The sequence below is a fragment of the Pinus tabuliformis genome, chromosome 1_1, assembly GCF_031772625.1.
Source record: "Pinus tabuliformis cultivar Carrire ecotype Pingquan chromosome 1_1, CPIR1, whole genome shotgun sequence".
Classification (NCBI taxonomy): Eukaryota; Viridiplantae; Streptophyta; class Pinopsida; order Pinales; family Pinaceae; genus Pinus; species Pinus tabuliformis.
In genome coordinates this window covers 592,953,568-593,025,656 of record NC_142297.1, presented here as the reverse complement: position 1 = coordinate 593,025,656, position 72,089 = coordinate 592,953,568, and the positions used below count along the sequence as shown (strand labels likewise).

At 36.8% G+C, this 72,089-nt stretch overlaps 1 protein-coding gene and 1 pseudogene across 1 annotated transcript; one reads left to right on the top strand and one right to left on the bottom strand.

Annotated features, from left to right (window-relative positions):
- Positions 1-23,416: 23,416 nt before the first annotated feature.
- Positions 23,417-24,466, bottom strand: LOC149214655 (disease resistance protein RUN1-like). The gene is made up of 2 exons (XM_089389462.1): positions 24,385-24,466; positions 23,417-24,180 (listed from the first exon to the last, which is right to left on the bottom strand). Exons 1-2 carry the CDS (start codon positions 24,464-24,466, stop codon positions 23,417-23,419), a joined length of 846 nt encoding a protein of 281 aa, XP_089245588.1.
- A 3,624-nt stretch (positions 24,467-28,090) lies between these two features.
- On the top strand, positions 28,091-28,828 carry LOC149214654 (floricaula/leafy-like protein FL1 pseudogene; annotated as a pseudogene).
- Positions 28,829-72,089: the final 43,261 nt, after the last annotated feature.

Here is a 72,089-nt window from a genome sequence, read left to right as displayed (position 1 = left end):
TTGGTGCTGGTTTGAGTAGATACCTACTTTTATTTCTCCTTAGGTACTTCAATTTCTTTGATTTCTGGTTTCTCTTGCTCTCTTTTATCACGAGAATTAATGAAAATAGACTCCTGTTGAGTTGTGTCTTCTTTTTTCTGGAGTCTTTTCTCTTACTGTATATTCTTGTTCCTCTTGCAGATTTTGCATTGTTGTAGATTCAAATCCTTTACCTGTGACAACAGAACCTTTTATTTTTTCAATTTCTATTGCTCTACCCTTCTGAGAAACAATAGGAGGTTCTGAATTAAGTTTGCTAAAATCAAACTACAAAAATTTAGTAGACTTTAACTCTTCGAATGAAATGTTGAGGTGCAGAGTCTTTTCCTTTAGGAAATTTTCAAACAATTCTTCCCTAAATTATTGCAATTGTTGTCTTGTTTCATCATGCAAGAATTTTCCTCTTTGGATAGTTTGTTGAAAACCATCAATGTCTATAAACATCTCATCGAAAGGTGTTTCTTGATGAATAAGATTTTTAATATAACTAAATATTATATAATGAAGGCCAATTTGACTATGAGGATCATAGTCATAATGGAGAAAAGTAAATAAAAAATTTCATCAATCTCCTCCGCTTCTTTGAATTTGTGCCCTTTGTCTCGGATATTAATGTCACCAATTTTTATTGGAAAATTAGACCAAAGTTTCTTTTGGAGTTTACTCAACTTTTTGGCTTGTCCATTCAAAACAACTTGATTAGCCACTTCTCTGAAAGTAAGTCTTTCCGAGATATATCGGGGCAAAAGATGGGGACCAACTTCACTTCCAAAAACTCTAATGTAGGAAAATAATTCTTCAACAAACGAGTGCCCTATTGATTCTAGGCCTTCTTTTAGATTATCAGTTATTCTGGGAGGTGGTGTTCCAAACAAGATTTGATACAAAGGAATAAAAATAATGGAAAATATCATAAAAATGGTATTTAAAATTACACTCCCACAGAATAGGAGCATAATTTTGAATCGACAGTTGTTGATCAGATGGGTAATTCCATTTCATGATGGGAAATGGGACTGAGGAAATAACATCTATCAGATAGATAGACATACAAAAAATAAATTTGAAGCCGGGGGGAGATGACACTGACATTTTTATTGAATCTATGATATTCTGTGACAAAATGTCAACCTAGTATAGGTGTCTCCCGTCATTAAAAATGCTATGGATTATTGGGATCCATTAATTTTACAATGTTCATGATCTTGTTCCCCATATAATCTTCTTATAATTTTAATAAGAAATCTAATAGGCTTCTTAAAAATAGCTATTGGATACTCTTTTTTGCTTTGAGATTCAAACCTTCGGCTTGTTTTCTCAACAAGTCTTTAATTACTACATCATAATTGTCTTGACATTTCCTTAAGAAAATGCTTTGAAACTTATAAATGAAGTCAATGTCAAGTTGGATTTCTAGGGGACTGGTTTTATACATGGCCAATAAAATTTTAGATAATCAAATATTGTTTGGATTTTAATATTGGTGCAAGAGACAATGCACGAAATCATGTCATAATAGGGAGAAATTATGGCCCTAGTTTCTATTTTATGTAACTATGTTGTTGTGATTGCTTCAAACCGATTGTTCTTTGTTTGAGTAGCTCTTGTGTTTTTTAACCATTCTCTTTTCTCAAAGAATTCAAACATCTCCTCCCAGCTCATCATACCCATTTTTTGTGTTTTGTAGGTTGTATCTAACATGAGTAATGAGTTGAAGTTGACTTGTTGTGCTGGTGCATCATCCATTCCCTTAATCTTTTCTCTAATCTGCTCTATTTGTTGCTTTTCTGCTACAAATTTTCCTTTTTTCCTCATTTTAAACCTATAAATAGTAACAAAGGATATATAACCTTTGCCTATTTAAAATTAAAAATTGATTTCAAGAATCTCTAAAACAAATAACACTATGCTTACACAAATTTTTTTGAAACCGATGTTGTTTTTCTTTACTTGAGTGCTTCTTGCAACAGGACTTAAGAAAAGAGAATGCAACAAGAATATCCTAAAATCTTAAGTTTCCCATTGCATATTTTTTCCTTTTTTTTTTTGGCATTTCAGGAGCTGTAAACATAAAAAAAGCATATATAAGTTTTGATTATTCAAATTTTGAAATTGAATTCAGCAATTTGTAAAAAAAAATAGCATTAGGCTTACACATAATTTTTTGAGACTGATATTGTATTGCCTCAATTCAGTTCTTCTTCGAACAAAGATCTAAGAGAACAACTTCCAACCAAAAGACCTTAAAATCTCAAATTCCCCCCAGAGAGTTTCCCTTGTTTGGAATTTTATGATCTGTAAATGCCAATACAACATGCATAAGTTTTGGGAATTTAAAATTTGAAATTGAACTCTGGAGTCTTTGAAAAAATTGACCCTATGCTTATAGAGAGTTTTTTGAAATTGCTACTGTGTTTCCTTAATTCAAATTTTCTTCCAACAACAATTAATAAAAGAACATGCAGGCAGGATAGCCTAAAACCTTAAAATCTTGTTTAGAAAAACATGAAAATCGCAAATGAACGTGTGCATTAATAAACATCCTAACTATTTTTTTTCGGGAATCGAGAAAGCATTAGAAAAATTATTGTTGATTTAATAAGAAATCAATTCAACATCAACGAGAAAATTTTGAAAACCTTTGTTAAAAAGTGCATTGCACACAAATAAAATAATAGTATTTTATTTGAATGATCATTCGGTTGGCAGGTCAACCGGTTGGGCAGTCAGGTGGTTTCTTATTTTATGATTATTTTTCCATATCTCGACCATCACTATAACATAGTCAAGTTTTGTCTTTAGGACCTCAAGTAGTCAAGCAGTCGACTGGTTGGGCAGTTGGGCGGTTGAGTGGTTTTTTGCACATTTGATCACATGTCAACAATAACAAAGTATATATATGTTCCCCTTATTTAAAATTTTGAATTGAATGCACAAATTTTTAAAACAATATTATGGTTATATAGTTTTTTTTTATAAGTTCTACTATATTTTCTTAATTCAATGTTTCTTTGAAAGAGGGTTAAGAAAAAAAACATCTAGGAAAATCACTATGTAATCTTAAAATATTGTTTAAAATAAGAAAAGATGGCAATTAAACCTGTTCATTGAATTCTTATGACCAATTCGACTATTTTTATTTTCTTGAATTGAGAAAGCACGAGGAAATTTGTTATTGTTTTAACAAAAATATCAATTTAACCTAAAATGTAAAATTTTCAATTTATATATAAAAATGGACATTGCACACAAATCGAGTTTTTTTCCCCGGCTGATCATACAGCCGGGAGGTTGGGCAGTCGCATTTTTGTTTGTTTTCTAATTCATTTATTCCATCGCGACCCCCACTATACCATAGTTGACTCATTTCATTAGGTCACATAGTTTTAAGGTCACGCAATGCTGAAGTTAGGAGGTCGCCTGGATTATTTATAAAATGACAAGGCCGACTTCTGACCTCATAGCCACATCCAACTCCCGACTTGCTTTCAGTAGGGATCACAAAACAAATATGTGAGTATATTTAGGTGTGTTTATAGATCTGAACATGTCACAAAATGTAATAACAACGTTCAAAATAAAATTCTGACCTCCGATCTCATAGCCAACCCGACCTCTGACTTGCTTCTAGAAGGGTCCACAAAACAAACATATATGTATAGTTGGCTCTTTATAACTTTTTTTCATATAACATATTATTTAATAAAATGAGTGACATGAAAATTATTTTAGATTTAGTTCTTGTGTGCCACTTACTTAATATTAGCAATAAAAACTGGATTTGTCAATGTCTAAATAAATATTTGGATTCTAGTTACTTGAAAATAGTAATGAAAGCTAGCTTCGACAATTACTAAATAATTGTCTATATGTGCCATAGTTAAAGTTACTAATGCAGACTATGTTACATAATCGCCAAGCAAATTGTTCAGACAACTAGAAGCATGTTATATATGTGCTATAGATAGAACTATTATTGCAAGTAAAATACAAGTTTTCTTTGACTTTTTTTCCATAGTAATCAAATATATTTTTGGAATAAAAAGTTTTGAAGACACTTGCACCATGTGTATCGCTATTGCAGTGAAAGCAAGAAATAAGAGGAATATCAAAATAACAGAGACAAATGAGTAATGAAATTTTTGGATTCTGAATCTTTAAACAAAGGAGAGTATACCTAAGATCACCATAGATATCATAGTTATCATGTGTTTCATTAAGTTATGGGCAGAGGCCTAGGTCCTAGCCTTGAAAAAGTGGCTTAAATCCCATGGTTGTTGGCACAAATCTGGCTGGAAAAGACTATAGTCACTGGGAAGCAGTCATGTGGGAGCGACTGGAGGGTTTCCGTCACATGGAAGCCTTTTCATGGGAGCGATTGGGGGTTTAGTTCAGTGAAAGACTAAGTTAACTTAAGGGTTGGGCACCTACAGTGGTTGGTTAGATCTTGGGGGTCTTGTAGAACCTGAGGGAGGTCTATAAAGTGTTGGTTCATCGGTTCCACTTCCTTAAGGGGATCTAGGATCTCAAATCATATCATAGTACCTCTTTGTCACATATTTACCCCAGTGGATTCGTAATCTTGGGTACATGTGGGAGGAGGGTGTTGCATGCCATGAATAATATTAACCAAAATACTCAATACTTCCCTCTGGAAGGTAGCAGGTGAATTACATAAACCAAATGGAAGGAATCTATAAGCATAGTTCCCTGATGGAAATCTGAAGGTGGTCTTTTTGTGATCCTCGAGGCTGATATGAATCTAATTATACTGACTAAATCCATCCAGGAATGAGAAGAACTTCTTCTGTGCAAGGCCATACAGGACTTTATCAATGAAAGGAAATGTGAAATGATCTTTCTTTGTAGCCTTGTTGAGTTCTTTGTAGTCAACAAAGATCCTCTACTTCCCATTTTTCTTGGGTACTATGACAAGGGGGGACACTCACTCACTATCTGAAATGGGGTAAATGAATCCTACATCTAGTAGTTTTTAGAATTCTTCTTTAACAATATCCTTAAGGGCATGGCTCATTCTCCTTTGGGTTTGACATACATGTTTACATCCCTCCTTAATGTAAATATGATGGGTACAAAACAAGTGATGCACCCCTTTCATTTCCTTTTAGTCCAAACATAGTTACTGATCAAATGAGAAAATTACCTATTATCCATTTTTTTGAGGTAGCAAAAAAAACACCCAATTTTGAAAAATGGTTATTCAGAATAAAGTTTTTTTTGGAGCATAGTTTTGGCACTTTAAATTGTCTTATGTAATTTTTTTTTTAAATGTTACTAATTTTCATGTTGATTTTGAAAAGTGTTCATGTAGCATCAACCCATTTTTTTAGAGAGTTTATTTTTTTACACTTAAATTTTTTTATGTATCAAGTATGAACATTGCTTTAGAATGTTAGTGATTTTCATGCTAATTTTGAACAGTGCTGATGAAACATCAACCCTTTTTGTTTAGAGAGCTTATTTTTTACACTTTAAATTTTCTAATGTATTAAGTGTGGATATTTCTTTTAAATGTTGGTGATTTTCATGTTGGTTAAAAAAAAAAACATGACAAAAAAAACAATTCCATAAAAATGTAAAAAAAAAACAAAATTAACTTGTAATATATATATATATATATATATATATATATATATATATATATATATATATATATATATATATATTATGCAGTTTTTTTGTTTATTTTTAATTTCAATTATTATTATTATTATTTTTTTTTTGGCTAAATTGTTTTCTTTAAATTATGCATTGTTTTCAATTTTTTTGTTTTGTTTTTTTTTTTTCAAGTTAAATTTGTTTTTTTCTTTTATATATATATTTTTTATATTTGATTTTTTTTTCATCATGTTTTTCTATTGTTTTTTTTTTTTAATTTAGTTTTTTTAATGTTTTTTTTATAAGCTAATTTTGTTAAATATTTTTTTTCTTAGTTATTTCTTTAGAGTATTTTTTAATGGTTTTTATTGTGTTGTTGTTGTTGTTTTTTTTAATCTCATTAGTATTAATTTTTTTGGTTAAAATTTTAAATTATTTTCTTAAATTATGTTTTTTTTGAAATATTTTCCTTTTTTTTTAATTTTTTTTTTATGGTTTTGTTTGTTTGTTTGCATCTTTTTTTTTTTTTTTTGGTTGGTATTTTTCTTTTTTTTCCTTTTTTCTACATATATTTTTATATTGTATTTTTTTGCGTCATGTTTTTTAATTCTTTCACATTTTAATATATATTTTTATTTACTTATTACTATTTCTTAAAATCTTTTGTGTTTTTTGTTTTGTCTTATTTTTTATTTTTTCAATGTTTTCATATTCTCAATATATTTGAATGAATATATATGTCAAAAGAAAAAATATGTAGAAGTAATAAGTCTTAGAGAATTATTTATTTTTTATGGTGTACTTTGTTAGCCGTCGATAGAATTCTGAAAACGACATTTTTTTACATAATCTTCAATATGTTTATTAGTTTGGATTTATTAAATTTAAAAGAAATATAATTTTAATATTAAATTATTATTATTATTATATATGAAAATAAAATTAATATATATCTATATCTATCTATATATATATATATATATATGCTTAAGATGGTAGCATAAGTAGTGGATCCATTCAATTAAGGTCCCTAAGGAGGTAATTCTCAATAGTGAAATATAGTTTTTAAAAAACAATTTGCAAATTTTGAAATCTTAAAATTATTTAAAAATAAAATATTTACACAAATTTCTAAAAAAAAAAATGTTTTAATGCAAAGATTATTTAAAACTCCAAAATCACATATAAATTCATTTATTTTGTACAATTATTAATTCATCATAACTAAAGCTATCCGGTGACTTCAATACACTATATAAAAGGACGTTATATTTAATAAATTGTTATTAATATGATAAACTTAAAACAAAGATAAATTAATATAAAATAAATGGTAATAATTTTTAAAAATAATATTAACACCATGGCTTAAAATTGTTGGAATTTCAAGGCTTTTGATAGAGGTGATATTTTATCTTTAATGTCATCTTTGGGATTTTAAGGTTTTTCAAAGACATGATATTTTATCATTAATACCATGCCTAAAAATCGTTGGAATTTTAAGGAGATGTGATATGCCTATAGTAAGAATTTTAAGGCTTTTCAGAGTCATGATATTTTATCTTTAACATCATTATTAAAAAATGTTAACAGTTTACCTCAAAAATAATAATAATAATAATTAAAAAAGAAAGATTATTCCAGCATCACACTTTTCATTTTCAGGGTGTTTTCTGCACACACACAAAATAAATAAATAAATAAATAAATAAATTTTTACTAAAAATATTATTCGAGCATCAACACTTTTCATTTTCAGGGTGTTTTCTGCACCAAAAAAAATGTATTTTACTTCCATTTTTAAAAAATGTTGAAAATTTACCCCCCCCAAAAAAAGAAGGTTATTCCAACGTCAACACTTTACGTCTTTTCTTTTATGTATTTTTGGAGTGTTTTTGTTAGAGTTCTTGTTTTGAGGTAACAGTTCTCGTTTGATCGGTAACTTTGTTTCCCAAGAAAAGACATCAAGATGGTGTATTAATACAATGCGTAGTTGTTATTCTTGCTCTGCTGAGAGGGAAGGGTTGAATTTTAAAGTTTTGGATGGGCTAATTTCCATAGTCTTAGCATGATCTAGATCAGAATTGGTAGAACACATTTCAGAACATGGATTGTCCTCAAGTTTCCCTAAGGATTCTTCCACTAGCTCATCAATTGGGATGGCAGCAGGAGGTTGATTCTGCAAGAAGTGATCAATAAGGTCACTCTCATTTACCTTCCTACTTCCTACAATAGTGTCTAATGTACAAAATGGGTAGAGGGATGACTGATAAAAACATTCATCTTCCTCCTCCTCTACCTACAAAGGTAAATCATGCTCAACAGAGGGTTGAGCAGGGGGATATAATACAAGCTAATTTGTGAGATGCCCATTTTTAATGGTTATGTTTCCAGCCCTACAACTAATATAAGCATCAATAGTGGTTAACCAAGGTCTCCCTAGAATGATAGGGCATCCATTAAATTTATTTTTCGGTTGGAGGATAAGGAAATCCATGGGATATTCCCATAATTCGATGGAGACCATCACATCCTCAATAACTCCCTCGAGGGATACTATGGATCTATCTACAATTTGCAACACTGTGGTGATATTTCTCAAGGCTCCTTGGAGGTTAAGCTTCAACATGGTTTCCTTGATCATGATATTAATTATAGCCCAAAGGTCAATCAACATGTTTGGGAATAAAATATTGTTAATGTGCACATCCACTATTAGGGTACTAGGATCCAAGTACTTTGGGGAGATAACCCTCCCAAAAATTAGATCGGATAGCTTCCCAACAACATTGATAGTAGGGTATTCCTTTTTCTTCTCCCATGCTTCTTGAAACACTCTTCCCTAATGAGCTTGTTGTAAATGGGAACATATTTGATGGCCTGGATAAGGGGTATCTTAACACACAAGTTCTTTAATTCTCCCAGAAGTTCATCTTCTTCTAGGGTCTGTTGTTTAGGTTGGACCACCCTTTCAGGATAGGGAGGTATATTTTCTTGAGGGGTACTATCTTCCTTCTCTTATTTAAGATCTCCAGGTCGAGAAGGTGCATGAGCATTTGGAAGTACCTCCTAATACCTAATGTTGATCTCCTAGATTTCCACAACATAAGAAAGATAGGATGTTCCCCCACTATAGAACCGTCGTGCCTAATTGTTATTTGGGTTCAGATTGGTTTGGGAAGGCATTTAAGGTTTCTTAGGTGGGTTACCATGGGGTATCTATGGTTGAGATGGAGGAGGAGGCAACAAGGCAAGAGTTTGGGCGATTTGGGGCATCCATTGTCATGAGCGGTTGCCCCATTGAGGAGTTTGAGGTTGGCATGGATGGAAGGGTTGATTGACAAGATGAGGAGGATACTAAGGAGTATAGGACTTGGTGAGCTCTGGTATTGCACCAAGCGTGATGCAACTCCTAAGGGCTCCTCAACTCTATTTATCAACCCGTGCTTCATACAAAATTTGAGGTGATAGTGCTATATTCACAATAGACGAGATTCTACTCATGCCACCCTCAACTAGGGAATTTGATCAATAGTGCTCCAACACCATTCTTCCCATTGAATTAGAAGGGAAACCAACTAATGAAGGTGCAATTTAAAAACTACCTCTAATGATAAAAAGGAAAATGCTTTTGAACTTCAACTTGTAAATGCTATTGAATCAATTCATTAGAAGATAAGTGCTACACTACTTGCAGGAAAGGAACTACATTATCTTGCAATAAACCATCTATCTACTAAATCTACTTGCAGATAAGAAGTTAATTGTTGGGTGACTAATTTTTCATCATTCTCACTTGTTTTTATCATTCATTAATCCATTACTTCTAACCATCCATTACACCATTTCACTCACTTTCCACCATTTTTACCATAATTCTTCATGATCTACCTCTATATGTCTAAGTGGTTAATTAACATCATATTCCTTTATTTTTAATAGTTTAAGAAGAATTATGCATGGTTTACTAATGACAGTTTGGCCAATTCAAGTTTCTGCAGTTGAGTCAAGTTTCCATAGCTATCTCCATTGTTGAGGTGGTAGCACCACTCTAGAAGGAAATACGACACTTGGAATTGGTTTCTAAAAGCTCAAATATATGTATTTTTTGGGTCAAATTCCACCCAGCTCGCACGTGTGGACCTCCAGCAAAAGATCAAGGGAAAAACGCAGTAGTTTGGAATAGTCAACTTCAAACACATTTTTTGAGAAAATGAAAATGAATTTCGAAAAACGAAAACATGGGTTTTCTTCAGCACATACACAATTAGGTTCTCTATATGTTTTTTCTCAAATTTGTTACGATTGAGATATTTCTGGGGTTCTTTGAACTCCTATTTTGCAGATTACGTGGATAAATGTTTTTCCAATTCATCATTCAATGCACAATCACCAAAAATATTGGAATGAGTTGTTCTTTAGCAAGTTCGTGGTAGGGAGACCATTCTTATCCTATATGGGTAGATATTTCATCCCAGGATCCATCAAATAAGATTGGATTTTATTTTCAAAACTTATCTCATGACCAAAACTCAAGAAAGAAAATTCTGAGTTTGTTAATTGCACCAAAACTCTATAAATTGTAGTCTCTTTGATTAGAGAAGAGATTATATGTCAATGATGAATATTAACTTGTAATTTTTGTTGCTATTTGAAGAAGAAGAATTCTTTTTTTTCAATGAATGTAATCTCTGATATGGTGCAACTCTGAATGAAATTGGTGATTTAAATTAGTGATCTAAGTTCATAATTCGTCACACTCACCAGGAGGGCCCCCTATGGAGTTGTGAGATAGTATAGTTGTCATTTTAATCCCAAATTTTCAATCTTTTCTTCGATTTAGTTTTTAATCTCTTTAGATGCTTGAATTCTCTATTTTCAATATAGTTTTCTTACTTGCTTTTTTTTTCTTCTGTATGTTGCAGGTTGAGTGCTCAATATAAACTTAAAAATCCAAAAACACTTTCCTTGAAGTATTTTTCAAGAATTGCTTTCATTTTCATGTTTGTTCTAGTCATAATTTTAATAAGACATGGAGACTCTTGCACTTGAAATTTTTTCATCATTGTTTTTCACTATTTTCTAGAATAGTTTCCAATTCAAAGTTTTATAGAATAGTTGTGCTTTTAATTTGATAGTTAGATTTCATTTCATTATTTAATAGAATAGATTTCAATTTTTGTTTAGGATAATAGATTTTAATTTCTTGTCCAATTATAATAGATCTCAAAGTTTTGATAGTATATTTTTCTTTAAAAGTTCATTTAAATTTCAAAGTTTTGAGTTTGAATTCATTGGCCTTTTAGGATAAAACATGCGCATTTTCTTATCAAAACTTAGCCATAAATAGGTTTAAATCCTCATGTGCAATTATATTAGTTTCTTTGAATTGAAAGTAGATATCGTAGCACATATAATGCATGTATACTTCGCAAGCTCACATACCCGGATTGACATATAAATGCAAGTAATTTAACAGTCAATTAAATTACCCAACATTTTGGCACCATTGTCGGGGAAGTATACATAGGTGTTAGCTTTCAATTGCATCTCATTCTTAGTTGCATCAATTTAGTTTCAATTGCTTTCAATACATCCTAGAGGTAAATTCATTAAAAAAAAACTTCAATCACCTACCACCCCCCCAAATCACGTGGTGTAGTAAGAGCCACATCATCTTCCACATCATGAATTCTTATTTTTTCAGGTAGAAGAAATGGCTGGAGATGATGACAATGAGGAAGATCCTTTTGGATTTCCCATTCAAGAAACTGATATCAACGTTCATATGAACAACATCCCTCCATTTGTACTTCCTAACTTCAGAGGCATGAGATTAAAAGACCCAGAAACATTTCTTTTCGAATTTGAAATAAATTGCAGATCTTATGGCTACTCATTACACATTCAAAAATTGAATTTGTTTCCGGAAACATTGAAGGATAAAGCTCTTAGATGGTTCATGAATCTAGGAACAAATTCTATAAGGACATGGGATGATATGAAAAGAGTATTTTTGGAAAAATATAAAGATTATTGAATACACCATGACCTTAGAAATGAAGTCTTTAAGACGAATAAAAAAGAGGATGAAAGCTTAGAAGATTTAGTGGAGAAATTTACTTATAATGTCAAAAGATCTAAATTTCATTATTTAGGATTAGACACATTAAAAACCGTCCTACTAAATATATAAGGGATGAATGGATTGATCTTCTTCACCTGGTGGGAAAGGGAGACTTCTCTCAATTTTCATTTCAAGAGATTTGTGAATTGTGAAAGAACATCAAGAGGAAAATCAAAGTATGGAAGATCCCCTCAGGATTCAGTTATGGAAAGAGTAAGTAAGTCAGCGTCAAAATTGGTAAGTCAAACTGAACTTAACAATTTGTTAGATATTCTTGGTAATTTAAATGAAGAAATTGATATTCTAAGAATGCAAAACAAGAAAAAAAAATTGAGATTGTTGCTTTATTTATATTTTTCCCTAAATGTAGAAAGAAACATGTTTTTCATGAATGTCCACTTGATAACATTAAAATTTGTGAAATACGTGCAAGATCACATACTACAAAATATTGTCCATCATTACCAGGGTTAAAGGCAGTTTACCAAGGAGAAAATCAAACATTGGAACAATCCTATTATGTAGCTCCAACAAGACCATGGCAGACTCAACAATATGGTATGATGCAAGATCTTAATTCACGATATGCACAACAATCTCAAAGTAATTGGAAAACACCATTTCCTTGGAAACCTTGGCTATCTCAATCCCAACATCAAAACCAATATTAGCAACAAGGTTGGAAAGGGCCTTACATAAGAAATCCACCGTATCCTCAACCTTTTCCTCACTATCTTCAATACCAATATCAATGTTATCCATACCATTCACCTCCACCAAAACATCAAGTTCACCCTCAATTGACCTCAATTCAACTTTTCCCATTACCACCCACACAAGCACCCCAAAGATTCATTCCCACTCCACTACCTGCAAAACTATTTCGGATACCCAATACTAAAAAACCTTAATCCATTAATGATTCTTCAGCCGCCATTGAAGAACAAAAACTAGAAGAATAATAATTAGATAAGGTCCAAGAATCATGGATGCTTGTTGAAGAAGAGAAGTTGTTGGAACCTAAGATTGAAAAGTTTCATGCATGCCTATCACCATATTCTATGAATGGGGATCACATCTCTGAAGACTTGCATGGAATGATAGCAGGAAGCCAAGGAAGACAAGATTACATTGAATCTTGGTTCAAGACAGTCATTGGATCCCAATGCTCAATTCTTCAATATTTTTCGACATCATCTCAATCAAGGCAGTTGGTATCTCATATACTGGTACATATCAAAGTGTATCTTTAAAACCTGCATACGAGTTTAGATATCATCTTGTTACACACATGGTTCCATTGGAAGTATCCATATACTAGAACAAGACTTATTTTTTATGTAGATTAGGACATATAAAAAAATAAAAAATGTAAAGAGAAAAATAAGTCCTTTTGTGAAAACCAGCTTGTTGGTGCAATTGGACATGAGCTTTGCTTGAAAACCAAGCAACTGGCGAGCAACGTTCATAATAAGTTTTGCAATTTTATGATGGTTTCAATCTTTTATTATGGTTCTTCAAGTCACTTTGGTTCTATGCTTGAATTGGTTGATGTGGGATTCCTTAAGGCCCACCTACCAACACATCTTGTCCCATCGAATTCAACACCTTATCTGGGACCAAGATCAAAGATTATTTGGAGTGCCTTGGAACTTGCATATTATTGGCTTGATTTGGGTTGAACTAGGTTCAATTTATACTACGCACCAAAAAAACCCTTGATCATTGGCCCTTTCGGCAATGACCTGCAAGAAAATCGTAGTCTCACCCGAAGTGACTATGGGAGGATGCAAAACCATGTTTTTTCAGCTTTGAGGGACTAGGAGATGTGGTATTCTTATGTTATCTCATTCTTAGTGCTTATAAATCACTTTGGTGCATTAGATTAATTACTTAAACATGCCATCTAAAACCATAAACCATCACTCTGATGAAGTAAATTGCAACTATAATAACTGCTACTCTACAATAGATCAAATGAAAATATACTCATCAATCACACAAGAACACCAAATTACCATGGTTCACCCCAGTGTAGGGCTACATCCACAAGAACTGTTGTTTAATATAATGAATCTTTGAATATCAAATAGTTCTTGGCCTGCGCACTGAGTTGCAACCTGTCTGCGCACTTAGCTGCAGACTCAAACCTTTGCACACTCAGCTACAAAGCCTTTCTTTCGCTACACAATTACATATCACTATAATTCATCCATAACACTGACCTAGATCCAAAAATAGATGATTCTCTTCTTATTATTTTACCTTATATATACTATTACACTAGAGGGTTACACCATCAAAGTATCATGGTCCAAATACTATGGACTCCTTAAAACAAGCAACTATGGCCCCAAAACCCTTGATCCCTTACAAAGTTGTGCACTTTACAAAAAGGAGGGGCTTCGATCCACCCCGAAGCCCTTATGACATCGCATGGTATATTTAATTCGAAAACTACAATCCGTTGCATGCTCCACTGCACACTTTGCCCCACAAGATGCAGAGTCTTTGCCAAACTCTAGGCCAAGTTGGGCTGCACCTAATAGGCCCCCAACACTCGCATGTGACTCATCCCTAGTCACTCAACTGATTTTCCTTTGATATTTGTTGCAATATTGTTGTAGGTGTTGTTGAATTATTGCAGAATGTCTGTGACCTGATTCTCTTCTTTGCGCATTTCTTCCAGCAGTGCTTTTGTTGCTAGTCCTGTAGCCTTCTGCATCACTGAATCCTCTCTTTGTTGAAGCTCTTGAAGCTTCTCATCCACTACTTGGGACAATTCGAGAGCCTCATCCTACCATGGCTGATTTCTCTCTGTTGGATTCTACTCTCCCTTCCTCAGCTCCTCTATCTTCTTCTGGAGGGAATTTCGCTCATTGGCCTTTACGAGTTTCTATGATATTGGTAAGGTTCTCACAGTTTCCCGAATCTTCTCCAGATGCTACTCCTTCTGCTGAATATCCTCATGTATTTTCTGCACATTTGGATCTTCCTGCAGTGAAGTCCAAATTTGTAAGCTCTCATCCAATAGCTTCCCACAATCTACCACTATTGTGGAGACTCTGACCACTATAGCCTTTAAGTCAGTCTTCCTCTGCTCTCTCACTTCCTGTGGTGTGGTTGGATGTAGCTTCATCTATAGCTCATTGATCTTCATATCATATGTCTACGATCTTATTCTTGTATCCTTTACTGCAAGGTCGAGCTTCGTGACCTTGTCCTCCATTAGTTCCTTTTCTCAGACATCAATGTCTAGAACCTCACATGTTGCTTCAACCACCTCCTTCAGATTCTGCTGCTACTGTACTACCTGCTCCCTCTCATGGATCGCCTGGTTGAGCTTCTGTTTTAGTGAATCTCGATCTCTCTCTACTTGAATGTTTAACTTTGATGTGATTTGTTCGCGTTTCTTTAGCTCATCTATGATATCTTGATGTAGCTTGTGTAATCTATGAAGTAGCATTGCTGCGATTTTCATATTCACATACCTCCACTCTTTGGCCTGCTACTATACCTTGGTGGAGTCAAACTGCAAGGGCTCTAACAGGTATTTGCATTATTTTCACCCCAAGTGTAGGCTGTATTGGTCTTTCCTCTCCAAGCTTCTCTTGTAACTGCACTGGCTATCTGACTGCCTATGCCAATGTCTTCAATTCTGCAATGCGCTCCGCTACACTTGTTAGAGGTGTGGCATAGAGATCCTCAAGCTTACTCCATAATTCTGTTGTTGCTTCCTGAATTTTGTCCCCAATCTGGTCCAAGTCCCCATCAGTGAGGACTAATGGCGTTATGTCCTTTATCTCATCTGCCTTCTGCTTCTTTTTTCTTTTTGTGGCAAGTTCGCTTGTACCTTCCTCTTCTTTGCAACAGATGGGTCTATCTCTGCCTTTTCATATTCTTTGTGCTTCTCATCACCTCTAGGAGGATCCCTAAGAATCTTTTCGTGGTGCTCCTATTGTTCTGACTCTTGTTTATCCTTATCCTTCCCACTCGTTTCCCCGTGTTGCATCGTGTCCTTATTTTTCGAAGTATCCTCCGTCTCTGTCTCCGGCGTAGTCATACATTCCACGGACCATTGCTGTACTTGTTCTAGGATATTTTCTTATGTTACTAAATATGGTAGGGGATGCCATGTCTTCCTTGTGTCCCTGTGAGTATGTATGTAAATTTTGTGGAAGTCAGCCTTAAACTTTGCAACATAACTATACTGCTCGTATGGGCTCAGTGAAAGGCGAGGGTGTTGTTTCACCATCATGTGTAAATCCATATGGTATAGAACAAAAAAAAATATTTTATCTTGTGCTCGCGTCGAATTAGTGGTATACCATAGCGAGGCACATTGCGTGGCTTCACAAACATCCAAGGCTACTGGAGGGAACTACGAATCTTCCAACTCTTTCCATGCAAGCATCGTAATTATTAAAATTAACCATGCGTAATGAAATGGAGTACCTTTCTCCTGATCCTCGCAGTAGTCATCCATAATATCTTAGCATAGATATGTGGCCCAGTTGTATTGAACCCCATTAATGCACTGCATAGCTAATGAAACCACCAGTGCAGGGAATTCATTAGCCTGACACTTCCTCATGATTTTTCTAGCCAATATAAGTGCTACAAAGTGAACTCCCTGGTCATTGATCGAGCTGATATCATAACTTCGCTTCCCTTTTGTTAGTCCAAACCTATTCTTCATATTGTCTACTATGGCTTTGTCCCAATCTTTCCCAACAAACTCCTCTGCGGGGTTTAGCCCTTGATAAGGAAGTCTTTTGATTCTCCATATTAGAAATGGCTTGATAGGGATCCTCTTCACCATCCACAGGCATCCATTGTGCACTAGCACGAGCAATTGTCTCACACAAGTTGTGCTTCCTAGACTTCTTCCAAAGTGCGGCACATTCAACATATTCAACAAGCCCGACTCTACTAATTCAACCGCCCACTGCTACGGTTCTAACCTTGTCACACCACTCTCAGGCTAATGCACTTGTTTCAAGTATTTGTCTAGTGAGAACTACAGATATTTATTTATGTCATTCAAATCATAGTCCGCGAACTTCAGCTGCGGAGTCTTCCCAAGTCTTTCTCCACTAAATTCCATTGACTTTGACAATAAAGGTGTGAAGGTGCCATCCTTTGCGTCCTTCGACTCTGTCATTGGTTTTATATTTCGTTTTATTGGTGGAATATATGGTGGGAGAGGCGACGGAAACGTTGCGTTGTCCATTTCCATTTGCACTTTCTCTACTTCTTCCTCACTATCTCTCATAGGATTGGGCTCTTCCCTAGGCTCAATTGTTTTCTTGTCTTGTTTCTTCTTCATTCTCTCCTCTATGTTTATTTTCTTTTGCAAAGATATTTGTTGCGTGCGTGATGGTGTTGTTGCAGGTGGCGATGTTGATGTGGGCATATCAACTAATACTTCCATGACTCCGACTATGCCCTTCTCATGAAATATACAAACAATTTCTTCTCAAGAACACTCAAATGACATACGACAACGAAACTTTTTGCAACTTCTCCATAATAGCAATATTCCAACAACAAAGTACCAAATTAGGGCAGGACATGACCTTTTATAAAAAAATATGAATTTTTAACCCCATCATTAGTGTTCATTAATTTCATATCCATCTCTAGATCCGGTCAATATGTCCTCATAAATACATCTTTCTGCATGTTTCAATGGAATTTATTTTTTTAACAGTCATATTTTTTCGATGAACTTTGATGCGTCCTATATTGTAGCACAACAACTCCTCTTACATCGAGGTTCCTACATCAAATCTCTCTCTGCAGTGTAGTTTATAGTCGAGTGCCCACTTTCAAATGTAAGTGGCACTAAGACTTTTCTTCTTTCTTTTGAGCGAAGCTATAGGGGCAGGGTTGTCCCTATACAACTTCAACCTACTACCATTTACTCTTCCTTGAACCAATTCTCCATTTAACTTTGCTAATTGAACTGCGCCTCCATCAGTAATATGTTTGATAATGTATGGGCCCAACCAATACATCTTGAATTTTCTTGGAAACTTTACAAACTTGCTTTCATAAACGAGAACAAGGTCTCCTACCTAGAACTTCTTCTGCTTAATATGTTTGTCATACCAAGCCTTTTCTCTTACTTTCTGTACCTACTAATGGAATTTTGCTATAAATCTATCTTCCTCCAAAGAAAGCAATTGCGACATTTTTTCCTCCATTATATCAAGTTCTGCCATATCTGTAAAAGATACAAGATCTAATACAAAAACTCCCATATTTATTTAGTCTTTGAAGAGAGATAATGAAACCCTCTAATCGTTGATCCTTTCTGACAATTGATCTATCATTGTATATCCTTGTGAATCCCAATCAATGAAATTACTCTAATACCATGGAAAATTCTCAAGCCTAGGTGACTAATATTTGCATATTCTCATGATAAATAACTCAAATAAAATTTATTTAATAGCAGAAAATTAAATTTCTGCTCATTGCATCAATCACACAAATAGTTGAAAAATGAACAGCATAAGAAATAAAACACATACAAAGGGATTTCTCCTTCAAATCAATTTTTCATTCCTTTGATCAAAGGTGGCCTCTGCAAACTACTTTGAACTAGTAGTTGACTGCTTATAATTATTTTATTAATAAAAACAAAATTGTAATATAAAGAATTGAATTGTTGTGAATAATTATTTTTCATTTATTAATTTTTAATTGAGTGAATTTTATTTTTATTTTAAATCTAACATTTTATTGATTTAAGGATTATATATGTGTGTGTGTGAATTGAGCTAACAACAACTTAGATATGTCTAACTCTCGATCTACCAAGTGCCAAGAGGGATTAAATCTCTTTTCACGCTAAAAAAGGTTTGCATTTATACCCTTGACAAGTTAAGATGGATCAAGATTGATTTAATTATTAATTATAATTATAAATATGATTATTAATTTTATTTTTTTATTTTTTTTGTTATCTAATTTAATTGAGTTAAAATGCTTTATTGATAATTATAATTATTAATGATTTTTTTTTTCTTTTATTTTGACCCAAGTCAAAATGTTAAATATTACAACAACTTGACCATACTAGGTTGCAATGAATATAATGATTATTTTATTTTTTAAAATTTTAATTTTAATTTTAATTTTATTTTATTTTCACTGAGTCAAAATATTAACAAGACATTACAACATCTTTACCACACTTACAGAAGAACGCCTTTTGAAGCAATACTGATTTTTCTTATATAAAATTGTCTTATCATTCCATTTTAGAAGAAGTTCATTCCTGATACATGATATATCACCTCTTTCAATATTTTCATAAAAGATATCTGGCTTGGTAGATCCGGAGTTAAGATGAATCCTGACTGATAATTAATTATAATTATTGATTTTATGTATTTATTTTAATTTTATTTTTATGTAATTTGACCCAAGTCAAAATATTAAACATGACAACCTCTAGATCATACTAGGTTGCAATAAATGTAATCATTATTTTATTTCATTTTATTTTTTAATTTTAATTTTAATTTTATTTTATTTTGACTGATTGAAAATGTGAACAAGACATTACAACATCTTTAATACACTAACAGAAATTCACCTTTTTGAAGCAATAATAATTTTATCATTCCATATAGAAAAAATCCATTTCAATAAAATTAATTATATGCATTTATTTTATTTTTATTTTTATGTAACTTAAACGAGTCAAATTATTAAATAAAATATTACATTACAACATCTTTACCATACTAAATTAGATAATACCTCTAAACACAATATTTTTCTTATATAAAATTGTATTATTTTTATAAATAATAATAATAATAATAAAATCCATTCCTGACTGTCCTCTTTCATAGATACAGCTCAACTCTTTCAATCCACCTCTCTAAATGGCTGTCATCTCTTATGTTCTCTATAAACGATTATATTCACAATGCATATAAATGATTATATTCAATGTGTGCAATGTTGTTGTGTTATTCAAGTTGTCTCACTTTATAAAATGTCAAACCAAAACATGCGTGAGGAACTTATCTCGATCACTCTCCATATTCCATTCATATAAATTGGTTGGTGTCCCTGAAAATGAAAATTAATAGAAATTTTATTCCATTCATCTAAATTGGAGTCTGAACATGGAAATTTATAGAAATTTTTATTATAACAGTGTTCGGAATCAAAATCTTTGGAAAACCAAAATCTAAGAGAATTTAGAATCTAGATGCATCGATACCTTTTAAAGATTGAAAATATGAGCACCACTTTGAAACTGTCTTAGCTTCCAAGTTTTACACTCTGCACCATTGTATTGTGATTAAACTAGAGAGAACATCATCACAATGAAAATACAAAAAGGAAAAACCTCCACAGTTGAACTTGTGCATATAAAAACCCTACTCACATTCTTAATTTCCTCCTCTGTAAACTTGGGAACACCATTCTTCATCTGGGCTTTGAGCTGGTCCAGCTTGTACACTTTCAGAGGATGTTCAATCCGGGAGCTGTAATTCCATCTATCACCGTTCAAGTCTGTGTCTGAGAGTGATTCCCCCTTTATCACCAGCGCGTTAACCTCCGCATAAACTTTGACGTCTTCTTTCCCCAATTCCCGCATGTCCACACACACATACAGAGCTTCCTTCTCTTCCACTGCATCCCAAGGCTTTCGCAACCCACCACTCATGGCATCCCCTATTCTGCTAGACGCACCAAGGAAAGGATTATCGAAGAGCTGATTAAGGCCAAACCCCAAGCTCTCAGACGATAAAATGGATTTGTTACATGGCAAAATAAAAGAAGGGTTTAAACCTTAATAGCCACACAATAAACCAAACAAGGACGGAATTCGAAGGAGTTTTACAATGCTCACCCATAAACATATTAGACAAACCCTAGTTATGCATTTCAGAAGCCTGGAAGTTTTGTTTGTCATTCTGAATTGATGAATCGTCCTCAGGCCTGTATTTCGCTGTAGCTTACTCTTCTCGGAAGCCTCTTCCCACTGGTTGGCGTAGTCATTACTCCTGCATTCCAATGCACTTTGGGACACAGACCCTTATAGCATCTCCAACGAGCTCAAATGTTCAATATTGGGCAACATCTCTAAATTGGAACATCCGCAGATTTCAAGACACTCTCACACCCGTTAAGTTCCCAGCAGATTGGGACCAACATCTGCAGAGTGGAGCATGACCTCTAACAAAGACTTTGGAGGGCCGTAAGGTTACCCACCGACTTTGGGAGCGTCAAGAGATTGAAGCAACTAGTCAAGTCAAGTCTTTGGAGGCCTGTCAGATTCCCCACCAACTCTGGGATACTCCGCAGATTGAAGCAATCAAACAAGTAAAGAATTTTAAGGTTCGTCAGGTTCCCTATCGAGTCTGAGAGCCTCTGCAGATTGGAACACTCGGCCAAGTAAAGATTTTGGAGGCCTGTCAGGTTCCCGAACGACTCTGGGAGCGTTTGCAAACTGGAGCACCATTCCAAGTCAAGACTTTGGAGGCACCTCAGGTTCTCGATCGAGTCTGGCAATGTCTGCAGATTGGAGCATGTCGCCAAGCCAAGACTTTGGAGGGGCCTCAGGTTCCTGACTGACTCTGGGAGCATCTGCAATTTGGAGCACCCGGCCAAGTTAAAATTTTGGAGGCCCATTAGGTTCCCGACCGAGTCTGGGAGCGTCTGCAAATTGGAGCACTTGGCCAGCCAAAGACTTTGAAGGCCCGTCAGGTTACCGACTGAGTCTGGGAGCGTTTGCAATATGGAGCACATAAGCAAGTTAAGGGTTTGGAGGCCCATTAATTTCCCGACCGAGTGTTGGGAATTTTCTGTTTAATTCCAAAATAAAAGGAACAGAGAATAATACTTTGTTTTGCCACAGGATCAAAAATTTATTTGGTGAAGATAGAGATTTACATATGCACATTGAAATATATATTCATTAATAAAACTGCCTGATACAAAAAAAGGGTCTTCCTCTTCCAGAGGGATTACAACCAGAGACTGCTTCAGATGCAGTTCCAAAACAAAAAAAATAAAATTACTTTGTCTCTGCAACAAAGAACAATACTCTGTTTCTTCAAAAATTAACACTGTTGAAAACACTCCTGTGACTGCACTACTATGCATTTCATTCTCTGTCTTAGCTTAAAAAAAAACTTGCTGTGTTTGCTTACAAATTTACACGGCTGTGTAAAAACCCCTTTTTCATTCGCACTGCCGCGTGCTGCGTGCTTCCCTTTACATTGCATATACATCAACAACTAAAAAACAAAAACATAACAATACATACTTCTATGCTATACTCCCGTGAGTTTTTAAAAAAAATAATAAAATTAAAGACTTTTACCAACATTCTATGAACCATAGTAAATTACATTTATTGCTTTACTCATAAAAACGGCGGTCAAAATGAAACTTTTACTTCACGTTATGTCCATATGGTGCAGGCCTGTACACAGCCGTTGATTCAATCGAACGGTTGATTGTAATCCCCCGGAGGTCCCATCTTTTCGAACTTTACCTGCCGGGGAAAGGTGGTTTTGGAAAAGTTGCTCTGTGCATGTGGCAGCCGATGATTGTGATCGCTGCCCCTCGAGAAAAACCACTGTCCAGTGAATGGCAGAGCGGGGAATCCTGACAGTTTTTCAAAACAGAACGCTGCAGTTTAAATTAACATTTCAACAGTGTGGGAGTGTCTGCAGATTGGAGGACCCGACCAAGCAAAGACTTTGGAGGCCCGTCAGGTTCTCGACCGAGTTTGGGAGGGTCTGCAGATTGCAGCACATGAACATACGAAGACTTTGGAGGCCGGTCAGGTTGCCGACCGAGTCTGGGAGCGTATGTAGATTGAAGCACCCGCCCATGTCAAGACTTTGGAGGCCAGTCAGGTTCCCAAATGATTCTGGTAGGGTTTGCAGCTTGGAGCACCCCAAGTGAAGAATTTGGGGTCCTGATAAGTTCCAAAATTCATTTGAAAAAGTTTCAAGATATCTAGTGTGCAGAGCAACTTTTTTGAGGCGCTTGAGCTTGTCAATGGACTCTGGAACTTTCGAAAGGGGAGCATCAATATGCAATTCCCTCAATTGCAGAGGTGCCTGCAATGTTCACATGCATTATTAAAGCGAGTTTGAACTTCTACAACTTTTTTTCAATGTGGCATACGATAACAAAAACTCAGTTCAAAAATTTTTACAATATGAAAAAAAAAGTAAATAGATCTGTTTAAAAAACACGAAAAACAACACTATACGTGAGATTCATGTCGCCAGAGTCTTTTCAGTTGTCGCCCTTCTATATGTAACACTCTTAAATTCTTTAATGGAATCTAGGGAGGTAAAGAGGACTTAGGACAATGCTCCCAACGGAAATATAATAGTGGTGGTGATTGTTCACTTCTCAATACTTGTTCAACAAAATGACTTTCAGCCCTAAGCAGCTGCAACCTGCTTAGGTTGCATCTGCCGGCAAGGTTTTCAAAAGATTGTTCAGGGCCATTTCCATGAACCATGCTAATTCCATGCACCTGAATTGTTCACCCATAGCTGTTAGAAACACGATTGAAAATATTGGGAAGTTATAAGATTTCAGAACTTGACAGACAACTTTGATGGCACAAGGCTATTTCGAAAGTCCATCAAGAATACTTACAAATGATTGGCCAGACATATTATGAAGAAGATTCTCTGTGAAATGCCAAAGACGACGTGGATATTCTGGATTCTCGGTGATATCTCTGCCGAGGTCTCGCAGGTGGTCGTGCATTCTTAGACGGTTCATACTGTCCACCTCAACCAGGCATCTGTTTTCCAGCTTCCAAAGACCGAGCGACCCTTCCCAGTCGGAGCCATCCCATACTCTTATAGCGGTATCCCTGTCTTCTCCTATAAAGAAACAGGCTACTTCTAAGAATATCTGCTTCTCCTCCTCATCGGGAGCATCGTAGCTAATTCCAAGTCTGCTTCGTATATCGTCAGGAAGCACTTTGGAGGTTTTCCGCAATTGTGCACTCCAATGCCTCAAATCATCTTTTCCACGAAGAAGCGCCCCAAGCACTTTAAGCAATAGTGGCAAACCATTGTAGACATGCAAAAACTTCTTAACCACTTCTTCAAATCCTATAACAGGACGGGGTTGACCGAAGGCATGCCAACAAAAGAGTTCTTGCGAGTGCTCAGGATTGATGCCTTTCAGTGTATGAATGGATGACTCACCAATACCTACGCTTATAAGCACATCCTTATTGCGAGATGTAATTAAAATTAAGCTACCTACATCAATAATATCTTTAACCGGTGCACATAAAGCATCCATTTGATCCATATGATCAATATCATCTAAAATGATAAGAGCTCGTTGAGAAACTGTTTTGAGCCTCTCTATACCTTCATCAACGTTGTTTATTTGTGCATTCCATTGAATCAACACCTTAAGAAGGCTACTCTGCAGGGAAGGTAAATATGTGGATCTGACATCAAATAAGAAGCAAGATCAACTGTAATTTGGAGAGTCTAATTACTTGTCCTTCAGCTCAAAACTGTTGAAATAGTATTTTCAACTGCAGCAACAGTTGAACAGGGACCACGTACATTCCAAAAAACCAGCCAGACTTTTCCCGCACCGCTTTTCACCGAGCAATGGTATTCTCCGCAGGGCAGCAATAAAAATCATCGATTGTTACGTGCCACAACAGTTTTTCAAAACAGGTTTTTTCCCGGAACGTAAAGTTCAGCATAAAAGGGCTTGCGATATGGTTCGACAACCGTCCAATTGAAATCAAGATTGATGTCCGTTGATTGAAACCAAAGTTTGTGTACAGGCCTGCAACAAATGACATGACGTGAAGTAAAATTTTTGTTTGACCGCTGGTTTGCCAGTAAAGAATTAAATGAAAAATTTATTGTGGTCGTAGAAGGTAGGTAAAGTTTTTATTTCATTGTTCACGGGTGTAGTTTTGTTATTGTATAGGTAAAAGCGTATTGTTATTTTTTTTTTGTTGTTGCATACGAAAAGTAGAAATGCGCAGTAGCGTGTGGGGGAAAGCTTTTTGTTGTTCAGTGAAATGAAATTTTTTATGCACAGCAGTGCAGTGAATGTAATTTTTGTTGTTTGTCCAATGTGAAATGTAATATGCGCAACAGCGCGAATGTAATGGCTTTGTTGAGAGAACGAATATGAAGTGAAAAACGCAGTAGCGTATATTAATTTTTACACAACAGTTTATTGATTTTTCAGCAGAGACAAAGTTTTTTTTACATGGAATATGCAACAGCGTGAATGAGATTTTACACACAACAAAAATAGAGAAATTTTCTGGAGAGACAGAGTAAATTTTTTTTGTGGGACTGAAGGGTTCTTGGAGAATCCCTCTGTGAGAGGAAGATCTTTTTGTAACAACAGTTGTTTTATTAATGAATACAAAGTTTGTTTTGTGTGTGTGTAAAACTCTGTTCTTCAGAAAACAATTTTTGCTTCCTTGTGCTAAGATCCTGTGTTAAAAACAGAGCATTTTTTTCTGTTCATTGTTGTTTGGAATTACCAAAAATTCCCAACATGGTATCAGAGCTTGTCCAAGCTCTTTGAAGGTGTCAAAGAAGCTGAAGGAAGGATTTCTTGCTGCAGCAGCTTCTCCAGCAGAGTGAAGACTCAGTGAAAAAAATCCAAGGTATTTCTCAAGCTAGTTTTTGTGTTACTGTTGAAGACAGTCAGTGATTTTAAATTCACAGTCAAGTATTTTGAAGCATAGTTAAGAGTGCAAGTATGGCTGGAGCCAGCACTAGCATAGGTATCTTTAATACTCAGCTCCCACAATTTAATGGAAAAAACTATGACTATTGGGCAATAACTATGAAAGCTTTGCTTGCTTCCCAAGACTTATGGGAATTTGTTGAGGATGGATTTGAAGAACCAGCAGATGAAAATGAGTTTAATAACTTAACTCAGGCAGAGAAAGATCTATTGAAGAGCAATAAGAAGAAGGATTCTAAAGCCCTCTACTTTTTGTATCAAGCAGTGGATGAGAGTGTGTTTCCAAGGATAGCAGCAGCCAAGAGATCCAAAGAAGCATGGGAAACTCTCAAGATAGCCTATCAAGGCATGGAGAAAGTGAAGACAGCTAAATTACAGTTGCTGAGGAGAGATTTTGAGAATCTTTGCATGAAGGAGTTAGATAATATTGACTCATTCTTCACAGATGTGATTGGTCTGGGCACACAGATAAGGTCTCATGGCGGTTTTCTTGAAGAAAGGAGGATTGTGGAGAAACTATTGAGGATCCTACCCTCAAGGTTTGATGTGATTGTCACCACCATAGAAGAGACAAAGGATCTCACAAAATTTTCAGTTGATGAACTACATGCATCACTGATAACACATGAACAGAGATTGAGTAGAAATGAAAACTCATCTCTAGAACATGCCTTTAAGACCCAGATGTTTTTTGGAAGAGGAAGAGGTCAAGGCAGAGGAAACAAGAGAGGAAGAGGTAGAAGCCAAAACAGAGGTGGAAGAAACAGTCCAGCAAATGCTCAAGGAAGAGGCAGCAATCCAAATCAGAACCAAGGCCAAGGTAGCAGCCAACAAAGTGGACAACATCATGCTCAAGGACAAAGGTATGATAAATCCAATGTCCAATGTCACTATTGTAAAAAATATGGGCATTATGCAAATGAATGTAGGAAGAAACAACATGATATGAGTAATAGAACTAGTGCAAATTTCACTAGAGAAAATATCAGCCAAAATAATTTGTTTTTAGCTTGTAATATGGCTGAAGAAAAGAGTGAAGATGTATGGTTTCTAGACTCTGGTTGCAGTAACCATATGACAGGAAACATAGCCATGTTTTCTATGTTAGATCAGAATGTGAAGTCACAAGTCAGACTAGGGACCGATAATAAAGTTTTTGTTATGGGAAAAGGAGAAGTAAATGTTTTAACAAAGAAAGGTGAAAAGAAAACCATAGCAGATGTTTATTATGTTCCTGAAATGAAATGTAACCTCTTAAGTATTGGACAACTTGTTCAAAAGGGGTACAATGTTTTCTTTGTGGATGATGTATGCACCATCATGGATAAAGCACCCAGCAAACAATGTATGTTGAAGTGAAGATGACAAAGAACAGGATGTTCCCTCTCATAATGAAAGCAGATTTAAAAAATGGAGAACAAATAGCAGCAGTGACACAAGATACTTTCCAAAGCGAACCAAATGATGAAAATTGGTTGTGGCACTTGAGATTTGGACATCTCAACTTTGGAGGTCTTAACTTGTTTAATAGAAAAGGAATGGTAAGAGGATTACCATTGATAGAGAAACCAAATAGCCTTTGTGAAGGTTGTATCTTGGGGAAACAACACAGAAAAAGTTTTCCATCTGGGAAAAGCATAAGGGCAAAAGCACCCTAAGAGATTGTCCACTCAGATTTATGTGGACTGATGCAAACTCCATCACTTGTAGGTAGCCACTATATACTAACATTCAGTGATGATTTTACTAGAAAAACTTGGGTTTATTTCCTGAAGAACAAAAGTGAAGTGTTTGAAAGGTTTTGCAATTTCAAAGCACTTGTAGAAAACCAAAGCGGGCTGCATATCAAAGTTTTAAGAACTGATAGAGGAGGTGAGTATATCTCCAAGGAATTTCTACATTTTTGTAGAAAAAATGGAATTCATAAACAGTTTACCACTAAGTACACTCCACAACAAAATGGAGTTGCCGAAAGGAAGAATAGGAAAATCATGGATATGGCGAGGAGCATGCTAAAGGCAAAGCATTTGCCAAATGATTATTGGGCTGAAGCTGTACATTGTGCAGCGTACATTTTGAATAGATGCCCTACAAAAGCAGTCATGAACAGAGTGCCGGAAGAAGCATGGAGTGGGACAAAGGAAGGAGTCACCCACATGAAAGTTTTTGGATGTGTGGCTTATGCACACATTCTAGATCAGCTAAGGAAGAAGTTGGACAGCAAAGGGGAGAAATGTATTTTTATTGGATACAGTGAGGAATCCAAAGCTTACATGTTGTATAACCCATCCACCAAGAAGCTTATTGTGAGTAGAGATGTTCAGTTCATTGAGGAGGAAGCTTGGGATGGAAGCATAGAGAAAAAAATGAATTTTAAAAACTCTATGTCTCATGATGAAGATGATGAAGAGATGGCTGAAATACATCCCCAAACAGCATCACCAACACAAGGGCAACAAAAGACACCCTTGAGGAGAAACGAAAGTGTTTCTCCAAGCACACCACAAGGAGGAAATTCAAGTGCTTCCTCAAGCACTTGTGCACCAAATGAATGAGGTAAGAAGTTCATAAATTTAAGTGACATTTATGAACAAGAGGCAGCAAATGAAGGTATGAACTCTTTGTTTGCTTTATATTGTCATGTTGATGACCCTGTTCATTTCGAAGATGCAATTAAGGATAGGAAATGGATAGAACCCATCAGGGAGAAAGGAATTGAAGTTCCTTGAAGATCTGTTTAAAGAGTATGGAGTTCGATACGTAAATCTTGCCAACATGGCCGAGACGGGCTTCACTGCCAACACCCTTGTCAATATGACAGAGGAAGAGATTGAAGATTTGATGAAGACCCTGGTAGAACTCTATCTTATGGATCTTCTTATAGGGGAGAGATATGGAATTAAATCTATCATAAGAGCAGAGAAGAAAAGGTTGCAGGATAGCTTGAAGATGCAAAGGTTGGAAATCTTGTCTGAGGCAGAGAGAAAGAGGATATTACATGATGACCAGAATACGTTTGCAGCTACTATGGCATCCGAAGGAACATCTAAGGAACTGAGAGCAAATGACCCACTGATTTTCCCAGAAAGCACAAGTGCAGATCATATCCCAATGGATATAGCCAGGTGCAAAGAAAGTGCTCTTATTCTCCAGAACAGTAACCAGGCACAGTTTTGTGGCTCGGGATTGATTGGAGTGCCTAAGCACAGCAGTGAGAGCAATGAAAGGAAAGTTGATATGAATAGACAGAAAAGCTTTGAATTTTTGAGGGATGTCTGGTTATGACTGATAACCCAGCAGTTGAAATTAAAGGGGAGTGTTGAAAAAGTAATTTCAACTGCAGCGACAATTGAACAGGGACCGCGTACATTCCAGAAAACTAGCCAGACTTTTCCCGCACCGCTTTTCACTGAGCAGTGGTATTTTCTGGAGGGCAGCGATAACAATCATCGATTCACACGTGCCATAACAGTTTTTCAAAACAGGTTTTTTCTCGAAACGTAAAGTTCAGCAGAAAAGGGCTTGCGATATGGTTTGACAACCGTCCGATTGAAATCAAGATTGATGTCCATCGATTGAAACCAAAGTTTGTGTACAATCCTGCAGCAAATGATATGACGCGAAAGTAAAATTTTTGTTTGACCACCGGTTTGCCAGTAAAGCATTAAATGAAAAATTTATTGTGGTTGTTGAACGTAGGTAAAGTTTTTATTTCATTGTTCACAGGTGTAGTTTTGTTATTGTATAGGTAAAAGCGTATTGTTATTTTTTTTTTTGTTGCATATGAAAAGTAGAAATGCACAGCAGCGTGTGGGGGAATGCTTTTTGTTGTTCAGGGAAATGAAATGTTTCACGCACAACAGTGCAGTGAATGTAATTTTTGTTGTCCGTCCAATGTGAAATGTAATATGCGCAGCAGCGTGAATTTAATGGCTTTGTTGAGAGAACGAATATGAAATGAAAAACGCAGCAGCGCATATGTAATTTTTACACAGCAGTGTGTTGATTTTTCAGCAGAGACAGGGTTTTTTTTTACATGGAATATGCAGCAGCGTGAATGAGATTTTTACACACAGCAAAGACAGAGAAATTTTCTGGAGAGACTGAGTAAATTTTTTTTGTGGAACTGAAGCGTTCTTGGAGAATCCCTTTGTGAGAGGAAGATCTTTTTGTAACTGAGTTGATTTTCCTGCGCAAATCTGTTTTACCACACGGATAAGATTCCTTTAGTTGGGATCCAATTCTTTATGCAATTTGGTAGTGGAGCCGTCCATTTGAATAGACCATTCGTTTCTCTTCTTATTTTAGTTTACGATTCATCCTTTAGTTTTTACAAATATTCGACATGATTTTATTGGAGACGATATTTTTAAATTTAGGTGCTCTCTTAAAATGATGGTTGTGGTTCTTGCAACCTTCCATTTGTACGTCCTTTGCAAGTGATTGGACACTATCACATGGTTATAGATATTTTTTATTTATTTATTTATTTTTAAGTCTGGTAGGACATCTCTATCATGTGATTTATGTCGAAAAATCTTCTAAAAAAACCTTCATATAAATCACAGAAGCCTAAATTCAACTATCTAAGGCGCGTGAACAATTTTTTATTTTTCTTTTTTATTTAATTATATTTATATATTTTTTTAAGAATATGTTTTTCAAAAGTAAATTTATTTTCGTTATAAGTTTTATGTTTATTTAATTATATTTTTATATTATTTTTAGAAATATATTTATTAAAAGTGAATTTATTTTCGTTATAGTTTTTATGTTTATAAATGTTTTCAAAGATGTTTTTGATTTCTTATTAAAATTTGTTGAATTTAAATTGTTCATAATGCATTTTTAAATATGTAAATGGATTTAACACCATGAAAAGGCACTCTATTTCTACAGATTACAACACTAAACGTAAGATTCTAAAATGCCCGTATTAAATTTCTGCCAAAACTAATCAAAATAATTGCCCGGAAAAGTGCAAAAATGTCCAATGTTTAAGTTGCAATGTTATATATAATGAATTGCAATAAATGAAGGACACATTTTAATAGAAATAATGAAGAGCATAACTTTGCACATAGCTTAGATCTTGTTTAATTCATTGATCAAGACCATTGATTTGCTTCAAAACTCCATCGGAAATACAAGTTACAGTTCAAATAAAAATCTACTATGATTGTTTTGAATTAGATGTTTATTTAAGATGCATTTAACAGGTTCATGTCTTAGAAGGAAAATAATGGGTTTCATCTCTATCCTTCTTCCTTGTGTATCATCAAATACCTTCTATTAAATGTTCATTTATGTATTCCATTAATCCCCTCTACATGTCCATCCACCAACTTGTCATCTCCTGCAAAGAAATCGATGTTTTGCTACTCGTCTTCTAATTTACATGTACATTTTGTGATTCATCCATGTATCAATCTTTTGCCAAGGTCCCTAATAACTAGCTATTCTCCTATATAATCTTATAATGGCTATCAATTGGAATATCATTGCCACAAACATCAAACTCATGAATATTGCATTCTACCATAGTGCAAATATCCATTTAAATAGCAAAGCAACAGTGAAAAAAAAAAAAAAATGCAATTTCAATGTTTTTTTAGCTATCCATTGTAGGTACTTAAGACTTGGGAAATCACATGAATTTGGGTCATGTTTTCCAATCATCCACTAAATTTTTCTGCATTATCTTTTTATCGCAATAGATTTTTGAATGTCTCCAATGTTTACATATCCAAATTAATTATTTAAATATTAATTCTACCAATCAAGATGTCCAAAACATGGGCATTGATGTTCTCCCTGGTGCTTAATTTTATGAATATGGCATTGGCACTCTAAGAGATGTCAAGCATCATGTCTACATAAACATCCTCACTTTCCCAACTAATTTTCCTTCTTCCTCTCAATTTTTTCATTGATAATCTCCTCCCACAGTGCATCAAAATATTTGTGCACTTACTTATTCCCTTCAATGTCCTACAAATCCGACCACTCTACACAAGGAATAAAATGTGTAATATAAAAAGTATTAGTTACAATGCAAATCTCACATAAGTTTCCACAATCCTTTAATGCCCATGACCTTAGTTACTAAGGAACATAGAAGAGAGTAAAAGAAAGTAGCATGAGGAGTTGGGCTCAGTGGCTGCACCACAAGTGACATATCTTCATCCATGCAATAACCCATCATCCCTAGTTCTTCGCTTCCATTTACAACCTAGAGAAAACCCCAAACCAATATATCTTACTTGAATATTAATAGAGCTTGTGTTTTTATAGTTGAGTTTATTTTTTTTGCATTAAAGATTCGTGCCTTAGAGCTACTCTTATAACATTGTCCATATCAACAACATATCAAATGTTTGATAATTTTTTCAATCACACGCAAAAGAGTAATCCATATGTCTTAGTAAGGGTTAAACAATAATTGAAAATTAAGCACAAGAATATTTGTAACTTGACCTAAATAAACATAACCTTATGTGTCATCTTGAGAAACCTAACACTATTGTCCTATGTAAAATTCAGTCCAATTGTGGAGGAATGTATCTAGTTTTGGAGTAATCATTGAATTTGGAAAGCCTATAGATACAATTGGTAACCTGCAAACATCACATGGATTAAAAAATGTGAGAATGGAAAATACGCATCTCTTTGGAAACATTGACAAATTTCTCAAATTCTCTTTGTGCTCAAGATGATGTCATAGTGGTGAAGCTCATTTCTAAAATGAATGACAACAGAATGGCACTAATATGCTCTATGCTTATGAAAATGGCATGCTCCATCTTAATAATGGTGGAAAGATAAGAGAGAACGAAAATTTGTAAATCTCGAGTAGGAAGCCCTTAGTCAGCATATCATGATTACATGGTGGGAAATGTTGCAACATATATCACCAATGATGACCTAACATTCTAATCCCATTCCCTTTTTTAAGTGAGTGGAATTTTCTAAGTGGCAAATTTCGTGTTTTTCTCACACTACAAAATGATGTCTTTGGCATATACTTGTCACTTTTATCACTACAACTTTAATGCATCATATAAAATATGTCAAATCACTTACATTATATGAGGAGGCAAGTGGAGATCAGATGTTAAAATAGATAATAATAAAAAAATTAGAGAATGCAAGTGGAATCAAATGTTAAGATATATAAAACTTTGGAGAAGTCTAGAAAATGCATCCACTTTATTGATAACCCTAGGAAACAAAATTAACAACATGTCGACAACAATAGTGGATGAAGAAAAAAACTTATTCGATAAGGTGTTTTCATATAATACCCCTAGTTTGATCCTAGTTGTAAATGCATATGTAAATATGTTTTATTTAGGCTAGTGTGCCAGTATGGTTTGAGGCTAGAGAGCTTGTGAAAACTAATGTTGGAGAACCTAGCAATGTAAAACGTACATACACTCGCATATATTAATAAAAATTTCCTACGCAACTACAAAACACTAGACCAAAATAATATGAGTGACTAAGACTCCAAGAGAAACGGTTTTAACCTAAACTAAGAAATGGTTTTAACCTAAAATCATAACCTTACATTAATCCAAGAACAATTTATGGAAATTTACAGCTAACAAATCCAACCTATAAGTGGCCTTCAAAGAACTAGATCTTTAAAAGAAATTGCAAGCTTCTAAATTTCTATCAAGTTTCTTTTCCCACATTAGTGATCACTGATAAATGTAAGGATTGGTTAGCATAAAATTTGAGAATCTTAAGCTCAACATCTCACTATTTCCATAATACAAAATTGTGTGTCACTCAAGATGTTACATTCTTAGCAATACAGAACTTTGTATTGCACCCAAAAAGAACATTTCTTTGTGACAAGAGCCATATATCATTCCAAAAAGTTTACATCGCTACAATGGAGTGAGAAACAACTCCCTTCCTTACTTTATCATCATGAATGTGAATTTATCAATGATGTTCCACTACCAAGTTTGTTCTTGTGTGGTGGATTACAAAGACTCTCCCTCATCACCATCAATTCCATTTTTTCGTGTGATAAATATTAATTATCATGGAAGATGGTGCATATATGGTGTTATAGATAACATAGATCGCTAAACAATGACATAAAGATAATGAATCGGGAGCGCTAGAGGTTCTTGGAAAATTGAGCTTGATTACACCAACATGAAGGCCTTTATTTTGCTCTTAGATGTTAATCCTATAGCACTCAAACTCATGTGCCAACCCTCAAAATTGTCAACCATAACATTGTTACATATGGTATCATTCCCACTCTAGAATATCCCATGCAGGGTATCATTCCCATGTCAAATTCATATTTGTATTCACCCCATTAAATAGTTGAAAAACTTTGATTATCTACGGATGTAACCAACATTCAATCACTAGAGGAAATTTCCTCTAAACAATGAGAGTGTTCCCATAAATTCAATTTCCCATGCTAATCTTTACCAAGCTAGCAAAGGCATGCACCCAAAGTCATTTACACCTCAGTTTGTTGCTCAAGCTCAAATATGAGCTTAGCCTGGAGCATAGTTTACTGTCGAGGCTACAAAGTACATAATTTATGGCACCAAGTGTTATCATTTAGTAGTTTTGAGGTTGTCGAAGTAAATACATTAGAAAAAATCAAAACCACTTTTGAAGCTGGGATCTAGCCCTGCTAGCTTCAGAGAGGGATCTCTCTTTATGATTTAGCTTGGTTTTTAAGTTGATTTTATGCTAGTTATGATTATGCTTAGTTGTTTGTTTGAATTTGTTTGATTAGTTGGTTGGTTTATCTGATCAAATTACTTTCTTTCCATTGGGCTATGGAGTCAAATTAAGTTGGATGATGCATCAAAAAGTCAAAGGAGTAATCACAGGGAAATCTAGTTACATTTACTGGATCTTTAAATTGAATTATGGAACGGAGAAAAGAGGTGATTCAGTAGTGATTGAAAAGAATTTAAGAATTTCTCAATTAGACTTTAGAAGAAAACATACAGATTGTAAATGCGGTCCAAATAAGGTGCTCAATAACATATCTTATTTTTCACATCTCCTGTTTTAAAATTAGATTTCAGATCATAAACAGACAGAGAATAACAATGGAAACACAATTACAGTAAGAAAAACATCACTGGTATATCGCAACACAAGTCTCCTGTGAAGAGTCCTTTTATTAATGATGCTCCAGTAGCATGGAAAAGTACAGTGCTTTGATAAAAAGAGTTACAATGATCAAGGGCCGACCCTTAATACTTCGACTAAATGAAGTATTTAAACAAAATTTGCAAAAAATATTACTATTAATGCCTCGTTGACATGGCATTCTATTATTAACTTCAGACTAACATAAATGAAATAATGCGACCAAAAGAGGTGAATTGGCAAAGTGATCTGGACATCAGGCATTGCTTTGGTGGAGAATAGTTGTTGAGTGGCCTCTATTTGCGTGTTGCGCTTGTGAAGCTGGCCCTTTCTTTAATCCTGGAATTCACACAGTTTATCCCACTGCTCTTCATCTGGAATGGAAATTTTTGTTACTTTATGGTAGATCTCATCTACCTCGGTATACTGAGCGAATGTGGGTTTTACTACAAAAATGTGTTTTATCTCATGCTGGATGAAACTCATATTACTGATAGCTTCGTAAAAAGCTCTCCCTATCATGGCACCTTTGATGTGGGAAGACTTGGTCGTATCCTTTGCAATGCCTTTGAGCTTCTTCATATAATCTTCCCTAGTCATCAGCTTGTCATTGATTACAAATAAAGAAGGCATGCCCTTCTTATTTAATGCTTCTATTCTGGTGAAAAACCTATTAACTACTACCTCCAAAGTGTGACATTTCTTTGTCAACTGCACAACCAAGTTCTTCTTTGTCAGAACTTTATTTACTTATAAGTTATTTCTATTCTTTCATCTACTCCTAGATCATCCAATTCATATTTGTTTTTAGTGTTTATAAATGTGATGATGCAGTTGGTCGTGGTAGGAATTTCTCCTAATTCATTGTTGATAGTGGAAATGGCCTGCTTGGATTTCTCCATCAACTCTTTCTGCTCAAATATAATCTGGATACAAGGCTAGATTTCATCCATTGGCTCAATGATGTTGTTCCATATAATTTTTTTGACTTGGGCCAATGTGTGGCCAATGGAGGACTCAGTTGCTGACTTCCTCCATATTTCTATCTGGTTTTGAGCTCTCTGTAGCTCTGCTGCATGGAAAGTCTCATTCTTTGTCTTTTGATCTTGAAGAAGATTGACTTGAGCATGCAATATTTTGATTTCTTAAGTTTGGAGAGACATGTTTTGCACTGCATTTGTCAACTGATCTACAACAACCCCTGTTTTTGTTGTAGAAGATGTAGCTATAGGAATTGCTTTGATAAGGAGTGCTTCCAAAGGGAGAACAACCATTTTGGAAGCTTTCTCCTTTTATTTGATTATCTTTCCATCTTTGTCTCCATTTGCTTCAACTCTGCACTTTTCTCCATGATGAGCTTCATCATATCTGCCTTTTGTGTCTCTTTTTCTTTAATGTCCTTGGCCAAAGGATCTTCTGTGGCTAGTAACTTCAACTGTTTCCTTAATGCTGCTATGTTTGTATTCTTTTTCCTCATGAGCTCTTTTGCAGCATCGATATTTGTAGGATCATAACCTACTTTGATCACCAAGTCCTCCAAAGCTTTGATCCTTGTGTCTTTGGCAAGTGCAGAGACCTTATTCATCTTCAATTGTGATTGAACATTGGCCAATGTAACCTGCAATTTAGACAAAATCATAGCAGTGTTAGTGAGAGTAGATGAAATCATCTACCTAGTCTACTTATGCATCTCCATTTGGTCAATGGGACATATGCCTTTCACATCAACTTCAAACGATGTCTTCTTATAGTGTGATGCTACATTGGGTTGGTGAATCAGTGCTTGGAGGAATGCCATTTTCATTTACCTTTCTTTGAATCAAAGGTTGACAGCAACTTGCTTTGAGAACTGGAAGTATGCTTCCAGAACTTAGTGTATGTGTTGATCTTCAAGGCCTCATTCCTCACTTTAATCTCCTTGAAAATGTCAAATATACTATTTTCTGTCTCCCTTGTGGTAGATGTCCTAGTCTGCATAACCTGTTTCTGATCTTGTGAAGTTGTGGAGGTAGTGGGAGAAAGAGTAGTCTGATCACCTACTAATGAGGAAACAATTGGTTCTTTAGTAGAGATAATGTTCTCTTTCTCTGAATCCTTGTGTAGGCTTAGTTTAGAATGCAGCTTGGCCTTCTTTTTGTACATGATTTTAAAGCCTTCACTAGAAATCTTAGTCAGTGAAGGTGACTTCTTCCCTGCTCCTCTTTGTTGTTTTCTCCTTTGCGATAAGAGTCTGTACTGTTGAAGATGACACCAACTTTTCCTTTGCCTCTTGTAGGATGTTCTCAATCCATTCTAACTAGTTTTTATACTTTTCAATCTCTGGTCTGGTTGTGTGAAAATAAGCAGTAGACTTGTTTTCTACCCTCAACTTGGAGATGAACCCCAATGGATTATATGACCAGGTGAAATTGAGGCTAAAATGCATCTCTTTCAATAGTTTATTTTCCTCTTCCCCTACTACCCTGTTCTTGCAAATGAAAGGCCCTATTTGAGTTTTGATTTTGAATTGGGATTTCTTCTTGGTAGCTACAAAGTGGATCTCATCCATATTGAGCATTTTCCTGATGTATTCTAGAGCAAAAATCCTCATTTGGAGGAATTTTGGTAGCTTGTAAGGGGCAAGCTCACACCCAAATACCCTCAGCTCTATGTAATTCTGATAAAGGTATCAATCCCCTATCTGGACTTGGTCTGATAACTGCAAAACTTTCCTAATTTCTTCACTGATCCTTGGCTCTGCCCTGTTTCTTAAGAGATTGTGTGCTAGATGTACAAACATCTTTATGAACTGCTTGTATGAAAATTCCTTTTGTTCATTCATTACGAGCATAGTCTAGAAGATGACTGGCTGTTGATTTCCTTCTTCATCCAGCTTTTGTAAGGCAAGCTTGAGGTTGTCTCCCTGAAAATATAAAAACATATAAACTAACACAAAAGCATATTTGAATACTTCCTTAGTCTGGAATTTGATAAACTGCTCATGGATAGAATCTACAAGAAATTGGTTAAAGTTAAACAAGATGGAAGGCTTGGAATCTGTAGAGAAAATGGAAAGAAATCCTATAATTTCCTCATCTACCCACTGATCTGAGTAATAGCCAAGGAGGTAGGAGATGATTGTGATGATTTTCTTGGCTCTCTCAGGGAAAATGGAGGATGGATAGGGAGGATTTTTCTTGGGTAATGGGGCATCTTCAGTCAAGAAAAGTTCAAGGGTTTTGGCTCTTCTAGCAAAGTCCAACTTCTGATACAATTCAACCAGTGCTTCATGGGAAAAAGGAGTGGCATTCTCTACTGTAGGGGCTTGCATCATTTGGTCTATAGCTTGAGGAGTGATAGTGAACAAAATTTCTCCACGGGGGGCAATAAAAGCTCTTTGGCTGGGTAGATATCAAGCATGACACTTCCTAATGAATTCAGGGGTGTTGGGGGTACGGGGAAAGATATAGTGGGGCAAATTGGACTCCCATAGTTGAATATCATCAGATTTATCAAAAAACATGTCCTCAAGCCAACAATACATCTCAAAAAGATCAAATTTATGGGGAGTTTCATGAATTTTATGGTCTCTGTCCGCCAAAGGGATGTGGTGAAAATCAATGGGAGGGTGGATCGGAGGACTCATAGGTTCTTCTAGTCCTTTGTCTTTTGGAGGCATGATTGGATAAAGTTAAGGACAATGGTGAAATATGGATTACAGGTTCTTATTCATCTATTCTGCTTCGACATCCGCTTGCTTGATACTCCAAATCTCATATAACCCAATCCGCAATGGAAGAGCGGGCCAAGGTGCCTTCTTCTTTCGATGCAGTCTAGCTGTCAATCCTGCCAAGATGTGATATGCTACTTCCTTCATGACAAGTACATCCAAGGAAAAATTTGGTAGAACATGCGGAGGCTTCTCCGCACTGAACATTCGGATGAAAGTGTCGGACGGTGAGGCATACCAATCTGCAATGCCTATCAATGCCTCCATTTCTTCCTTTGACATGCAGGGTGGATCCTGTTCGAATATCATCTTGTACACTAGGGTGACTAAATGATTAGGCAGTCGTGTGATTACTCCTCTAAATTTGAATTCAGTATGCATGCCTTCGGGTGACTATCGAGCCTTAGTTACTTGCTCCTTTAGCTGATGAGCCAGTATGCCAGACCAGTTACATCGTTTTTCTTCTCTGTCCAGTTGGTCTAGTGCGATCACCCAACTCTGTGGAAAGGTTTCAATGCTTGCTTGACCATATATTTGACATGAAAATATGACCAAGTATTGGTACGCCTTCCTCAGTATCTTCATCTTGTAGATCTGGTTGGGTGTCATCCTGAATCGAGCTGGCTCCTTTACCCAGTCCTTCAGAATGTCTCTGGAGTTAGCACTGCTATTGGGTAAGCTGAATGGAGTCTTCATAATAGTCACGTGCTTTGACATCTAATACATCTCATCATAATATCATGCCTAGGAGGTCGCAAGCTTCGTACCACTGGCACTGCTCAGGGTCATAATCTTGGGATCAGTGTGAGAGACGATCCAATGTATCATGTTCGTACATGGGAACGTGGGGTATTTTCATGCAATCCAGTACAAGAAAGATTTGTGAATGTTCACGTACACCTAACAGTCTTCGAGGTCTTCCCCAAAAGTGCCTGCAAATGTTTCATTGACCTCTTACCACTTCAGTTTGATGTCCTTGTCTAGATACAATTTTGTATCTTCATATATCGACAGACTAGAGGACACTCGCTCAACTGCTGCTCCAGCTACAATTCCATCAATGTCCTATGATCCTGTTCTCTTGGAAGCCATTGAGATAGATGAACACCTGAAAGATCTAGAAACAAGCAACATGCATGGCAATAAATCTATCAACAAAAACAAAGAAAATTTGGGGAATGACACAGCACATACGTGGGAAACTGATGAGCAAGATTACACAATTTCTTCTTAGAGGCTGGGTGACTGCTACCAGAATTGCACAAAAGGTAGTATGGGAGGCAAGAATAGATGCTAGATCTGTGAAATGAGTAATCCATACTGGTTGTTGGCTACTGGGATTGCGTAATGCACAATTACAGTTGGGAGTGACTGCAGGCTGAGGGACTGCATTGCACAATTTTTTGGGCCAGCAGTCACTGTCCCTAAAAAATGTGCAAAACAGTCCTGGAGGACAGTGCTGGGTAGAAATGTGCATTTTCGGGAAGGAAGGCAGAGCCTTCCTTCCCCAGATTGCGCAATGTTTTCTGAGTGAAGGCAAAAACTGAGCCAAGGTTGGCCCGACTTGTCGATGGGAAATTGAAAGAAAATAAGACAGTGAATGCATGGCGACACTAAGTGATAGCATAAGTGATTGACAGTTCATGCAAACATGAATGAAAGATTCAGAAAACAGATCAACATGCATGTGGGTGAAGCGATTCGCCGGATCAACAAACGTTCGTGAAAAACAGTTTCATGCATGCGACATCAGTGAGATAGCAACGAAAACTAAAATAGAGCTAGAACAAGATAGTATACATGTAAATGACAACAAGAATTCAAAGAAATCAAGCAATCAACACTCACACAAGAAAATACACAAAAAGCGACAGAAATGCTGAAAAAGACAAGTTGAGGCCACTTACCTGTGAATAGCCGAGCCAAATGTGTCAAAGAGTCATGGATGTGATGTGGGATGTTAGAGATCCAAGATCGATGTGAAAGAATGAGCTCTGATGCATCGAATAAATAAGTTTGGACTCATGACGCATATGCCACAAATCTAGGAAAAAACGACATTTGGAGGGAAGTTTCTAAAACAACTTTGCATGTATCCCTGACTGCTAAAAATATCTCCCTAAATCATTTGATGCCTTTTGCATGTTGCCTTTTTCTATTCCAGGAAAAAGAAATTCATGCATGCATGCAAGTCAAGTTTCCTTGGTCCCTGGTGGAACTGGTCAACCAGACTGCTCATGCATGCAGCTGCTCAACTGCTTGAGAAAAATGCGCATTTCTTGCTGGGAGATGGGCTGACTGCCCAAGAGGTTTGCACAATTTCTGGGCAGAGCAACTGACTGCTGCCCAGATTTGCGCAAATTCTGGGTTGAGCAGCCCTGCTAGGGAAATTTGCGCAATTCCTGTTGGGAGTGTTGATTGGTAGAATTATGCAATCCTGGAGCCCAACAGGTTGCTAGAAAGGATTGTGCAATTTTTGGAGGGAAGGCTAGTTGCCCTCTAGAAATGCACAATTTCTTTAGGGAGCTTCTTAGCCTGCAACTGGACCAAGTCTGGGTGAACAACCTGTGAGGGGAATGGATCAAGCTATGATCGAAAAGTTGTCTTTGTGCAAGCAAAACACTGAACCTTGTGTACTTGACGAAACAAGACAAGGTGATGTGAAAGGTTGGTAGGGAGGCTGCAAAACGAGGTTAAGGAAAAATTTTGGAGGGTGGTTGTAGCTGCTACAAAACTTGGCGATACATTGGTAGAACTCCAACTCTCTCGATGGACATTGTTCATGAAAATCAAGTCTAACACCTCTTGAAGTATTGTTCAGTTCTTAGCTCATCTTAGTTTCACACTAGCTTGATTCTAAGATGTAGCATCTGCCAAGCCCTTGGTCGATTGGCACACATTCAAAATTAAGGAAACACAATTGTTTCAATTGGGGTTGAGGGGTATATAGGTGCACAAGCAGCATAGTCGTCAAAGTCTTAGTTTCATCTCTAGTGTTTCTCCACTATGAGTAGGTCTAGACAGTACCTCGGTGGAGTCACATAGGAACACAAGCATGGCTTCGCTGCCAATGAGCTTGGTCATTACCCCGACGGAGTTACTTGAATCACATACCTATGTAGGAAGCCTTTCTCTTCTTTCGCCTTATTCATCTTTCATTTTGAATTTTTTGACTTTTTTTCATTTCTTTCATTTTTCATTTTCAACTGTGCATAACTCTTATTCATTTCAGAGGTGGAAGAGGGATCCCAACTTATAGAGAGTAGAAGAGGATGTTCTAGTAGAGAAGTAGTTTATTGTATCTCTAACATGCCTGTTAAGGTTTTCCCCCTCACCTTACTCTACTTGACTAAGCTGACACGTGTTAACCCAAAAAAACCGACTAGAGAAGGTGACACTAGTTAGCGTGCAAGCATTGTGTTTTCACCAAGGTTCACTTCGAACAGTATGTATTTTCCTTCAACGTATCATGGACTAAAAGAAACAAGATCTTCATACAGAGGTAAGATGACAGATAGCCAAGTAGTGATAGTTGTACAAGCCCTCCTGTACTTCACCCAACTCGTTTCAAGAGTCCTATGTGGTTTCATGTGAAACTAACCAACGAACGAAACAAGTGAACTAACAAACAACAAAGGAAAGCAAGAGCAGAAGCAAAAGTGAAATAAAAATGAGTAAGCAAACAAGCAAGCAAACAAACAAACAAACAAAAAAAGTAAGAAAACAAGCATGCAAACAAACTGACTAACAAAAAACACTACTCCTACTCCTACACTAACGGTACATGGGCCTGATCACGTGAAGTGATATTTCCAATGCATCCACCGGTGCATTGGTTGACCCATGTTGGTGAAGGCTTGGTTCGTAAGCAACCTAGTTGTTCGAACTAGCAAGCAAGAAATATATAACAATGAAGACAACCACACTTCATGTTTCAAAGTACCCACAGGACATAAGCGAGTACAAGTGGATGACGAGTAGTCTATGGAATTATCATGATGTTGTGTGACACTGCATGCAACTTTGAAGTATAAGAACACTCTTGACTGTGACATGCAAGAAAACAAAAGAAATAAAGACAACTTGCATCGCGAACGAGTGCTTGCAATGTAAGCTTCCTCCAATGCATGAGCGATGGGATCGTGCAGTTCAAGTGGAGGAAGTATGATCTATGTGTGAGATGGATTTTCAATGCATACAGATGAGTGATGAGGAGCCTTGGGTGATTGAAAATTTTCATGATCGAAAGTGAGACTAACCCCAAGAGAGTGAGGACCGAACATAACCATCAGCTTGGGCTGAAGTGCCTCAACAGTCTTGGGTGTTTCAACTTCATCATCAGATATCATAAACTGATGGATTTGAGAGATAAACTACGATAGGGTCATGTTTGTGATCAAATATGGAAACAAATGGATCACAACTGCCATGATCAAAAAAATCAATAAATTCATCAGCATCCTCATGATCAAATGAATCAAACAGAGGGGTAGATGAAAAGCGAACAAACTCATCCTCTGTGTTTCCAAAAAAGACAAATGAAAGGTCAAGTGGATTTTTAACAAATGACTTATCCTCTCCGTTGTCGAATGATAGACCATCATCTAGTGCATCCTATGAGTGATCAACAATGGGTGCATCCATGGCTGAAGACACACATGTGAAATCATGGATGGCAGGTTCACTAAAGATGTTGGGAAAGAACAGAGGGGGCTCAGACGGAAGGGAGTCATCCTTCGCCGAGTGTTGATGCTCAAGCTCCCACTCATACTCTTCATGAATGACAACAAATGTTGGTTGTGTAACACCAACTTCGTCAATGGGTTGTTCCTCATTCACAACAAGTGAAGAGTCCGGAATGGACAGACACAAGACAACATCATCTGGAGGAACACCCGAGTGAGAAGACGAAGGTCATAGAACATAATCCATATGAGAACTTGAAGGACTCACAACCAAATCTGTGTGAAAGTTGAGTGAAGTGATGTTGGGAGGATGTGAAATCTAATCAAGTGTGTGAGCATAATCCTCAACATCACTCGACAGTGGTGGAGATGTTGAATGGGAGGAATGCGGACAATCAATCGAGACAGTGACCGCATCCACATGAGATTGTGTAGCTCCATCAGTGGAGAATGTTGAGTGAGGCTTGATCTCAAGATTATTTTTAGGATCGGCATATTTCTTAAGGCAATACTCGAACCAGTCCCAAAGATATGAAAATTTCATCTAGCTCCTCGGAGCTTGAAATTGCAGGCCACAGAAGCGCTGCCAAAAATCAATAACCAATTCATGCGGAGCCTTCCATTGCTGTAACAGTTTCTGGTCAAGATGGTATGGATCAAAATGATAGAACATGTCTTCAATAAGATCACAAAAGTGCTCAAGTGAGTGCATGCTATCAGCCGGTAGGCTGAGCAGCCATCGACGTGGAGATTCGTGAAGTGTGTGTGCAAGCAACAAGTTGGCCTATTTGTCAGAACACCCATCTTCCTCATGAAGCATGGAAAGAAATTCATGTAAGTACTCAGGCCGGGCCATTTCGCCTTCACCATCACAAGTGTAAGTGGGCAAGAGATCGAAAAACTCCCTCATGATGGAGACATCTTCACGATTCGAAAAACATCGCGGAGGGAGAAGAGTGCAAGAATCCATGAAAGGTATGCAAAGTTTCAAAACTAGATGAGAGGGCACAACTTGTCATCAGGCCCTCCTTCTAGTGCCAAAAATGTTGACGGTGCTGGAACTACCAACATGTCAAGGGGATCTCCCTGGTAAGAAGTCCCAATTAGACCTCAGACCATTTGGTGTAGGAGTCCCAGCAGTGGGTCATAAAGAAATTCCTTGACCACGATTTCGCACAGAAGCAAGTAAGATAACTCTATTGGTAGCAAGGTTGTGACCATTGCAGTGAGTAATGGAAGGTGCATGGGAGGTTCTAACACATGTGGGCTGAGATGAGTGAACCCCTTGGAAACCTGTAACAGTACTCGGATGGGAAGGGAACACACGAGCAAAGATGCATCACAAGCTGGAAAGAAAGTCAGCCAGAAATCCAAAGTGATGGTTAAACAAACATTGCATCTGCAACAAGATTCATATAATTGCATATGAAAAAATTCATACACAACTACATAAGTTAAACAACATACATTGCTCCAGCAACCAGAAAAATCCAACTACAATAAAAACGTAGGCATGAAAACATGCTGGCTCTTATTATATAAAGAAGTGAGTTCCAATCATACAATACATCCATGTAAACCTACTAGCCCCAACAGTGGAATGTTACAACCACATCCACCTACTTCTCCAAAGAGATGAACTAGCTCCGTGCATTGGAGAAGCCAAGGCGCATTACAGTACTTGTAGAAAATCTGGTGCAAGTTAACTCGATAATGCAATATAAATCAAAGTAGAGTATTATAACCTACTTCTACTATCAATTTGCGGAAGCTTAAAGATCGAGTTGAACAATATAACTAGAAGAAGAAGAATCAATCGCACAATACACATGAAAATACTTTGGGGAAAGCCTCAGCTAAAAACCCCACTATTTGTATTATCATACAAGGTGGAAATACATAGAGATTATACAAAGCCTTAGCTCTCACAGCTAGCCAGCTCTCAGTACAATCCTCACAGATTCTCATAGGCAATCCTAGCTTCTCTCAAGCCTTCCTCTTTGCCCTCCAAGCTCCTATTTCCTTGTGCAATTCCTGTGGGATGATTCTCCTTCAAGCAAGTGGAAAACCTCTTCTACCCAGTGGATGATCACCTAATCTCACACACTGTCAAAACTGTGCAATCCTCAAGGAATGATGCCTTGACTGCATGCATGAGTTTTCTTTATAAGAAGACACGTGCAACTGATAGTACACTGTCATTAACTTTAATCTCAACTGGGTCTTTCTTAGAATAGACATGCATGAGTTTCTGATGAGGGAATATTCAGTTAACTGGAGTACACTAGTTGAGTGCATTGCATGCATCAACTCTCTATTAGTTCCTCAAACAGTTTAGAACTAATTTAACTGGATTTAACTCAGTAGACTGAGTTAACTAATTACAACTCAAATATAACTCAATCTTATCTCCTTAATTAAAGACTTATCTCCTTAATTTAAGGGATAACTCTTGCATGACTTCAAAAAGACTTCTAACTTGAATTTATCCAACTAATTAATTCAGAATAACTTAATTAATTATTTCCAAGTAGATGTTAAGACTAAATTCAATTTTAATTCAAAATTTAATTCAAGGACAAATTAAATTGGAATATTCTTGTTGCGACATTTCAACACTCCCTCTCAACAATAAAGGAATTATATTGCAGCAACATGATCCTCTCATCATCAGCAGCTTTCTTTACCTTGTAAAGCTAACGAGAACTCACAACTGACTTGTTCTCCGGTCTCGGAACCACATCCCAAACACTATTACGAACTACAGAGTCATACTTCTCCACCATAGCATCAACCCAAATCGGTTGCTGCACTGCTTCCTCAAAGGAAGATGGCTCGGTCTCAACACAATTCCCAGTAAGGGCCATGTATCCAATGTACCTCTCAGGTGACCTCCTCTGTCTGTGCTGAGAAGATGGTGCTCCCACACTCTCTCTCACATCCTTCAACAATCTGTCAGCTTCTCTTGTGTGCTTCTGTCCATCTCTGGAAGACTCTGCTTGAGTGGATGTCTCCACTCCTGGAACCTTTGCAGTGGCTACTCTGCATCAGGCTGAGGATCCTCCTCCTTAGGAACCAATAGTTCCTCCACAGCCTGTAGTTGGAGCTCCCTCTCAAGGGAAACTCGCATGGCCTTCTGCTCATCAAACTTGAGATCTCTGCAAACCACTGTCCTCCGACTGATAGGCAAGTACACCTGATAGTTGTGAGGTGTATCAGTGTACCCCACAAGTATCCCCAACTTTGCTATCAGCTCAAGCTCCTTCTGTGCATCCTTTGTCACATGGAAATATATCGATGAGCCAAAGATCCTGAAGTGACCCATATCTGGTATCTTACCAGAGAAAGCTTCGTTTGGTGTCTTCGTCCCAAGTATGCGATGCGGGCTTCTATTTTGCAAATAGACCGTTGTGTTGCATGCCTCAGCCCACAAGTGAAGTGGTAGGCCTTGGTCATGCAACATTTCCCGTGCTACCCCTACAATAGTTATGCTCTTCCTCTCGGCCACCCCATTTTGCTGTGGGTTATGAGGTGCCTTCAACTCCCATTTAATTCCTTCCACTGCACATAAGTCCTTAAACTCTTGAGAGACATATTCTCCACCGTTGTCACTTCTCAAGGCCTTGATCTTCTTCCCTAACTCTTTCTTGACCAAAGATTTGAACTCACAAAACTTTGTGAAGGTTTGGTCCTTCTTCTACATGAAATAAATCTAGCATTTACTAGAATAGTCATCAATGAAAATCACAAAATACCTTTGCTTCGTTGTGGATGCCGTGGAGAATGGTCCACACAAATGAGTATGAAATCACTCTAAGATAGCCTTTTCTTGACTGTCTCGATCATGAAAGGAATACCTGGTGTTCTTTCCCAAGGTACAACCTTTGCATGTGTCAACTTGCTCAAGTTTACCTTTGGGAATTCTTGTAGATATCTACTGCATTGTCTTCAACACCACATGATGAAAATGGCCCAACCACCTGTGCCATAACTCGCCAATGTCTTGGCTTTGCACCAATTCTTCTTTCATACTCAATGCTACACAATCATCTACCTTTAGTTTATATAGAGTCTTCACTCGAATCCCTATCCTCTTGGTCTGACCCGTGGCTATGTGTCTTAGGAACGCCTTTCCTTTATTGAAGACAACATTGTAGCCTTTGTCCTCCAACATCGCGATCGATAGCAAGTTCTTCCTCAGTCCAGGCACATACTTCACATCTGACAAGGTGATAGGAGCTCCATGCTCCCTCTGAAAAGCAACCGTGCCCACTCTTGAAACACTATACTTTTCGTTGTCACCCATCTCTATGTGCATCTTAAGGTCTTTCTCCTCCAAGGCACTAAATAACTTTTTATCACCAGTCATGTGGAATGAGGCTCCGCTGTCAAGATACCAGACACAACCCATCATCGATGACACCATGCATACGATGAGGGTAAAGTCCGTTTCTAACTGAGAGGCTAATGCCTCAGCTTCCGATCCTTCCGAGGATCCCTTCTTGGACTTCTTCAATGGGCAATTAGTCGCATAATGTCCCATCTCATGACAATTAAAGCATCTCACTTTAGAATTGTCACCCATCTTCCCTCCATGAGAAGAATTCAATTTGGAATAGGAAGCCTTCCCCTTCCCTTTCTTTGCCTTACTTGCTAAGGCCATATTTTCTTCATCATCATCCTTGGATGAAAACCATCTCTTCTGCTCCTCCTGATCTCCTCCTGCATTAGATCCGACCACAGTCATTTCCAATTCGGTAGTTTCTCCCTTCCATTCATAGAGTCCTGGTAGCTATTCCAACTCTTTGGAAGGCCAAGGAGAGCGAGGCTCACCATATCATCATCGACAATAGTTATTCCCACACTGCTAACATCATCTCTGCAGGTGGTGAGCTTGTTCAGATATGTGGAAATAGTATCGCCCTTCTCCATCTTGATTCTTTGAAGCTTATCCTTGAGTGCCAATTTCCTCTCATCGCTACTGTTCTGGTAGAGGTCCTTCAATTTCTTCTACATTAAAAATGGAGTATCCTTCCCATGGAGACTTGAGACAATATGGTCTCGAACTCCCTCAAGGATGATCTGTCTCACCTTCACCACACACTTCTTCCACTTAGACAACTCTTGTGCATTAGTTGAAGCTGGCTTTTGGATTTTTTGATCAATGAATTCCTTCAAGCCATTGTCTTCTAATACAACCTCCATTCTATCTTTCCATGCTATGCTATTCAAGCTACCTTCCAAGGCATACTCGAGTCTCAAGCCATAGAATTCCATTGGACAACTTTGAAGTATGATAAGAATTTGATTTTCACCTGCAACCCCGAACTTCAAACTTTGAATTCTCTCCTCAGTATACTGTTCACAGCTCTGTTACTAAGAATAAAATTTCTACACATACATCTCCAATACCATGTAAAAAATCTGGTGCAGGTTAACTCGATAATGCAATATAAATCAAAGCAGAATATTATAACCTACTTCTACTATCAATTTTCGGAAGATTAAAGATCGAGTTGAACAATATAACCAGAAGAAGAAGAATTAATCACACAATACACATGAAAATACTTTAGGGAAAGCATCATCTAAAAACCCAACTATCTATATTATCATAGAAGGTGGAAATACATAGAGATTATACAAAGCCTTAGCTCTCACAGCTAGCCAGCTCTTAGTACAATCCTCACAGATGCTCACAGGAAATCCTGGCTTCTCTCAAGCCTTCCTCTCTGCTCTCGAAGCTCCTATTTCCTTGCGTAGTTCTTGTGGGATGATTCTCCTTCAACCAAGTGGAAAACCTCTTCTACCTAGTGAATGATCACCTAGTCTCACACACTGTCAAAACTGCGCAATCCTCAAGGAATGATGCCTTGACTGAATGTATGAGTTTTCTTTGTAAGAAAACACATGCAACTGATAGTACATTGTCCTTGACTTTAATCTCAATTGGGTCTTTCTCATAATAGACATGCATGAGTTTCTGATGAGGGAATCTTCAGTTAACTGGAGTACATTAGTTGAGTGCATGCCTGCATCAACTAACTGTTAACTCTCTATTAGTTCCTCAAACATTTTGGAACTAATTTAACTAGACATAACTTAGTAGACTGAGTTAACTAATTACAACTCAAATAATAATAGTATTTATTATTATTAATTTTTCAATTACTAATTGTAAATTTCCCTAGATCTATTATTATATTCCATTTGGTAACTTTTCCCTTAATATAACACTTGATAGGCATTGAAATAATTTTTATGTTATCTTATTAATATTATTATAATTTAAACAATTTGAATAGTAAAATCTAGTCGTTTCTTAGTCAATTTTAACCGTCTATCCTAACTGACCTAATATAGTCGTTTTTCAGGAAAACCTAGCCATTGGAAGATCTGCTCTCCCTATTTAATATGTAGCCATGATCAGATTCTTCAACTTGTCCTGACGATGAACCACACTTGTTGGTTCAAAATGCGTCAACAAATGTATTATCATGTGATTTATGCCGAAGAACTTTTCATAAACTCAATCTTATCTCCTTAATTTAAGGGATAACTCTTGCATGACTTCAGAAAGACTTATAACTTGAATTTATCCAACTAATTAAGTCAAAATAACTTAATTAATTATTTCCAAGTAGCTATTAAGACTAAATTCAATTTTAATTCACAATTTAATTCAAGGACAAATTAAATTGGAATATTCTTGTTGCCACATTTCAACAATACTCTCCAAGATAAAGTTATCAAAAGCTTGGATGACCAAAAGCCCTTACAATGAGTTATGAGGGACTATTTATAGCAAAGGGTGGGGTGACCCTTGACATTCCCCTTTGTGACAATTCAATAAACCTCATGACTCTTCACATACTCTATGATTGTTATATCCACTATTGACACTTGACTTACACTTGACATGACTTTACATTACAATGCACATGTACCCATGTGAACAAAATGGCTTGAGCAAGCTATGCTAGACATCACTTTGACTTAGACAACCATAGAAGTCCAACTGCTCAACATCCTCATGCTGATCAACAATAACATATTGATGCCAAGATCTGTAGTCCTTGTTGGTGTTTGTATGTTCCGCGGTGACATCCGTCTAAAACCTAACCTTTGCCTCCATAAAATCTGGGCACACTACTCGAGCTCCTCTTTCCAACTCATCTGAAAGCATACGCATCATTGTCTTCAATGTGGTCAAACCAACAACATAATTGTGCATGATGTCTACTCTGATAAGCAAGTCTAGGCTGGTGGCGATGCACATCAACTTGTTGAAGTACAAGTCAAGCTCTAGTCAGGCCTACTTCTTTGTCTTCACCTGGGTGCAAGTCCCAAGTGATGGGATCACACGTGTGTGCACCACAACATCCATGATCTTGAATAATCATGCATGGGAACCATGTATGCTAGTGATGAGTTGTGGGAGGTCATCATAGTTCTAGATCTGACTTCGGATATGTGCTTTTAGCTCGACCGCATTGGCCCTTATCATCTTTGGCAAGTGAAACGGGGCTCCCTTGTACTTCATCATCCATGTTTGCATGCCATCAATAGTAGCATGCACATTCATCAAGATGCGTGTTCTTCTAGCACATTGCTGCTTCCATCCATTGAGATGGACGATTGCCTTGTGCATGGTACCAAACTTGGAGTACAATGCTCACATAACTGTATCAAGGGACAAAACTTCATCTAGTATTGCCTTCTTCAATTCAACCTGGGCGGACATTGTCACCAAGTCTTCATCTTGCTTGGCCACTTGTAGTTCCTTCGCCATTTTCTCATTCTCAGCTATCAGAAAATTAACACTTGAGCTAGTGGCTTCGGCATACACTCTGATTGCATCAGCCAAGGCAGCTGGATGTTTATGCACATCAGTCACAATCACTCATTCCTCAAATTGCACAGGAGACGTATGATCCTCCGGAGTTGGTACTCTATGAGACTGCACAACTCTATGATGAGATTCGTCAAATGAGATGTTGTGCATCTCTCCTTCTAGCTGACCACCAAGGATCTCAATGCCTCCTTAGTCATTCGAAACTTGCTCATCATCTAGATGCATTGAAGCGGGTGAGTCGACCTCTTTGTGGTGAGGCATGAGGTCAGTGTATTGTTCCAACTCCTGCTGCTCCATGTCTACATCCAACTGTTGAAGTGCTTGTTCTATCTCATGAGAAAAGTCTCGCTCCTGCAATGGTTCACCCTATTCGCCTGATGCTAGATGTTCAGATGAATTAACTACTTGTATGGGCACTGCTTTGTATGTCTGCACATGTTGTGCCCCCTGCCGTGTCTGCTACTACTGTGCTTCCCTCTCCTTTTTGTGTAGCTCTTGTTCCTTTCGAAGTTGCTCCCTCAACTCATGCAACTGCTTCTCTACTTCTTCCATTCTCTTCTTTTCCCTCTACCTTCGCGTGATTCGCTTGTTGCACTGGTTTCTCTTTGCCTCTATAGCCATAGCTGCATGATCTACAAGTGGCTCTGCTCGAAACTTGCAGCTTTGCTCTTCCTCCATGCGATTGACAATCTTCCTCTTCCCTTTGTCGCACATTGGTATGCTTGGCTTTGCTGCCTCTACTGCTACTGCTGCTACTACTAGTGCTCTTTGTGATGATGCTTCATGTTGCTTCACTAACCACTCCATAGTGAAGATGACCTATTTATTGGGTCTGGAGTAACTGTAGCAATACATCCATGAGTCCTCCTTGACCTAATGAAATGCCCCATGGATCTAGTTGAACTGAAATCTCGTGTAGCGATCCTTCACAATGCAATGTGGGTGATACAAATTCTAGCTTCGAAGGTCGAACGTGTACTTCTTCATCTGTTTTGCTTCGACATCCACTTTCTTGATACTTCGGATCTCATATAACCCAATCCGCAACGCAAGAGTGGGACAAGGTGCCTTCTTCTTCCGATGCAGTCTAACTGTCAATCTTGTCGAGATGTGATATGCTACTTCTTGCATGACAAGTACGTCCAAGGAAAACTTTGGCAGAACATGCGGAGGCTTCTCCGCACTGAATATTCAGATGAAAGTGTTGGACAGTGAGGCATACCAATCTGCAATGCCTATCAATGCCTCCATTTCTTCCTTTGACATGCAGGGTGGATCCTGTTCGAATATCATCTTGTACACTGGGGTGACAAAATGATCGGACAGTCGTGTGATTACTCCTCTGAAGCTGCATTCGGACAACAACTTGAAATATGTATTTATAGCAGTCTCCGCCAGTGACCATGCCCACTCCAAGCTCGGGAACTCGTGCTGGGCACAGACTACATCTAAGATGTAGGAGGACATGTAAATCTCTGTATGCATGCCTTCGGGTGAATGTTGAGCCTTAGTTATTTTCTCCTTCAGGTGATGAGCTAGTATGCCGAACCAGTTACATGGTTTTCCTTCTCTAGCCAGTTGGTCCAGTGCTTGCTTGGCCATACAGTTGACATGAAAATATGACCAAGTATTGGTATGCCTTCCTCAGTATCTTCATCTTGTAGATCTAGTTGGGTTCCATCCTAAATTGAGTTGGCTCCTCTACTCAATCCTTCAAAATGTCTCTGGAGTTAGCACTACTATTGGGTAAGATGAATGGAGTCTTCATGACAGTCATAGGCTCTGACATCTGATACATATCATCATAATCTCGTGCCCAGAAGGTCACAAGATTCATCCCACTAACACTGCTCAGGGTCATCATCTCGAGATCAGTGTGAGAGATGATCCAGTGTATGACGTCCGCACATGGGAACACGGGGTATCTGCATGCAATTCGATACAAGCCAACCGTTTGAATGTTCACGTACACCTGACGGTCTTCGAGATCTTCCCAAAAAGTGCCTGCAAATGTTTCATTGACCTCTTGCCACTTCAGTTTGATGTCCTTGTCTAGATACAACTTTGTATCTTCATAGATCGACAGACTAGAGGACACTCCCTCAACTGCTGCTCTAGCTGCAATTCCACCTTTGTCTTGTGATCCTATTCTCTTGGAAGCCATTGAGATAGATGAACACTTGAAATATCTGGAAACAAGCAATATGCATGGGAAGAAACCTGTTTGCAAAAGCAAAGCAAATTTGGGGAATGACACAATACATACCTGGGAAAATGATGAGCAAGATTGCACAATTTCTTCTCGTAGGCTGGGTTACTGGTTGCATAGATTGCATAAAAAGAATTATGGGTTGTCTGGGAGGCAAGACTGGCTGCTGGATCTACGCAATGTGCAATCCAGACTGGCTGCTGGTTGTTGGGATTGTGCAATGCTTAATTCTAGTTAGCAGTGACTGCTGGCTCAGGGACTGCATTGCACAATTTTTTGGGCCAGCAGTCACTGTCCCTCATAAATGTGCAAAACAGTCTTGGAGGACAGTGCTGAGAAGAAATGTGCATTTCTGGGGAGGAAGGAAGAGCCTTCCTTCCCCAGATTGCGGAATGTTATCTCAGTGAAGGCAGAGCCGGGGCCAAGGTTGGCCCAACTCGCTGATGGGCATCTGAAATAAAATAAGACTGTGAATGCATGGCAACACTAAGTGATAGCATAAGTGATTGATAGTGCATGAAAACATGAATGAAATATTCAGCGAACAGATCAACATGCATGTGGGTGAAGTGATTTTCCAGATCGACGAACGTCCATGCAAAACAGTTTCATGCATGCGACAATAGTGAGATAGAAACGAAAACAGAAATAGAGCTAGAAAAAGCTAGTATACATGTAAACAACAACAAGCGTTCAAATAAATCAAGTAAACAACACTCGCACAAGTGAATACACAAAAAGTGACAAAAATGTTGAAAAAGACAAGTTGAAGCCACTTACCCGTGAATAGCTGAGCCGAATGTGTCGAAGAGTCATGTATGTGTTGTGGGATGTCAGACCTCCAAGATCGATGTGAAAGAATGAGCTATGATGCATCGAATAAATAATTTTGGACTCATGACGCGCATGCCACAAATCTAGGAAAAAGTGACACTTGGAGGGAAGTTTCTAAAACAACTTTGCATGTAACCCCCGACTGTTAAAAATAGCTCCGTGAATCAAGGGATGCCTTTTCATGTTGCATTTTTCTATTCCGATAAAACGCAAGTCATGCATGCATGCAAGTCAAGTTTCCTTGGTCCTCGGTGGAACAGGCCAACCATACTGCTCATGCATGTAGTTGCTCATCTGCTTGAGAAAAATGTGCATTTCTTTCTAGGATTTGGGTTGACTACCCAATAGGTTTGCACAATTTCTAGGCAGAGCAGCTAATTGCTGCCCATATTTGTGCAAATTCTGGGCTGAGCAGCCCTATTGGGGAAAATTGTGCAAATCCTGCTAGGAGTGTTCACTGGAAGAATTGCGCAATCTTGGAGCCCAGCAATCTGCCAAAAGGGATTACGCAATTTCTAGAGGGAAGGCTGGTTTCCCTCCATAAATGCGTAATTTCTTTGGGGAGATGATCAGCCTGCAACTGGACCAAGTACTGGTGAATAGCCTATCAGGGGAATGGACCAAGTTCTCAGATAAGTATGAGATGAAAATGCAACAAATGACATGAGGGAATAATGGTTCATAGCAGTTCTCAGATAAGTATGAGATCCGTACACTTAATTATGTTGTTTACACCTATAGGTTACATGTTGATGATATGTTTCACGAAATGCCTGGCATGGCTAGTAGGGGTCTGATAAAGGTTTTTTTTGAATTATTGCTTTTGCATCATTTTTTCCCTATACTTCTACTGATTTCAAGATATCACTCCATTCTCGGTAGTGGCCTAGGCTCTAGGACTAAAAAATTGGCTTAAATCCGAGGGTCGTTGGCACAGAACTGAAAATTTTGGTCTCTGTTCACTGGCAGGAAAGAATGTGAGAGCGACCTAGGTTTCTGGTCACCCCCTTGCCCATAACGTGAGAGTGACTATGGCCTAAGAGATCCAGAACAATAGTGGGACCTAAGGACAAGTTGTCTGAGTGGCTGACATGTCTACTAAGGGTTATGTTGTTGATGTTGGATGATTGTATGTGATGTTCCATCGATTCCACTTCCTTAAGGTCACATAGGAGGTCGAATATGATCGTAGTATCCTCTCACCTCATGTTTACCCTAGTTGGCATGGTTACTTGGGTATATGTGCGAGGAGGGTGTTACAAACAAGTTATGGGCAATGGCCAAATTCTAGGCTTGAAAATTGCCTTAAATTCCCTAGACTCTGGCATAGGTATACTGGAAATATACCCTGCACGCAAGCATGCAGGCTTGTGAGAGCGTTCAAAGCTCTCTAGATGTTGGCATGCCCATAGCATGGGAGCGTACAGAGGTGAAGAGGTCTAAAATGTCAGTGGGACCCAAGGGTTGGTTAGCATAAAGGTTGGGATGGTTCCTAGGGGTCCTATTACTGATGTTGAAGGTATGTATGGTGTGTTTTCATCAATTCCACTTCCTTAAAATGACTTAGGAGGTCTAATCATATCATAGAAACTTCTTGTCACATGTTTACCCTAGTGGGCTAGTTGCTAAGGTAGATGTAGGAGGAGGGTGTTACAGAGTGGTATCAAAGCATGGTTCACCCCTCGGACTGGATGGGTTATCTGTTGGTCAGGCATTCATGTTGGTTGCATATGTGTTTCTTGTGCTTGTAGTCCATGTGCTTGTTTCATTTGCATGGTGTTGATCATGGTTGTAGTGATTTCGCCATACGAAGGTTGATGGTGTTGTTGTGGGATGTGTCGCCATGAGTGTATGGGTGCGTATGCATTGTCATGCATGTCGGTGTCTATATGCATGCATTGTCATGGTTATAGTTATGCATGTATAATGGGTCAAACATGCATTGTGAGGTCACTGCATGAAATTAGGTCATCATGATGATATTGGTATGTTATGATGCTAATGTGTTGGCTGAGATAGAGTAGGAGATGTAGACCATTAAAGTGAAGTTGCAGAATTGGACCTCGAGGCAAGAGAATTTCGTCATACAAGTTTTTATGTTGGGCATGCAAGTATGTAGGTTAAGGATTGTTATATGCATTATGGTTATGTGTACGCCTTTCATTCATTTGATGCTATGGTTACATACACGATAGCTGCTAGTTGATTAGTGTATCTATATGCACATGTCGGATAGTCATGAATGATAGTAACCTATGGTATTATGCATTGCTATTGTTGTTTTAGCTTAGATAACTTAATGATTAGGGTTATTAACTTAAGATCTTGTTGTTATATGTATCATACTAAGTTGGATTGGCCTATGAAAATGGTTAGGGTTATGACATTTAGGTATGAGTTAATATGATGTGATATTATGTCATACTAATCTAGACTGACTGTATAGATGTAATTATTATGTATGAATGATAATTGTTTATGAGTTTATGATGTGAACATGTTAGCTAGTGATTATTATGGATAACATGACATTATTTATGTTTGAGTTGATTTGTGCTAATCTGGATTGTTTGTGCATAAAAGATGGCCTCCCTTGAGATACATTAAGGTATGAGCTTGCTTATGTCATCTATTTTGTGCATGAATGTTTGATTATGTTGTTTATTTGGTGTTTGAGTGTTTGGTGTCTATTATGTCATCTATCTATTTCCTGAATGTTTGATTACTTGAATGATATGAGTATGTGTCTATAGGATTTCTTGTTGAAATGATCTTGTTTTAAGATGGTTGTACTAACACATATGTGTTGAGACAATTGAAATGAACTTGAGTATAATAGGTGACAGTTGTAGCATTATGTCTAATGACTATGAGTTGACTATGAATTATGGCATGGTTGTTAGATTTGGTAAAGGTTTTCAAATTAATAGATATGATTGTCTTTATATTTGGAACATGTGGTTGACATGTATGAGAAGTTGCATGGAAACATGCTTGGTATTAGCTTGACAAGGTAATAGTTGATGTGTTTATATAACTAATAGTTGGGTGATGTGATAGTGCATACTAAGACCCAATTGCAATAAAGTAAAAAAGTAAAAGAAATGAATTGGACAAGAATTCCTTTGGCTATGTTTGGAAATCCTAATCCAAACGAATTAGTGCTTTGCATACCAGAAGTCTTCTTAACCTTGATTTTGTCTGAAATTATGTGGGTATGTGCTATATTCATGAACATGTATTTGACAGGTATATTAACTAGTCTCTAGTTACAGGTGGATCTATCAAGGGAATCAGATTCCCTTGAGACATGGTATAAATGTGTTCAGCTACAAGGAAAGGTTCTTGGCATGACAAGGTAAGCTAACTGGTATATTGTTATATTTATTTATACACTGACATTTATGTGTTGATGTTAGTATGATGCAAGGGATTGCATGGAAAAGAGGATACCATGAAATCTTGAAGAAGGCTCAAGTTGAGATTTCCCTTGGAAGCACTGGGAACCATGGGGATTGAGTCATGACATCTGTTTTTAGTCTTTTGCTTTTGGTCTTTTGGTGATTTGTTGTGCTTGATTGCAGTTTTGTTTGAGTCTTGTGCATGGCCATGCCACTTTGTTTGTGGTGTCATATTGTTGTTGGTTTTCCATGATTATCTTCTTGTTTTCTTCTCGGTCTTTCCTTTATTGTTTTGAGATTCTTGGGAATTGTTTGGGAAAAGAGGAAATTTAATGGACCTCGGGAGAAGCTAAATGAAGCCCAACAAGTAATGTGAGAGCTAGATGAAGCATGGTGAATGTGTAAGGGAATTGAAGGTAAGAATATCACAATTGGTTGGATTGATTAGGTCCATTATGGTAAATGGATTGTGGCAGTACAAACATGAGAAACCTAACCAGAAAGGGTAAAGTAAAGGGACTTGATATGTAAGATTCCTTGGCTATTTTGGGATCTGTTGTTCTCAATGTTTGCATTATGTGCATGGATAAAGGCAGTTCTCTTAACCTTAACCTTATATTATCTGGTAATTATGTTGTGATCATGGTTATGCTGATGTTTATATATGTATACATGTATGTATGGATGTATGTATGTATGTATGTCATGTCTAACAAGGTCATCATGGATCATTATTGATTTATGTTAATGTTTGTGTATATGTATCTATGTATCTATGTCACTTCCCGATGGGGTTTTCAGGGATCATTCTTGTGGAAGAATGATTGCTTATGTAGGTGAATGACATGACGAGGTTCCTGGTCTTACGAGAATCAAGTGGGAAGAGTAGTCATGATGAATATACAAGGTAAGTATCACATGGATATGAATTGATACTGTATGCTTGTATTATGCCTATGTTTATGTTATGACATGTAACGTTGAAGGATACATTAGCGGAATGAAAACAATGTGCTCTGCAGCATGTTAGGATAAGCATGGATGACAGAGAGGCACTGGAAGAAAGGTTGCTTGGTAGAGATAGTGTGGTTTTTGATGTGTGGTACTATTGTTTTGCATATGTTATATATGTTGTACATGTTGCATTTGTGATGTTGTTCACATGTGATGTTGTGCATATATAACGTGTGTACATGTTGTTTATGCAATGTTATGTACAGGGTGGTACAGATAGTGTCGTGTGAATGTTGCATATGCACTGCTGTGTATAGATGGTGCTATGTACATGTTGGATATGCAATGTTGTGTACATAGGGTGTTATGTACATGTTGTATATGTAGTGCTATGTACATATGGTTTTGTGTGGATGTTGTACATATGGTGTGGTGTGCATGATTGTACAAGTGGTGTTGTGTGCATGATTGTACAAGTGGTGATGTGAGCATGTGGTGTCGTGTACATGTTGTACATGTGGTGCTATGTGCATGTGGTGTTGTGTAGATGTCGTGCGTGTGATGTTGTGTACATGTGGTATTGTGTACACGTTGTACAGGTGGTATGATGTACATGTGGCATTGTGTACACATTGTGCAGGTGGTTCCATGTACATGTGATGTTGTGTACATATTGTGCAGGCGGTACTGTGTACATATTGTACATGTGGTACCGCTCTACATGTGGTATTATGTTCATGTCGTACATGTTGTGTTGTGTACATGAGGTACTATGTATGTGCATGGTGTAGTTGTGGTATCGTGACATGTGTACTCATTGTGTTGTACTCTATGTATTCCATGTATTATGTGGTGGTGGACACTGGGTGTAGGCGCATGTATTGTGTTGTGTTGTACATTGGATGTAGGTGTATGTATTGTATGTTAGGTGTAGGTGCATGCATTTCAAGGTGTTGTATATTGTGTGTGGTTGTATGTGTGTGATGCACACTATGCATATGTTCACATGGTTGAGGAGAAAGAATTGGGTGTTTGTCAGGTGTGAAAACCGATCCGAAGTGCGTACAGAATAAGGACAAAGGTAGAAGCTAAGGATTGATTAAAGGATAAGCATCAATATTTTGTTTCAATTTTATTATGCATGAGATTTATGATTCTATCCTATGATGATTACATGTGATCTATGATTTTGGTTTATCATGGTTACATGGGATGTATGATTTTGATCTATGATGGTTGTGTTTTGAGCTAACTTGATGTGATATGTTTATACATTATGATTTGGTCAAAGATGCTAGTTTGACTTGTTGTGACAGGAAGCAAAAAAATTTCAAGTGTACCTTGTTGACAAGCCACTAATGAGGTATGATTTGAAGTTATTTCAATTTATTTTAAATCTAATGGAAGTTATGTGCTTAGTATAGGAAGCACAAAAATGCCATGTTGGATGATTGAAATCGACTGCAAGAATTAACAACAATGAAAGAAATTGGAACATGCATCAGTATGTTGGTAAAGCATTCAAGAGTAGGGCCATTGTGGGACAATGGTACCCAATAGTGTCCATTGATTGCCATGAGCAGGCTATGGCTGCTATGATGGTTTGAGGCAAGGATATGCCTTGGTTTTTGTCTCTCCCGATGTGAGGAGGCCTTGCCAAGGGATGGCCTGCCTGGAATGAGGGTACCAACAACACTTGGAAGGTGTGTGACTACACGGAAGGGGGGTGACAAGATTTCCCAAAGGACTGTGTAGCAAAGAAGGGAAGGTCGGGGATATATTTATTTTGGTCATTAGCATTGCCAAATGGAATCATATGCACATTAGGAGTTCACCCTAGAACAATGAGTCGGTAACTATTCTATGAGAGGACAAGTGGCACAGGATTGTAGTGCTAGACATTAGATGCAATTTTGAATTTGACAGTGGATGATGGACTTCCTGGGAAGGAGGTGAATCCTGGTATTACCTTGAGGGTGGAGGTGTGAGCTTCTATATTCCCTTGTTGCAGATGTAGAAATCATATCATTTTATTTGTTGGTTGAGAAAATGTGCATATGTGTATATGCGTGTATTATTGTAAATACTGTATCGAGCTATATTTATAAAGTTCCACAGACAATATGTTTTTTTGTTGGTTGAAGCAAATGTGTATAAGTAAATGTGGATTGTAAATACCGTAATGAGATGTGTTATAAAGCTCCAGTAAACGATATGTTTGTCATGTTTCAGCAGATGGTCATTGTAAATATTGCAACGAGCTATGTTATAAATCTCCATGGGAAGTATGTTTTGTTTCAATGGTCTTGTTGGTTATAGGTGTCACTGAACACCGAGGAGGGTGTTCCCCTAAAGTGCAGGGTTCTGTAATAACCTTGGTGAAAGTTCCATGTAATAAAAGTTAATAAAGGAAAAAATAATAACCATTGTTGATGGGACACTTATTCCAAGTTGAATGTTTGGAATGACATCCTAGTGTGTGTGTTGATTTTGTTGTTAATGGCTAAGGAAATTGGCAAAGGAAATGGCTAAGGCTTTGGAAAGGAAAAATGGCATTTTTGGCACATTTATTTATGAAAATAAAGGAAATTTAGGAGAAAAGGGAGGTGAAAGGTCACAGGTTGCACGTGAGGAGGAAAATGAAGGAAAATAATGGAAAATGAAGAAAATAGAGGCCTCATTCATAAAAAGGCTTCTGAGGATCAGTGGGTAGGCTTAGTTAGTGTAAGCTTATGTCAGTTCAGTTCTAGAGTTCTCTCTTTATTATTTCTTTCTCTGATACTCTTGGAAACTTAGATTTTTCTTGGATCACTCTTGGAGAGTGTGGCATATTTGGAGTTTTGGAGCAAAAAGGCAAAGGCAAAGCAGGAAAGTGTAAGAGGACATCGAGACCAGTAACTACAATGGGTTTTTCTTGCAGGTACCAAATTGCGTGTATGTTTTCCTCACTAGTTTTGGCATGCATGGCATATGCACGTGGTTTGCTGGTTGTGATTTTTTATTGGCATGAAGGATGGCCAATATTGATAGTGGATTGCCTAGCCTTGTCATTTCCTAGATAGTCATGGAGATTGTGGGTTTATTTCATTGTTTTGTTTTGGTTGGTTCTCATGTTTCCTTAGCTTGGGTTGAGTTATTAGTCCTAGAAGCCCTAGTTAGACAAACACTCTAGAAGCCACGTAACATCTTGGGTTGAGTTACTAGTCGTGGAAGCCTTGGTTGGACAAATGCTCTGGAAGCCCTTGGTAGGTTTTACTAGTCTTGGAAGCCCTAGTCGAAAAAATGCTCTAGAATCCCAGTAAAATTTGTGGGTTGAGTTACTAGTCCTAGAAGCATTGGTTGGACAAACACTCTAAAAGCCCTCGAAGGCTTGGATAGAGCTCAATCTGATGATGGTTTTGTGATGTCCAATCGTGAGGTGGAATCGTTGTTTGATGGGTTGAGGTGGATGGCCTCTAAAAAGACTTGGATGGTTTTGGATTGTTGTGTTCTATGAGATCCCACATTCATTATTGGAATATCAAACGAGGGTAAATGACTGAAGAGAGATTTGGATGAGCCATTCTACAATCAGGTGGAACGTGGTAGTCCCATACCAGGTTGGATTTTGCATCATTAATATGAGGTTATTTCTCCTTGTTATCTCATGAGTATTATACTGGTTTCTATTTGGATTATATGGCTATTGTTTCCTTGGTATTTCTGTTGTTATTATGTTGGTTATGAATGTGTATTATGACGGTGGCTATGTATGGCTCCCATTATTTTTTTACTTGTATATGAATGAGAAATGTATCTATTGCCTAATGGATGAAACTACAGCTAATGTGATAAGGAAAAAATGCTTCATAGCGAATCTTAGATAAGTATGAAACCCCTATGCTTAGATATGTTGTTTACACCTGTAGATTGCATTGATGCCAAGTGTTTGACAGAAAACCATTCCCCGTTGGGGATGGTCAGGCCTAATCCTCGAGTTATATTTTGGTTTATTAGTCTTGTCATCACGTGTTTAATGGATTTCGGAAGTTACAACAAGTTCTAGGCAGTGGTTGGAATTCTAGGCTTGAAAAGTGCCTTAAATTCCCCGGACTCTGGCACAGGTTTGCCGAAAATAGTCCCTAGACGCAAACATGTAGGCTTGTGGAAGAATCCAGAGCTCTCTAGATGCTAGCATGCCCATAGCATGGGAGCGTCCACAAGTCAAGAGGTCTAAAACCTCAGTGGGACTCAGGGGTTGGTTAAAAGAAAGGTCGGGATGATTCCTAGGGGTCCTATTGCTGATGTTGAAGGTCTGTATGGCATGTTTCCGTCGGTTCCACTTCCTTAACGTGACTTAGGAGGTCGAATCATATCATATTAACTTCTCGTTACATGTTCACCCCGGTTGGTCGGTTGCTTGGGTAGATGTGGGAGGAGGGTGTTACAAAAGGGGGCAAAAGAATGGAAATGTGTAAATTAAATGTAGGAATCCCTAAGCATAACATGATTGCATGGTGTCCAATGGTTCATTCCTTATGGAATATATAACCAATGATTACCTCAATCCCATTCCCCCTTTTGAGTGAGTGACATTCATTGAGTGGTATATTTCATATTTTGCCTGAACTATAAAATGGTTTCTCTAAAATATACTTGTCACCTTTCCCAGCACAACATTAACATCTCATACAAGAAAGTGTAAAAAAGCTCACTATATGAGGAGGTGGGTAAGATTGAATATTAAGATATCTAATATTTTGGAGCAGTATAGAAAATATAATCACTTTATTGGTAGCCTCGTGCAACAAAATCAACAACATGTTAACAACAATGATGGATGAAGATTAAAAACTATCCAATACTTGTGAAGGGGTTTTCATGCCAAAACAAAACATTGTGTCAGAGATATGTTTTTGTTAACCTCAAAAGTATTGGATACTCATTTCCACAAAGTTGTATGGGTTTAGAAAGGCCAACTTTGTGTCCCTCTTATCTCACATGGTGGTTGAGCTTGAGAATTATTGTATAGCAACACAAGGCTAAATCAACTCTCCCAAAATGAAATCACACCCCTATTGTTCCAAAAAATGATTAACATGGTCAAAAGTCATCATTATGAGAAAGCTCCTAAGGAAAGAATTTTCCTTGTTGATATGGGTATGGGTAAAAGTAAGAGAAACAACTCGAATAAGTAGTTTTGGCTTGTTGTATAAACTTGTAATTCTTAGTTAGACCACCTATGTGACACTTTTTATGATCCAAATATGTAAATGAAGAATTAGACTAATAAAAACATTGTAAACATGTTCATTAGTTCCATGAATAAATAATAAAAGTATATTAGAATATCGTATTATTAGAAATTGGGATGCAGTTTAGGAGATTTGGCATCATGCATTAAATCTTCTCTTAATCCCAAGGAAATAATAGGAATGACTATTTAGAATATGTTTGAGACACTTTTCATTTTATGTATTACTTAGTGGCATGATGACTCTGTTAGAAATGGAAGTTTCTAAATCTTAATGTGACCCGATTAATTAAGTCATTCTATAATTAAAAGCATTAAAGCATTAAAGCATTAAAGCATTAAAGCGTTGAGTTGGTATATGATGGACGTACCAGATTTAGAGTTAAAAATGATAAAGGATTGGGTCCTCTCTCTCCCTGATAAGAGTCGCATTCTTCTCCATCAAGAAGCGCATAAAGAAACAGGTCTAGAAAGAGAAACTGAATTCTGAGAAGAAGAGTAGGAGTCAGAAGAAAGTAGATGGCAGCCATTACATCTTCCGCTGTTAATCAAGGTATGTCATCTTAAACAATAGATCATATTAAGTTTTGTTTGTGAAATATTCGGTATTGATGATCTTTGGGCTGTTAATCGAATTGTTCATAATTAATCAATAGATTTTACATTTAATGGGATCCTTCAATCCGCCTTTGGCAAACTGGTGCGAGATCGCTTCCCTCTCGTAGGTATGGCCATTTGAAATGAGAACAGGGTCATCCATCACTTTACCTGTCAGATGACACTTGAATTCAGAATATGGTTCATGGACAGCGAAATTCTCATGAGATTTCTGTGACTGATTGTTTTGCATAAAGTATGTGTTATAAATCATTTATGCACATGAGATTTATGATTTTGTTAATCACCAAAGTGGTCAAAATCAGAATAATCATTTAGTGCATAAGTGACATAATGATTATTGATAGAAATTGCCAGTTATAATAATACCAATTAACACTGGCGTCACTAATGATAGAACCTGAGAACTTACCCAAAGGAAAGTCTCGTTCTATAACTAGTTGACATGATGAGGTTTAATAGATATTTTGATTAAATAAATATTGATCATCCAAAGATGTCAGTTCTATTTAATTGAATATATTTATTACCTACTTATGTTTTGGTATTTAATTATGTTAAGTATAAGATAGTATCTACCCAAAGGAGTGCTATATTATACTATTATGTCTACATCTGAATCGCGTTAGTTATGAGCTAATAGTTATTTCATTTTTTTAATTTGCAGGAGTTCCCATGAATACACATGCTTCATCTGTTACATTGTTCACTGGTGTTAATTTTTCTGAATGGAGTGAACAAGTCAATTTCCATTTAGGTGTTCAGGATCTTGACTTGGCACTCCTTGAGGATAAACCTGCTGCTCTTACAAAAGATAGTACTGAGGAAGAAAAATCACACCATAAAGCATGGGAACGCAGTAACAGATTGAGCCTTATGTTTATTAAGATGACTGTTGCTAACAACATCAAGTCAACAATTCCACAAACAGAAAGTGCTAAGGAATATATGCAGTCTGTGGAAGAACGTTTTCGTTCAGCTGATAAGTCACTCGCTGGTACTCTTATGGCAGAACTCACGACCATGAAGTTTGATGGGTCGCAAACTATGCAAGAGCACATTATAGAGATGACTAATCTTGCAGCAAGGTTAAACTCCCTGGGACTTACAGTAGAGGATTCTTTTCTTGTCCAGTTCATCCTGAACTCGCTACCTTCTGAATATGGACCTTTTCAGATTAACTATAACACTATAAAGGATAAGTGAAATGTTAATGAATTGGCCAGTAGACTTGTTCAGGAAGAAGGACGTTTGAAAAATCAAGTGAATCACTCAGTAAGTTTTGTGAGTAATAAAGATGGTAAAGAAAAGAAAGGAAAATCAAGTCATTTCAAGAAGAAAAAGGCACCTGCTAAGAATGGGCAGGATAAGGAAAAGAAGGAACTAAAGGATGTTCAATGTCATTTCTGTAAGAAGAAAGGACATTATCAAAGTGACTGTCCGAAAAGGAAAGCTTGGTTCGAAAAGAAAGGTAATTATCTATCTTTCGTATGTTTTGAATCAAATTTAGTTGAAGTTCCCATTAATACATGGTGGCTTGATACTGGTGCTACAACTCATGTTTCCAATAATATGCAGGGATTTCTTATGATCCGAACCATAAATCCAAATGAAGATCGTTTTCTCTTTATGGGAAACGGAATGAAATCTTCAATTGAAGGCATTGGGACTTATCGTCTAATTCTAGAAAGTGGATATGTATTAGACTTATACAGTACCCTTTATGTACCTTCATTATCTAGAAACCTTATTTCCGTAAGTAAGTTGGATATTTCTGGTTTTAGATGTATGATTGGATCTGGTTGTTTGGATTTATATAAGAATACTGATAATGTTGGTTTTGGTATTCTAATTGATGGTTTATATAAATTGAAACTGAATGACACTTATGCGAATTCCTTGTTGAATGTAGTAAATAATGTTGGATGTAAACGTAGCATGTTGAATGAAAATTCTGCTTTCTTGTGGCATAAAAGACTAGGTCATATATCCAAAGAAAGAATGATGAGATTAGTAAGTAATGAAATTTTGTCAAATTTGGACTTTAGTGATCTAGAATTATGTGTGGATTGTATTAAAGGTAAACAAACCAAACATAATAAGAAAGGAGCCACTAGAAGCAGCCAGCTTCTTGAAATAATACACACTGATATTTGCGGACCTATGGACACTCTAGCCTTTAATGGAGAAAAGTATTTCATCACTTTTATTGACGATTTTTCCCGTTATGGTTATGTCTATTTGCTTCATGAAAAATCTCAATCTGTGAATGTCCTTGAGACGTTTGTAAAGGAAGTTGAGAAACAATTAGATAAAAAGGTGAAAATCATAAGGTCTGATAGAGGTGGTGAATATTATGGTAAATATGATGAGTCAGGCCAGTGTCCAGGTCCATTTGCAAAATTCCTCGAAAGTCATGGCATATGTGCGCAATACACAATGCCAGGTACACCACAGCAAAATGGTGTAGCAGAAAGGCGCAATAGGACGTTAATAGATATGATTAGGAGTATGATGTCAGATTCTACACTACCTAAGAATTTGTGGTCGTATGCTCTCAAAACCGCTAATTATTTGTTGAATAGGGTTCCTAGTAAAGCTGTTCAAAAGACTCCTTTTGAGTTATGGACTAACAGGAAACCTAGCTTAAGACACCTGCATGTTTGGGGTTGTCCAGCGGAAGCGATAATTTATAATCCACATGAAAAGAAATTAGATTCTCGAACGATCAGTGGGTATTTTTTAGGTTACCCTGAGAGATCTAAAGGGTACGTGTTTTACTGTCCTAATCATAGTCCAAGAATTGTAGAAACTGGTAATTCAAGATTCATTGAGAATGGTGAAGTCAGTGGGAGTACTAGAAGAGAAATAGTAGAAATAAAGGAAACAAGGGTAAATGTTACATTGCCTAGAATAGTTCCTCCGTCTACTATTACTCCAAATGTTGTTCCAGCTGTTGTAGAACAGCATGATGATAATGAACAACATATAAATGAAGAAGTACTTCCTGAAGGAAATGACTTACATAATGCTGATATACATGAACCACAACAAGTAGCATTGAGAAGACCTCAAAGAAATCGTAGGTCAGCTATTTCTAATGATTATGTGGTTTATATGCAAGAATCAGATTATGATATTGGAATCAATAAGGATCCAGTTTTGTTTTCACATGCTGTAGAAAGTAAAGAGTCAAAGGAATGGATTAATGCCATGAAAGAAGAACTGAAATCCATGCAACAGAATGAAGTTTGGGATCTCGTTGAATTACCACATAGCTGTAAAAGAGTCGGATGCAAATGGGTTTTTAAAACCAAACACGACTCTAGTGGTAATATCGAACAGTATAAAGCTAGACTTGTTGCTAAGGGTTACACTCAGAAAGATGGTGTTGATTACAAGGAGACATTTTCTCCTGTTTCGAAAAAGGACTCACTAAGAATAATAATGGCATTAGTAGCTCATTATGATTTGGAGTTGCATCAAATGGATGTGAAAACAGCCTTTCTGAATGGAGATCTTGATGAGGATGTTTATATGGATCAACCTGAGGGTTTTTCTGTAGAAGGTAAAGAACAATTGGTGTGTAAACTTAAGAAGTCAATATATGGGCTTAAACAAGCATCCCGGCAATGGTATATTAAGTTCAATACCATTATTACATCCTTTGGTTTTAAGGAAAATACGGTTGATCACTGTATATACCAAAAGATCAGTGGGAGCAAGTTTATTTATCTGGTCCTTTGTGTTGATGACATCTTGCTTGCTGCAAATAATTTAAGTATATTGCATGAGACTAAGGAATTTCTCTCAACGAACTTTGAAATGAAAGATATGGGAGAGGCATCCTATGTGATTGGAATAGAAATATTCCGTGAACGATCACAAGGAATATTGGGATTGTCTCAGAAAGGATATGTCGAAAGGATTCTAGAGAGATTTGGAATGAGTAAGTGTTCACCTGGGACAGTTCCTGTACAGAAAGGTGATAAATTCAGTCTCATGCAATGTCCTAAGAATGATGTTGAACGAAAGGAAATGGAATCAATTCCATATGCATCTGTTGTTGGTAGCCTGATGTATGCTCAAACCTGTACTAGACCGGATATCAGCTTTGCGGTCGGTATGTTAGGGAGGTATCAAAGTAATCCAGGAAGGGAACATTGGCAAGCTGCAAAGAAAGTTTTGAGGTACTTACAAGGCACGAAAGATTACATGCTCATGTATAGAAGATCCAATGAATCGGAGGTGATCGGATATAGCGATTCAGATTTTGCTGAATGCATCGATACTAGAAAATCGACTTTTGGTTACCTGTTTATGTTTGCTCAAGGTGCCATATCATGGAAAAGTGCGAAACAGACTATCGTTGCTTCATCCACTATGGAGGCAGAATTTGTGGCATGTTTTGAAGCCACAATTCATGCATTATGGTTGCGGAACTTTATTTCAGGACTTGCGGTTGTCGACACCATTAGCAAGCCGCTGAAAATTTATTGTGATAACTCTGCAGCAGTATTTTTCTCAAAGAACGACAAGTACTCTAAAGGTGCCAAACACATAGATCTGAAGTATCTTGTTGTGAAAGATGAGGTTCAGAAACAAAGAGTGTCAATCATGCACATCAGGACAGAACATATGATTGCAGACCCTTTGACGAAAGGGTTACAACCAAGACAATTTAAGGAACATGTTCAAAGAATGGGTCTTGGTTGTATTAATAATAATTGATGTGTGACATTCTGAGCTCTTTTATGTGTTTCTGATATACAATTATGTGTCTCTTGTTTTAATATAGTAGTACGTATTTTATGTAATTTTAAACAAGAAAGAGTCTTATAAAGATATTATGTTTAATCATTATGATATAAGACATTATGTGGAGCATTATGCTGTTTTATATAAATTATGAGTATGAATTGATGGATTGCTGGTATTGTAGTATACGGAAGGGAATGCATTGAATTAATAGTGCACAACCGCCATAACTCTCAGCAATTTATCATAGTATGATGTTCAACACTTAATATTATGAATAGTCAGGTCAAGTGGGAGAATGTTAGAAATGGAAGTTTCTAAATCTTAATGTGACCCGATTAATTAAGTCATTCTATAATTAAAAGCATTAAAGCATTAAAGCATTAAAGCGTTGAGTTGGTATATGATGGACGTACCAGATTTAGAGTTAAAAATGATAAAGGATTGGGTCCTCTCTCTCCCTGATAAGAGTCGCATTCTTCTCCATCAAGAAGCGCATAAAGAAATAGGGCTAGAAAGAGAAACTGAATTCTGAGAAGAAGAGTAAGAGTCAGAAGAAAGTAGATGGCAGCCATTACATCTTCCGCTGTTAATCAAGGTATGTCATCTTAAACAATAGATCATATTAAGTTTTGTTTGTGAAATATTCGGTATTGATGATCTTTGGGCTGTTAATCGAATTGTTCATAATTAATCAATAGATTTTACAGACTCAACCCATGTTTGAGGCTTGTACTATTCCTTCTATGTATGTTTCCATTCTAGCAATGTTATCTTTGTATATAACTGGTGAGATGATTGTTATTATGCCAGAGTGAGGGGATGGGTTACTCACACAATTCAAATTTATGAAAAACCTGACCTACCTTAGGTTATTCTTATGTTCAATCTTGAAGGTTAAAATTTTATAGGTTCATTGACGAAGATCTTAAGGGAGAGATGGTAGTCATTGAACACCACAATGGAATGTGAAATGTGAAATTATAGAAATTATTTTCGTGAAATTATGGGAATAATAGTCAGAATATCCATCTATTTTCTATGTAGTGTTTTCAAATTAGATATATATGGTATGTTTGCCTATTTGACATAATTTATTTATTTTTTAAATTCGAGCATTTTTTTTAATAACCTGCAATGCTATACCAGAGGTAAATGCCTGAGCTTTGATTAAAATTTGATGTACGGATTGAACAACAAAATAATTATGTACGGTTAAAAATAGAGAGATTTTTTCGTTGAAGTATGGGAGAGGCAACCTTTTACGTTGTCTTAGAGATATGTATGTTTAAGAAATTTATTTGGGCCATGCTTTAGAATTGAACGTGATTGAACGTGAATGAATCTGAGAAGTGTTAAATATTGTGATTCGATTGAATGTTTAAGAAATTTATTTGGGCCATGCTTTAGAATTGAACGTGAATGAATCTGAGAAGTGTTAAATATTGTGATTCGATTGAAGATGATATATGATTATATTTAATTTTTCTAAATTTATAATTTTTTTTCACATGAGACGATCATTATTATAATTTTTCGAAACAATCATCTTATATATTTACACCGAAGGTGTACCATTTTGAAAGATCTCACTACCGACATTCGTCTACGTTTCTGTTTTCCATTGTTCGTTCAAGTAAACAGTTGTAGTTGTTTTCCACGGTTGATTTGACCAAACATTAAGGAGGCACGCTACGTGCTGGCCATAATCTGTCAATGAATTTGAAAAGTAGGATCTCTTCCAGCGCTGCCATGTTTGCAAGGCCTGCCGCTGCTGTTGGACGCGTCTGCATCAGCGGTGGCCGCAGGAAAAACAGAAAAACCAGGCCGCCGAACCCTGACCCCGTGAAACCGTTACTAGCAACATTGATAATTCAACAATACTCTTGAAAATAATAGAAAGATCCCGTGCAGTTTTTTTTGGTGGGGTAAGGATGCATTGCAAGGTTTTTTTGAGAAATCTCCTGGAAAGATTTGGGCGACTAGCGTTGACATGTGATTAACTAGCAAAGATGATTATCAAATGTTTTGTACTTGCTATCCTAAAAACAGGTTGGTGCAACCAGGTAGGTATTATTAGAATTGAGGGATTTGTATTCTTCATATGCAAACTCTGTAACATAACTTCACTAAATGAGAATGTGGTTTAAGGAAATATGTCATCAATGGTTTATGTTTTTATATCAACTTTTAATATTAACTACATTATATTATTAAATTAAGATGCCCTAAATCAGAGAGAATTTATAGTGTAATTGCATAAATATATGTATTTATCTATAAGGTGGTTTATATGTATTTATCTATAAGCTGGTAGTCAAGAGCCGGGATGTTATATAGGGTATGCTTTGTAATATTTCATGTTTTATTATTTTATTAAGAATCTAATTGGTTGACTAGGAGTTTATAGCTCAAAAAACTTGAGTTTCTAAAGTTACATGTTAGTTATAATCCCAGTTCAAGAAAAATGCCCTGATATAGATCTTTTTCGATAAAATTTAATTATATAAAAATATATATTATATTTTTATGGAATTGTTAATAACTTTGATAATTATATATGTAAAGTTTGAAATTAATTTATTTATTTATATAATTTTATTTTTTTTAAATTATTTTTACATTAATATAAATTATTTTTTCACATATATTATATATATCAGTTCACTTTTATATATTATCTATATTAGATAGGGCACAAATTAATTCATAAATGTGACTTCATAAAATTTTCAAATAAATAAAAAGGTAAAATGTTATTTCGTTGTATGTTGGTTGTAATTTTGAAATGCAAGTTTCTTTGTTCTAATGGGGAATTGCATGGAATTTAATGGACCAGATCATATAAATAAAAATTTATAAGTATTTGTGTTATTAAGAGACTTTTTGAAATTATGTAGCTGATTTCTAATCCTAAAATTTTGTTATGAGCATGCATTAGTGGGTTCTATTCATAGCAAGATAATCTTCCCAAATCTTCTATTCCTCCAATGTATCTTTGCATCTTTAGGGGAAATTGCTAGTTATATATTTAGGTATAGATAAACTATTTTTTTATTAGCTTTTCATGAGTTATTCTAAAAGGGAGAGGCTAATGGCCAACTAATGGTCATTTATGTTTGTAAGTATGGAAGATATAGAATTTATCT

Coding starts and splice junctions, on each gene's coding strand:
- LOC149214655 (XM_089389462.1), bottom strand. CDS start 24,466: ATGATTTTTATTGCTGCCCTGCGGAGAATACCATTGCTCGGTGAAAAG. Junction 24,181..24,384: donor TCTGGCTGGTTTTTTGGAAT/GTACGTGGTCCC, acceptor ACGTTGATGAAG/GTATAGAGAGGCTCAAAACA.